Source organism: Streptopelia decaocto (assembly GCF_964273445.1).
Source record: "Streptopelia decaocto genome assembly, chromosome: 1".
Lineage (NCBI taxonomy): Eukaryota > Metazoa > Chordata > Aves > Columbiformes > Columbidae > Streptopelia > Streptopelia decaocto.
This window is the reverse complement of record NC_138663.1, coordinates 150,633,086-150,705,174: the sequence shown is the minus strand read 5'-3', so window position 1 is coordinate 150,705,174 and position 72,089 is coordinate 150,633,086. Positions and strand designations below refer to the sequence as shown.

At 40.0% G+C, this 72,089-nt stretch overlaps 1 protein-coding gene across 2 annotated transcripts; it reads right to left on the bottom strand.

Moving 5' to 3' along the window:
* Positions 1-23,361: 23,361 nt before the first annotated feature.
* Positions 23,362-62,003, bottom strand: ANKRD10 (ankyrin repeat domain 10). 2 transcript variants are annotated; one of them, XM_082043572.1, is made up of 6 exons: positions 61,638-62,003; positions 54,945-55,097; positions 46,692-46,783; positions 32,038-32,273; positions 27,983-28,078; positions 23,362-25,076 (listed from the first exon to the last, which is right to left on the bottom strand). In XM_082043572.1, the coding sequence occupies exons 1-6, from the start codon at positions 61,836-61,838 to the stop codon at positions 24,589-24,591; spliced, it is 1,266 nt and encodes a 421-aa protein (XP_081899698.1). In that variant the 5' UTR covers positions 61,839-62,003; the 3' UTR covers positions 23,362-24,588. The 2 variants fall into 2 exon arrangements, with proteins under 2 accessions (XP_081899698.1, XP_081899699.1); XM_082043573.1 differs by having other exon boundaries at positions 23,362-25,058; positions 61,638-61,999.
* Positions 62,004-72,089: the final 10,086 nt, after the last annotated feature.

The following is a 72,089-nucleotide window of genomic DNA, read 5'->3' as shown; positions in this document are numbered from 1 at the left end:
GCACAGCAGAGTGAGATGATAAGCCGTGCAACAGTGCTGCAAACAGTGAAAGCAAAAAGCAGACACTAACCAACACTAGACTCTAAATTACATTAAGACAAGGAAGTGCCATGGCAAGAATGAGAGCCTGTCCATTGATAGCTAGGCAGCAATAACAGGTATAAATTTGATCTAGCACATTCCAATCAAATCTGTCATTATCTTAAATGCATTGAGCACCACATTGAGCACCAAAAAGGGCTGTTGTGGTTTAACTTCAGCCAACAAGTAAGCACATGCAGCCACTCGCTCATTCCCACCTGCTGGGATGGGAGAGAGAATTGGAAGAGTAAAAGTAAGAAAACTCATGGGTTGAGATAAAGGCAGTTTAACAGGTAAAGCAAAAGCCACATTCACAAGCAAAGCAAAACAAGGGATTAATTCACCATTTCCCATGGGCAGGCAGGTGTTCAGCCATCTCCAGGAAAGCTGGGCTCCATTATGCATCATGGTTACTTGGGAAGACAAACACCATCATTCCAAACATCCCCCACTGTATCCTTCTTTCTCCCAAATATATATTGAGCATGACCTCATATGGTATAGAATATCCCTTTAGTCAGTTGGCATCATCTGTTCCAGCTGTGTCCCCTCCCAACCTCTTGTGCACCCTCAGCCTGCTCACTGGTGGGGTGGTGTGAGGAGCAGAAAAGGCCTTGACTCTGTGTGAGCACTGCTCAGCAGTAACTAAAATGTCCCTGTGTTATTAACACTGTTTTCAGCACAAATCCAAAACATAGGCTCATACTAGCAGCCAAAAACAGTGCAACCTGCTGCTCATCCTGTGTTTTAGCTTTTCCCTTCTTCTCTTTAGGTGTTCTCCCTGCTTGGCACTACTTTACTGCAAACAACATATTTTTAGTGAAGAATCCTGTTCTCACCTTTTTTATTCCTGTTTGCATGTGGATATTTAATGGTTGCCCTTGAAGTGACAAAGCATGTTGCTCTACAAATGCAGAGCATCTCTGTATGGTGGTGTTGCTTAGCGAATCACTGCACCACTTCTTTTTGACTATGTGAGAATATTAATGTAGTGTTTTTTAAATGTGAGCTGCTTGAGTAGAGAGTCCTTGATCTCCCAGTTTTTCCTCATCTATTTACTCCTTCTCTCAAGAGCCAAGCAATTTGCAACCATCAGCTGACTTCCTAACAGTTTGCAAATCGCACCTACAGAAGGAGCCCACTGGGACAGCACTTTTTGGTTTGTCTTCCCAGAGACAATGGGAACCTTTTTGCGAGCTGCATGAAAATTTGCCACTTAAACACTCTACCATGCCCAACTTCTGACACTTCTCTGTTTGCGTAGTTCATGTATTTACACATGACTGTGTCACCATTGATGTCTGATCTGACAGCGTGAGTGACAGAGAGGTTCTCTTGCAGAGTGTTGATGTTTAAGTTTTGTGGGAGAAGCATGCTTCAGGAGGCAGTGGAAAAACTACTAAAGTCACCATCACAATGAGCCTCATTGTTTCATTTCAACTTTTTGTCACCAGCCCAGTCTTGATCCACCTTGGCAATTTTTGGAGATTTGTCTTTCTGAAATTGTTGCGGTAATAGGCTAGCAAAAGTCTAACTGGTGAGTTATTTTACTCTGTCCCTGGCCTTTAAAATTCGATGCTAACATAGTCTGAGGATAGTAAAATAAATTTAAAAAAAAATTTTAAAAAAGGTAAAACTCTTTTATTTAAAGGGATTTTTGTCAGTCCTGCACAGCAATCGTTCCTCTAAAGTGATAAAAATTGAAGGAACTGCAGATCTCTCTCTTATATTGAGTACTGAGTTCAGTGACAAGTTCTGCAGCCCTTGGATTAAGCTGCAGAGGAAGCAGCAGGCAAAAAACAAGAAAGGAGAGGGTGAGCTGGTCTGTCTGTGTTGTGAAAGGCACAGGGCTAGCAGCAGTTTCCTTATTCTCTTGGTAGCTTCATCCAAGTGGACAGCAGCTCAAGAAATCCCTCATGCTTCACATGCTGACACTGGGCATGCAAGATCAGTGATGGGCCACAGCCGTGTTTGCTGGCCCACTGGTGCATGCCAGCCAGATCCAGGAGGAAAGAGTGTGTGATGTCTAGGGGATGAGGATGCTAGATTTTCTCTGGGCTGGAAATGTTTGGAGTCCCTGCCTAACAAAGAGCTGGTCTCCATGCCTTGTGCTGAGTGAAAAGCTGGAGGAGCAGGACCATTGGTCTCTGGCCATGTCTAGCACAAAGAAGCAAGTGGTCCTTCCTTAATTTTGGCTTCCCAGGGGATATATGAGGGAGGTGGGCTTGCAGGAAAGTCTAGTTAGTGGGTAACATGCTTCTTCATGTTTAACACCATCTGGGGCCACGCTGTCCTTAGACTGATGACACTGTGAAGCTGCGGCAGACATTTTTCAGGAGTCATCTCCCAGGTCCCTGTCTCGTTTCAGCCCTCTCACAGGCCTTTCTTATGCCACTGCTGGAGGAAGGATGGGGAACACATCTGTGCTCAGAGTGTGTGCTGTGCCGCCTTGGAGCCGACACACTGGTGGTCCCTCAGGTGTCACCTTTGGGGTTTCACAGCAGAAGGGTGTCAGGGACACCACCGGTGACAGGTATTAGGACTAAGAGCAGAGAGGTCTCATAGCTCTAACTAGTCGTCACAGCCCAAGGGAATGGCCAAACTTTTGTCTTCCCCAGCCCTCCTGCTCAGCTCTGCTCATGAAGAGGAATTACTTGGTGGGATGGTGACGTGCAGGGTGATAACCACAGGGAGTGGCTACCTGCTGTCTACTTCAGGCTTTCAGAGCTTTTCTAGGTGAGTTATCTGGATGACTTTCAATTAAAATCAGCAACTTCTTGTTAAGATATTATGTCCCCTCATACATAAACCCATTTCTCAAATGTTACAGTAAAAGGCACAGACGTGGCACCTTTCCAGCAGGTTCACCTTCATTTCAGGTAGGTTCTGAAGCAATGCTAGGTTTGTTCCAGGCAGAGGCCACCCTCTCTCTTCCCTAATGAAGCCATATGCTTCAGTCTCCTGCAGAGAGGCATGTGGTCAGACTCCCCATGGTGCTTTCCAGCACAGAATGGGGCAGCCTGGAGTCTCCACAAAGCTGTATGAAAGGTCCTTCTCCCTCTCAGTGGATGAGACTGTTTTTCCTTGCAGACCCAGTGAGAAGACACCCTTGCTTTCCCTGTGAGTCATAAAAGTATGACAGCACAGCCTGTAGCTTACTAAGGTACAGGTTCCTTAAAAGAGGTTTTGCCTGTCTTAAGCTTTTTATGTGCAAAGCCCAAATGGAAATTACTCTTACTTGGGTTGCACTGATGCGATGCCACTTCTCATCTATCCCGGTGAAAGCAACCTTGTACTAAATATTTGTTTAGAGTCTTCGTTATTTGGGAAAGGCTGGTTCCATGTAGTTTCCTAACAACTGGTGGAGGTTTATGTTGTGAGCATTTTCTGATGCAGACTGGCCATCTTCTGAAGGTCAGTGCATGCCAGTGGACAGTGCTGCTTTTAGGTTCTTCCCTTAGGTTGCACTCATTAACCATGAGAGAGATTTTAAAGCGTACTGATATTTCAATGTAGGAGGTTTTGGCTATGTTGCAGTGCAATCAAACCATCACATCAGTAAAGAAGCGCAAGGCAAGACTGCTCTGAGTAGTGTGGTCACACAAAGTGCATTTTAGAGCATGAGCTGATCGGGAGTGCTCCTGCAGGAAACCAACCACCTTGGTTGGAAGTGGGAAGCAGCACCTCTTTTTTCCAAGTGTGTAGAAACCCATATTCTCCACAGAAGCTGAAGAGAAGGTTGTGATAGACCACTTGTTACTTTACTAATGATTGCAACAGCATTTAAAAAAAATAAATAAGAAAAAGTGTTAAAGTGAACTAGGCCCCATCCCCATTCCCTGTACCACTCCCAGCTGCCAGCTTAATGGCCCAGTTTTTCCATCTGAAGGATGCACTTGAAACAGATGTTACAGTGTCCTGAGCTGTGGATTGCCAATGTGTACAGTCTGCTAGAAAATACATCAGGCAGGGAGACTCAAGCCCACTATCCCTAAAAAGCCCTGTAGGCTGCTCTTTAAAGTACTTTCAGAGTGTCTCTCCTTCGGTCTGATGAGTACTTTCTACCCCAGAAAACCATCCCATATAAATATTCAAAGTTGTAACAGCTGATGTCTAATGGCAAAGCAGCTGTTGTGGCTTTCACTTCCATTTTAGCTGTACAGGCAGCTCAGCAAAGAAAACTGTTCCTCTGAAGCCACAGTGGAAGCAGGCCAAGGGCAACTTAATTGAAAGGCCAGAGGAAAGCTGAGAGGCAGAGAAAAGTGCAGAGGTTACGGTGGTAAGGCTTCAGGGTATGAAGATATTAAAAATTCTGTATTCTGGAGAGGGAATGGGGAGAAAAAAAAGACAGAAGTTGACAAAATTCAGCATGGAGAATGTGCAACGAACAGTTACAATAATTAGAGTCTTGCTTTAGCAGAGCTTTGCAAAATAGGGACTAAAGGTCAAGGGAGGGTGTAGAGCTGGAGCAACCCAGGGAGGACATGGCAGGTACCTCAGATGCTGGGAGGGAGGAGGGGGGGATGTCATCCGTGGGCACTGTATTACTCTGTATGCTGCTGCAGAAGGTGTGTGAACCACCACTGAGGCTCAGTCAGTGGTCATTTGGGGTACAAAATATTTAGGAACCACTCATCAAGAACTTGCTTCAGCTGGGGAATGATGCTGGAAGTGCCAGGAGATATCCTAGGGTGAAGCTGGCTGGGGGTGCCCCAGCTGGTGGCAGGGAATCCTGCAGGTTACGGTGCCATATCTAAGCTGCACGAGTCGCTGTGCTGGGGTCTTTCCAGCAGCCGTCTGGCCAAGGTGGTGAAAGGGACCTGGAAAAGCTAAGGGAGATCAGAGAGGCTGAGAGGATAGAAAACAGTATCTTTCAGTGCTCCCCATGCAGTGAGGGAACCACGATGACAGAGCATGGTGCAGAGAATAAATTGTTAGACAATGTAAGCACATGAACGGCTAGCCTGAGCAAGCCACCAGAAAACTCAGAAGATGCAATTCTTGATCTAATCTTGAATGGTACACTAGGCCTGGAGCATTTTCAATTTAAACACCCTTAGAGGAATGGAAAGATAAAAAAGGAAAAAAAAGTCCATTACAATCATGTTTATGGGAATGTAAAGGAAGATTGGCAAGGAGGATTGTAAACACGCTCAAGTGACTTGCAGCTGGGGTGTAGAAAAATGTGCATATCATGCATATCATACTAATTGTTGTTTAGTCTTGTGTGCTTGACAAGTAGAACCTCTGCGTTTAGATACCTCAGGCCTCCGATAGACTCAGAGGCACCCTACTGAACGTGCTTGAGATTCCTGCTCTGCTGTGGGAAAGACCAAAGCATGGCGATATATTACACCCATGTGAATTCCTGATGTATAGGTGAAAACAACAGGTTCAAAACCCTCTCTAGCAAGGACCGAGCTCTGAGGTGCCGGCATTCCTGCCTGTGTGCCTCTGTCCTGGGCGCTGCTTCGGAGATCCCCCAGTTCGCAAGGTAACAGAAATAAACTTAATCTTTGCATTTCATCCATGGTTTTGTGGTTGTTCCCATGTCCTGCCTGTGTTGGCTCACATGATATGTAAGTTCAAGGAGACAAGTCAGGTAAAAGTGAGAAAGCTCTTCAAAAGGTACAGCCGAAAGGCCAGAGCGCTTGCTAGGGAGACTGAGATGTTTTATGGACTCTGTATCAGAGAATGAAATGAAAAATGTAATTTAAAATACTCCAAAAAACAACACTTCCATGTTTTTAAGCAGTAAAGAGGACTACTAGAAGTACATAAATAAATTCCTCCAGAAAAAGAAGACATCTCCCAGTGAGGGTGACACAAAAAAGGATAAACTTGGCAGACTGAATGGAACCCACAGCATGACAGCTCCCCCTGCCCCCCCTTCTTCCCCCAGTTGCTCAGAATTAGAGGGCAAAAAACCCTACAGCTAGCGGGGTTCACACGCACAAAAAAACCAAAACCAAAACAAGACAAAACCTGAACCAACAAACTTTCTTTGCAGATGACAAGACTGTGGACCCAGCTCAGATTAATGTGCCAGCAGATGAAAATCTAGACCAAACTGGCTGCTGGCGCTCCAGTGGGGAAAGTCGAGGACTTCAGAGGTGGAGATGCCAGATGTCTGCAGCGTGTCACCTTCTGGTGAGGTGAGGCCTGACTGCCCATGGATGGAGTTGGCTGATGTTGCACCTCTTTTTAAAATGGCCAGTCTGGAGACCATGGAGTTATAGGCTTGACTTTCTGGAAGACAGTCAGTTTGTCAGGCTAGCGAGAGACAGAAGTAGGAAACACATGGATGAACAGGACATACAGGAAAGAATCAATGTGAATTTAGTAGGGGGAATAATCCTGTTTCATCAAGTGTATTTAATCAAGACAATTCTTTCAAAGCTTCTTGATAAGGCTCTTTATCCAAGATTTTTTGAGAAACAAGGATAAAGGAGAGTTTTAAGAGCAGCTTTAAAAGTAGGGAATAAAAGTAGGGATAAATAAACAGCTGGAAGGGGAATATGGGTGAAGTCTCAGAGAAATTTGTGTTCTGACCTACATTGTTCAAAATACTTGTAAGTTGTGTAGAAAGAAGAGCATCCATCGTGAGGTGAGAGGTCGTGTTGGTCATACAAAATTTTCCAGAGTTATTTGAACTGAAACCAGCTGATGAGGGTTGAAGAAGGGTCTCACGATACCAGCTGGCTGCAAATAAAGCCAGAGATGAAAGTCGGTGTTGCTACATTCAGGGTAATTCACATAGAGAAAACAATCTTAACTACATACCTATACATAATGATGGACTGTCCATTTCTTCTAATGACATAAGAAAGGTCTGGTAGTGCTCTGAACAGTTCTTTGAGAACATCAGTTCAGTGTTAAGTAGCAAAGCTATTCTTGGTAATTACTAGGGAAAGAAGGGAGCACAAACCGGAGTGCATCATTACACTATAAATTTATGATGCATCTTCTTTTCATATACTGTCATCTCATCTCAGAAGATTATAGTAGAAATGAAAAAGAGGTCCAGAGAATAACTAGAATTTGCTGTATAGATCCACTTCATAAAAAGTACTGAATGGAATATGATTCCTCTGCTTGGAAAACAGATGATTGAGGAGAAATATGATATAGCTCTATAAAATTGTGTGCTGCACAAGAAAATTTATTCACTGTTTCTCAGAGAACCAAGGGTCGTCAGATGAAGCAGTCAGAGAATGATGAAGAAAAAAGAGTACTTTTTCACACACTATATATTGAATCTGTGATGTTGCAGAAGCCAAAATTATAAACGGGTTAAAAATAATGAAACAAACTAATGGAGAGAAGGCAGTCAAGGGCTGTGGAAAACCAGCGTGCTCTGGTTGGGGAGCAGATGTGGGACAACAGGCTGGGCAGGAGCCGGCAGTGAGCCCTGGCAGCAGAGGCGACCAGCAGCGTCTGGGGCTGCATCAGCAGGAGCACAGCCAGGAGCTCGGGGCAGGGGTTGTCCCCTCTGCCCAGCACTCCTTGTCAGACCACAACTGGGTACCGTGGCCAGTTTGGTGCCCTCAATACAGGAGAGACACCGATAACCTGGAGTGAGTTCAGCCCCGTGACACCCAGGGCTGGAGGGTGTCCCCGAGCAGAGGCTGGGACAGCGGAGCTTGTCCAGCCTGGGGCAGAGACAGTTTCAGGGACACTCACAGCCAGCCCAGTGCCTGGGGAGGGGATGCAGAGGGTCAGCTGGGCCCGTCACAGCCGTGCGTGGCCGGGGAACAAGGTACGGCAGCAGGAACTGAACCAGAGGGGTTCAGGCTGGTGCTGGAACCTCTCCCCACGAGGACAGGCCGGCCGGGGGCAGGCAGGGGGACAGGCTGCCCAGGGAGGTTGGGCAGGCTCCAGCCTTGGGGGGTTTCTGGACCCAGCTCAGCAAAGCCCTGAGCAGCCTGGTCTGATCCCACGGCTGTGCCTGCTTGGAGCTGGGGTGCTTCCTGAGGTCCCAACAGAAATCACCCAGTGATCTCGTCTTATGATCCTAATTCCTTTGGCTAGAAATTATCAGAGGTCAGAAAGCTGTATCAGGGAAAATACGATATTGGATAAGACTGTCCCTGAGTTAGATTCAATGCATCTGTTAATTTTTTCTGTGTTCTTACAAAGAAACAAATGCATACAGTAAAAACAACAAAAACAGCAACAAACCAACCAAATAAAAACAACAACAAAAAAACCCCCACAAATTTAAAGAGAAACAGGATTCTGGAGCACAATTCCATGAGGAGAAGCCCTGAAGCCTGAGAGCGACCTGAGCCTTGTGACAAAATGAAACTATAACCACACTTGGCTCACAGGTAGCCTACAGGCCTATTGCAAGAAAGAGAATGCAGTTTAAGGCATCCACTTGGTCTTCTGCATCCTCAGCTGGCTCCTTTCACAAGTTCCTATTACATGGCAAATCAATCACACCTGCCCCGTGGCTGCAGAGGTGTCAATGAAAGCCTTCAGTGCCCTCCATGTGCTGAATGAACATGGTGATGTGTGAGGCATAAAAAAGCCAAGCTCAGGCATGTGCTTTTAGGCTGAGTTTGCAGTGTTTGCAGCTCAGAAGACTTAGCACAGATGTTTTCCAGAGTGACTCAAACTACTGGATCTGTAGCACAGCAAGCATAGATCTGGCAAGGCCATTTTTCACCTGTTTTCAGCCTTCCACACCTTCTGGTGCAGAGCAGTTGTTATTTGGAACTACGTGTTTGAAGATTGTGAGAGACATTCCCAACTCAGAGAAGTCCCTATGGTGCTCAGCAACACCCTTTTTTTATTTTCATACGTTATAAGAAGGACAAACCACCTCCTCCATCAGGTACTAGCCAGATGCTGGCAAGCAGCATCGTCTGCTCATGTAATAGGGCTCTCTGAGATTGTTCTGTTTTCATGAGACATTTTAGGATTATGCATATCCAGTTTTACCCCAGGTAGATTTTAGGCACAACTGGGCTTTCACTTGCAGAGAAGAAAACCATGGTGACATTGCACCTGAAATCTAGACCTAGCGCTGCCATCAGTTATATCTTAGTCAATAACTTGTTCCACTTTGTGTAAAAGCTGAGGAACAATCTTAAAGCATCTTATTTTTCTATTCCTACATGGCAATGCTTCACTCCCCAGGGCAAAGCACTGAACTTTCAAGTTAATTGGTATAGATGTTTCCAAAGTTTAGCCCTACAACTCAAGCAAGAAATTCATTTCAGAGCACAGGAGCCCCAAACTTTCTCTCCCTCTCAAGTCAATTCCAAATGCTTCGCTCTACAAGTTTCTCTTCTTTTCAATTACAGTTCTCCCATGGTAGTAAATAAATGCATTTCAAGCACACACGTTTCTCTTCTTTTCAATTACGGTACACTCTCAAGTAATTTAATTTCTTTCAAGATTTCAACTCACATCTAAGTTTCTCTCCAACAAATGTATACATCAGGTAGCAGAAATACATCCCAGGCTCTGTCTTTGTATTAGGTTTTAGAAGGTGGGTCTTGTCTCCATTACCTCTGAATTGGCTATAACCCCTTTCCAGATTCACCAAGAGCTATACAGATCAAACAGCACATGAGAACTGTACAAGAGGGCTTTTGTCTGGGCCATCTCCTTTGGCTCCTGCAGCTGTCCTAATCCAGCTGATGGGAACACTGAGTGTCAGAGTTCCAGCTCTATTTTGAGAGAAATGTATTATTTTAAACTTGCAGCAATAGCTGAAGTGATATTGAAACCCCACGAAGGCTCCACCATTGCTTGTTGCAGGCTGATATTTATCTCCGTCCTATCTTCACAGAGCATTAGAAGATGTGGAGAAGGACAGGGCTTCACATGCACATGAGGGATGGATGTTGGGGCCGAAGGAACTGGAGGTGAAGGTCTGCCTTGGGATTGAGGCTGGGACAATCTGTACAGCCTCTGGTTGCTCTAGGACCCACTAGAGCACAAGTGTCAAACACATAGCCTGTGGGCCAAATCCAGCCCTCCACCTTGTTCTTTCCTTCCCGGCACTTTGTTGCTACCTGGCATCAGTGCCAAGGTCCTTGTCTCCAGGCTCCTGCCAGCGCTGGTCACTGCCGCTGCAGGAGCTGCGGCTGTAGCTACAGGAGAGCGGTGAGCGGTGAGTAATAGGTGAGACTAATGTGGGGCACTAGTGACTGCCTTGGGGCATTGAAAGACAAGACAGACAAGAATTGTGCGGTGGGGGGTGGTGGTGGTGGTGGTGGGGTGCTTAAAGGGGTTCTCTCAACTGGGCAAGCGTTTCATTTAATTTTTTAATAAATTAGCCAGATACATGAACTTTAGCAATTACATGTTATTTTTAAAAAGTACCTGTAAAAAGATATTTTTGTAACCAGCAGCCAGGGTCCCACTCATGAATTCAAAAATGTCCAGTAAGAGAAAGTCTGGCGCAGAAGGAAGGCAATTTAATGATAGATGGGAAAGTGAATACATGTTTGTGTTTCAAGGAGAAAAACCAGTATGTCTTTTGTGTTATGAGACAGTGTTGGTAACAAAAAGGAGTACAATGCACATAACCAAGTGGCAAACACAAGGCCCACGGGCCAAATCCTAAAATTACATTTGGCCCTTTAAAGGCAACTGCAAGGCTGATGTGGCCCCCAGTGAAAATGAGTTTGACATCCCTGGACTAAAAGTGTATCATGGAAGACTGAAAAGCAGTCTGCCAGTACATGCAGTCTATCCCTCCTGCAACTAAAGGCAGGACTGAAGTGACCATTTGGATACCTTCCACATGTGCAGTAATAAATATCCAAAAAGTGAAACGTGGGGGAAAATGCACATGAATTCATTACAATAGGGGCTGACCTAAACTGCCCACATAACAATGAAGGTGTTCAGGCAGCGAGGCGACGCATGGTCCTCACTTAGCACAGCAAAGAGCTGCATGGTTGGACTCTGGCAGATGAGTAAATTCAGCCAGTTGTGTTAGTAGCTTGCTGAACAGGCAAAAATATTTCTCTGATGCTTTACTACAGCCACCTGTCAGAGGATGGGTAGAGCAGTCAGTAATCCACGGAGATCCCCAAGGAGCTTTCTTCTGCCTTTGTTTAATCACAGCAGTGAGAAAAGATGATTCAGCCTTTCACAAGAGACGCAGAAGAGGTATGAAAGTGAAAGAGACTTCCTCAGCCAGCTGTCCTGAGCTGGTATGATCTGACCACTGCAGCTTGCACCTGGGGACCGAGGTGCTGTGGCATTTTTGCCATTCTTGCCCGTCCCCAAGCCCCCGGCAGATTGCCGAGGGTGCAGGCTCCCGTCTGGCAGGTCGACTTCAGTGCCCGTGATGGAGAACCCTTACCCGTTCCTGATGGTCCTGGAAAATAGATGTTCACAATCAGCCTCATTTTGGACATTAAAATAGAAAGCACATTTCTGTCTTCAGTCTCCTCAGCTAACCGTGATTCATTTCTCTCTGGATTTGGCTTTTATGTGCACCCTAACTAACACCCATTATTTTTGATTCTGTATTTGATGAGATTCTGCCTTTTCCTTTTTTTTTTTTTTCTTTTCCTCCCCATTTTACTGTAGTTGCAGCTCACTCAGTATCTCCCTAATTCAATAGCTCTGTTCCGGGATCTGGCACAGTACTCGATCAGTCTCTTTGCCGATACAATACTATTTCTTTCCTCACAAAGACTTTGTTTTTTTAACATCCAAATTGTGCAGAGAGACCCATATGTTCCCATAGTCCATGTGCTCTAAAGCATAGCAAATTACTATTTAGAAAAAGCACTCTGTAGTCCCCTGTGCAAGCTGAAGCATGCTGCTTGGCATGATGCCATTCCCATTTTACAGTACAATGTAGTCTCAGGGAGAAGGTTCTCAAGAGGGCACCAGAGCTGATGTGCACAGTGGAAATGTAGGTGCAACTAGACACCAACTCAACCACTGCGCTCAACATGTAGTATTCTGCAAGACAAAAACATCCCACGTTTTAAATGCTACACAAGGCACGTGCTGAGCTCCCCTACCCGTGATCTGCAATGATTAAAATCCTTCAGCAATCCCTAAGTACACCAAAACCTACCTCTAGCAATTTGGAACCAGCAAGGGGTTGTGTGGGAGTGCACAGGGCTTTCTGCTCAAGCAAAGTGTTTGCTGGGGACTTATTAAATGCCTTACCCCCTTGTCTTTTGTCCTTTCATGTTTTTCTTCTGTGTCAAATATCTGTTCTCACAACCCTCTCCCAATTTACTCCAGTCACCATGTAAGCAGGCACTTTGATTTCAGTGTACCAGCACAGCTCCCTGAAAGCCTTGGGAGCGGAAATCGTGGGAGTGACTGGAGCTCACTTCTGACCTGCTACAAAAAACCCACATACTCTCCAGAGGTAGCCCTTGTCTTCTGCTGAGCAGGGGAACTGTTCCTTGTCAGCAGCCCAAGGAAGGGCTCTTGCTTGCCCCAGGCACCTGTGAGGAAGCAGCTGTGCTGCATCTTCTCAGAAGAGCCAGGTGGCTCAGCTCACCTTTGGGCTCAGGCACTGCAAAGGGACAAAGGGACAAAGTAGCTGCTGAAAGGGTTATTGCAAAGTCTCGGCTGGTTATCCTCTGTTTCAGTCCTGTTTGATCCAGTTAACCCTTTTCAGCTGGGGAATTGGAGGTGGAGTGTGCTTCTCGCTCCAGAGTCTTCCTGCAGAGTTCAGGCTCCCACAAAAAAGTGAACAGCCAGTGCTTGCTGGGACTGGGACCTTCTTCCCATCAGCTGGCCTCCTGGGGCCCTGCACCTCCTTTGCTGCATGATTTGGGATTCATTTCTTAATCATATAATCATTTCAGTTGGAAGAGACCCTCAGGATCATTAAGTCCAACCATAACCTAACCCAACTCTAGCACTAAACCATGTCCCTAAGAACCTCGTCTAAACACCTTCTAAACACCTCCAGGGATGGTGACTCCACCACTTCCCTGGGCAGCCTGTTTCAGTGCCTGACAACCCTTTCTAGGAAGAATTTTTTCCTAATATTCAATCTAAACCTCCCCTGGTGCAACTTGAGGCCATTTCCTCTTGTCCTATCACTTGCTACTTGGGAGAAGAGACCAAGCCCCTCCATGCTACAACCTCCTTTCAGGTGGTTGCAGAGAGCGATAAGGTCTCCCCTCAGCCTCCTTTTCTCCAGGCTAAACAGCCCCAGTTCCCTCAGATGCTCCTTATCAGACTTGTGCTCCAGACCCCTCACCAGCCTCATTGCCCTTCTCTGAACTCACTCCAGCACCTCAGTGTCTTTCTTATGATGAGGGGCCCAAAACTGAACACAGTATTCAAGGTGGGGCCTCACCAGCACTGAGTAGAGTGGCACAATCACTTCCATAGCCCCGCTGGCCACACTATTCTTGAAACAAGCCAGGATGCTGTTGGCCTTTTTGGCCACCTGGGCACACTGATGGCTCACATTCAGCTGGCTGTCAATCAGCATCCCCAGATCCTTTTCCACCAGGCAGCTTTCCAGCCACTTTTCCCTGAGCCTGTAGTGCTGCCTGGGGTTGTTGTGACCCAAGTGCAGGACCCGGCACTTGGCCTTGTTAAACCTCATACAACTGACCTCAGCCCAATGATCCAGCTGGTCCAGATCCCTCTGTAGAGCCTTCTTACCCTCCAGCAGATCAACACTCCCACCCAACTTGATGTCATATGCCAGCTTACTGAGGGTGCACTCAATCCCCTCATCCAGATCATTGATAAAGATATTAAACAGAACTGGTCCCAATACTGAGCCCTGGAGAACACCACTCATGACCGGCCACCAACGGAATTTGGCTCCGTTCACCACAACTCTTTGGGCCCGGCCCTCCAGCCAGTTCTTTATCCATCACAGAGTGCACCCATCCAGGCCATGAGCTGCTGCTTCCCCAGGAGAATGTTGTGGGATATAGTGTCAAAGGCCTTACTGAAGTCTAAGTACACAACAGCCACAGCTTTTCCCTCATCTCCTAGGTGGATCACCTTGTCATAGAAGGAGGTCAGGTTGATTAAACAGGACCTGCCTGGTCCTGTTTGGTCTTCCTTGCTGTATTTTGTTTTTGTTTGTTTGTTTGTTTGGGGGGAGTGGGGAGGGTTGGTTTGTTTGGTTTGGTTTTTCCCCAGTAGATTTGGAATAATCTGTTTTGGTTTCTTTCCCTCTCTTTGCCAGTGCCTCCTCCCCTTCAGTTTTAGGGTATCACACATACTCTGCACACTCTTGTGGAGCAGCAGAACAGAGAGTCCGGAGGAGGATGAGAGCAGAACTGTACTCCTAGCCCTGCAGGTCCCTGAGGGCAACCGGGAGGCATATGGCACATGTTAATTTTTGTTTCACAAATTTCACTGGTCTGACCCATGGACCCACCCATGAGGAGAAGCCAGGCAGCTCTCACCTGTATGGGAGCATGGCCTTGGTGTTGTACAGCTCGTGAGGGCCAAAGAAGATACTGCAGTGCTGGAAGGCAATGCCTGGAGAAAATTTGGATAGCAGCAAGTATCCAGCTGTGTAGGACACTGAGTATCTTCCTCTCACTGCTAACAGGGGTACGTACACAAACGAAGAGGTGGAGATGCAGGAGGGCACCTAAGAGAAGCCCAAGCCCTGCCTCGACACCCCCAAGCCTGCACAGGGCACCCCAGCATGAGGGCCAGGCCAGGCAGTGAGGGACTCAACTTCCCATTGCCTTTTCCAGGTGAGGACATTCCTGCTCTGACCTCCTCACAAGATTTGGACTCCCTGCATATACAGTAATTTGTGTATGTTTCAGGCTTTTTACTGGTGCATCAAACATAGTGGTGGATCACTTGGAGGTTTGGAGACCTTTTGATACCTGTCACTCCCACATGGACCTCTGGTCCTAGACAGCAGGAACCCTCATTTATGATGAATTCCTCAAGCCCATATTGTGCTTAGATTAGGCAAATTTCTTTGCTGCTTCGGTAAGAGGGAAACCCAACATCTATATCAGGTAAAATGGGCCCTGTGAGTCATTTGCACCAGGGGCAGACTTCTGCCTTTTGAAAATAAATCGCTGTGAAATATGTAATTGGTTTTGTCTAAGATGGAGTTAATAGAGTTAATTTTCTTCCTAGCAGCTGATACAGGGATGTGGTTTGGATTTGGTATGAGAAGAATGTTGATAATACACTGATGTTTTCGGTGTCACCAAGCAATGTCTATACCAAGTCAAGGAGAAGAAGAAGGAAGGGGAGATGTTTGGAGTGATGGTGTTTGTCTTCCCAAGTAACTGTGACACGTGATGGAGCCCGGCTTTCCTGGAGATGGCTGAACAGCTGCCTGCCCTTGGGAAGTGGTGAACGAATTCTTTGTTTCGCTTTGTTTGTGGCACAGCTTTTACTTTACTTAATAAACTGTCTTTATTTCAACCCACAAGTTTCCTTACTTCTACCCTTCCAATTTTCTCCCCCATCACACCAGGGAAAAGCAAGTGGCTGCGTGGTGCTGAGTTGCCAGCTGGGGTTAAACCACGACAGCAATTCTAATTCTGGAAAGGTTTTATCTTGCTGGCCATAGAAGACTTTGGTCCTTGCATTTGCCTTTTTTTTTTTTTTCCCCCATTGTTACTCCTTTTTCTGCTCTCAGAAGTAACAGGCCTGAAGCTACAGGTCTGAGACCATGTGCATAAATTGTTGTCAAGTATTATCCTGGAATGCTGTTAAATTCAATATAATTTCTGGGAATATTTGCGTTCATTCAGAAACAGTTTTGCTTTATGCAGATTTCAGTGGTTTTCCTGTCAGAACCAGGGTAATGATATGTTTGAATTTATCCAATGCCTGGATAAATTGCTCACATTCAATACAAACAGATTTTGAGTCCTGCATCTGCATTTACACAGCTTAGGAGCACATCTATACCGAAATAATTCAGTGTTTTGCATAGTAAGGTCTCTACGGCAGACATAGGACAGCAGCTCACTTTATTCATAGTAATTTAAAAACTGACTAGTATAAAACAAAATTATTGGTGCCATTTGTGGCAGAGAGGTTACCACTTTTTTCTCAGGCTGAGTATTTTCATCACCTCATTTTGCTGCTTGGCCTCTGTTCCTCTTCTGGGCCCTGAAATCTCTGGATTTCTCATCACCGGATCTCATCTTGTCTTCCACTGGATTTTTTCATGCAACTTTCTACACTCGAAAACCTGTGGTAAATCCTTGAGAATCTCCATGTCAAAGAGCTGCCTGTACTGAGGATACAACCTTCCTGCTCCTTCTGCCTTGCTGCAGGGCTAGTTTGTTGGTCATTTTCTAAAGTTCTTTGGGGATGAGGCAGTCATGTTCCTGTTTGGTCTCCTCAGCCTCACACTACCCAGCTGCCCAACGCAAGAGGTCACCTCTGCATATCTCAGTTTGTTCACTGCGCAAATTGAGTCTGAGGGATGATCTTATTCTCCTGTCTTCAGGTTCAGTAGGATTATTCCCTCAGCTGTTCTGCCTTTTACTACTGGGGCCACGGCAGGCTTAACCTCAGGCAGAGTACCAAAGACCTAATAAACAGGGCTTATTATTTTGAGCTTGGTGCCACACTAACCTAGTTACAGAGCTTAGAGCTGGCACACGTCTGGCTGGGGGCTCTGCAGTGCTGATCTGAGCAGCGTCTCAACACCTCGAGAAACATGGGGCTGTTACAGTCAATGTGCCCACCGAGACTGGATCATCCCCAGCACGACAGGCACAGCTACAGGGACTGGGAGGAGCTGCTGGTCCCAGAGCATGGAGGGGTCTGATGGGGGCAATGGTTGTTTGCCACTGCCCCTTCCATTGCATCTGACATTGATAGGATGTGACCTCTAGTTTGAAACTAGTCTTTCAAAGCAAAACTCATCCTGCACAGTGGCTCCCAGGAGTGTTTCTTAGCTCTTTGGTTTCAACATGTACCTGGAGAGAGTTGAGAAGGGCAATGAAACTGGTGAGGGTCTGTAGCACAAGTCTGATGAGGAGCAGCTGAGGGAACTGGGGCTGTTCAGCCTGGAGAAAAGGAGGCTGAGGGGAGACCTTATCCCTCTCTGCAACCACCTGAAAGGAGGTTGTAGCATGGAGGGGGTTGGGCTCTTCTCCCAGGGAACAAGCGATAGGACAAGAGGAAATGGCCTCAAGTTGCATCAGGGGAGGTTTAGATTGAATATTAGGAAAAAATTCTTCCCAGAAAGTGTTGTCAGGCATTGGAACAGGCTGCTCAGGGAAGTGGCTGAGTCACCATCCCTGGAGGTGTTTAGAAGATGCACAGATGAGGTTCTTAGGGATGTGGTTTAGTGCCAGTGTGAGGTTAATGTTTGGACTCAATGATCTTGATGGTCTCTTCCAACCACAAGGATTCTGTGATTCCCTGGTGGTGTTCCAACTGCTGGTCCATCAGTTCCCCTTGGCGCTCCCTGTCCTTGGGAAGGCAGCGCTGCACAACACGGTCCAGCAAGTCCCCAGCTGAGAGACCAGGAATCCAGGAGTGCAGGTTGAAGCAGGGAGCACGTGTTGAGCATGATGTGAAAAGACCAACTCCTACTGAATGCTGTAGTAGTAATTTTGTAGATGCAGCTATCCAAAATTATGTACAGTAATCAAAGGAATGTAAGCAGCTCCAGTAGGGCATGCTGCACACCTAAATGTATATGGAGGTTGCCCGTCCTGCTCTGCAGCTGTGGCAATTGCAAGTAGATCTGTTCGACATATCTTTTTGACAGATCACCATTATTGATTTCCCTTAGCTCCCATCCCAAAGGCTGCTTTCCAGTAAGGGTAACAAGATTCCTTTTGTTCCTAAAAGTCTAAGTTCTGAAAAGATTTAGTAGATAAAGCCCAAATTACACTGAATTATGAAACTGACACAAGCTCCTCTACCTGGTTCCTCCTGCAGATTGCACCGCAGGTTTAGCACATCCTGCTGATGGGCAGACATCACCCATGTTAGGAAGAGCTGGCTTTGCAGACACCTTGAAAACATGAAGGTTGGTGCTGCCACTGTAGACGAGATCCTTATCACAGAATCACAGAATCACAGAATCACAGAATGTTGGGGATTGGAAGGGACCTTGAAAGATCATCTAGTCCAATCCCCCTGCCAAAGCAGGAACACCTAGATGAGGTTACACAGGAAGGCGTCCAGGTGGGTTTTGAATGTCTGCAGAGAAGGAGACTCCACAACCTCCCTGGGCAGCCTCTTGCAGTGCTCTGGCACCGTCAGTGAGAAGTTTCTTCTCATATTTAAATGGAACCTCCTGTGTTCCAGTTTATACCCATTGCCCCATGTCTTATCAATTGTTGTCACCGAGAAGAGCCTGGCTCCATCCTCGTGACACTCACCCTTTACTATAAACATTAATGAGGTCACCCCTCAGCCTCCTCTTCTCCAAGCTAAAGAGACCCAGCTCCCTCAGCCTTTCCTCATAAGGGAGATGCTCCACTCCCTTAGTCATCTTAGTTTCTCTGCGCTGGACTCTCTCCAGCAGTTCCCTGTCCTGGAACTGAGGGGCCAGAACTGGACACAATATTCCATATTCCAGGTGTGGTCTCACCAGGGCAGAGTAGAGGGGAAGGAGGACATCTCTCGACCTACTAACCACCCCGCTTCTAATACACCCCAGGATGCCATTGGCCTTCCTGGCCACAAGGGCACAGTGCTGGCTCACGGTCATCCTGCTGTCTACCAGGACCCCCAGGTCCCTTTCCCCTACACTGCTCTCTAACAGGTCATTCCCCAGCTTATACTGGAACCTGGGGTTGTTCCTGCCCAGATGCAGGACTCTACACTTTCCCTTGTTATATTTCATTAAATTTTTCCCCGCCCAACTCTCCAGTCTGTCCAGGTCCCGCTGGATGGCAGCACAGCCTTCTAGCGTGTCAGCCACTCCTCCCAGCTTGGTGTCGTCAGCAAACTTGATGATAGTGCACTCTAGTCCCTCATCCAAGTCGTTGATGAATATATTGAATAGTACTTGTGTTTCTAGCCTGGCAAGAAGAAATATAATGAATACTGTGCAGGTTGATTGGTCGTTCAGGTCTAGATATTCAGCTGTCTTCTTGGTGGAACACTGCTCCATCAGTGATTGAGCCTTGGACTTGGTTTCAATGTAAAACACGTCTTCCCTGCTTGAACTTCAGCTGTCTGAGGCTGATTCCTGCTGATCTGGGAATGGTTATCAAGTCCTGTGTGTGCAGCTGAGTCACACAGAAGCAAAAAGAATTTACTCATTAGAACTTGTGCTTTTTGGAGGGAAAGAGTGTGCCTAACTTTTATTCTTGTACCACAAGTAACATTCATTATGCTTTTTGGGGCGCGCCATAGAAAAAGTACCATTCTGAATGTGGCAAAGCTTTTAATTTGGATACTCCAAGTGTATGGTACCATTAGGAACTATTGTGGTGTATTTAAACAAAAAAGAATCTTGCAGCCAGATATGCATTTAAAATAAACCATCTGCTTTAAACCAGAGTTCCTTTGATCTTTGCCTGTAAACAGTCACCACTTCGAGACAGGAAACTCCAGGAGCAGGAAGAGAGGTGTGAAATATCTGGGAGTCATTAAGCTGTGTGGCAGAAATGTAGTTACCAAGTGCCAGGAATAGCAAACATGCTTACACAAGACTCTTTTTTTTTAAAAAAAAAAAAATTTTTTCTTGGTTCAAGTGAAGTCCCAAAGATTTCTTGCCCTGTGGACCTGTGTGAGGTGGGGATGCTGCCAGGTGCCATCTTCCACCAGCACCTCTTCTGGTTGTTCAGCTTGGAGAAGTGAAGGCTCTGGGGAGACCTTTCAATACTTAAAAGGGGCCTGTAAGAAAGATGGGGACAGGCTTTCCAGCAGGGCCTGTTACAACAGGACAAGGGGTAATGGTTTTAAACTAAAAGAGGGGAGATTCAGGCTGGACATGAGGGAGAAATTTTTCACAATAAAGGTGCTGAAACACTGGCCCAAGTTGCCCAGAGAGGTGGCAGATGCCCCATCCCTGGAGACATTCCAGGCCAGGCTGGACGGGGCTCTGAGCAACCTGATCTAGTTGCAGATGTCCCTGCTCATTGCAGGGGGTTGGACTAGATGACCTTTGAAGGTCCCTTCCATGTAGCATTACGAGCAAGCAAGGAAGGGTCCAGATGCCTCATCCCCACCTGCCCAGGAGGTTCAAGGTTGCACTGCATCAGCTCTGCTGCCATGGGATGGCAGGGTGAGCAGTACCATGATGCTGAAAGAGTGCTAGAAAAGGGTCAGAGGTGTTTTTTTGGTGGGGTTGTGGTTGTATTTCCCACTCTCCCCCCCCCTTGCCTTTTTTCCCCCTAAGTATGTAGTTTTCCACTGACTGGAAGAAATTGGTTGGCCACAGAGTAAGTGGAGAAGTGTGCAAGGCCATAGGTCAGAAAGTGTGCACTGCTGATAAAAGCTTCTGCCGTAGGTTGGCTCTGCTAGACAGGACAGCAAGGATTCCTTTTCAATTCTGGGTTTGTTTTGCACTCAGAATTTACTTTGATGTTTTATGAGGCAGCTCTTCTTGGATGTATTACATTTGTAATCAGAATGGCAGAAGCTCGTTAGTGATTTATAACTTGCCTATAAATGTTAAGCTGGAGTTCAACTTCAGACTGCAGAAGGACAATGATAGCTTGTCAAAGAAGTTTAGTAAAACAGACTTACAGAGAGCCTTTTGCCAGCTGATGGAACGCGAGTCTGAACAAGGATCAGGATTTGATCACATTCAGAAAAGTTTGCAGGGTCAGAAAGCATTTGCAACACGCCTTGAAGCTGAGCAGCATCTCATCTTCATCTAATGCGTATCTCAAATGCTAGCTTTCTTTTGCAACTGTTAGAAGTTTAGACTAATATTTTATCTGGAATTAGGGGATCGATTAAAAAAAAAATTAAAGATACTAACCATGAATGAAGTTGTGTAGCTCTTCCCTTTTCCCTCTTCCGGCATTGCTGAACTTCAGCTGCTTGGTCAGAAATATTCGATATCAAAATACTGCCTGAATTTGTACTTACTCATATTTCTGCCAAAATTTGCAGATGGTTTTGAAAAACAAAACAGGAAATTAGATTTGGGGGGAAATAGGGCAAAACTATCTACATAAGCCAGAAAATCAACTGAAATTTCACACAAAAACGTGTGAAAATTGAGTCTCGACCAAAGACACAACCAGGAGGATGATGAGAGCAACTGTTTAGTGTATTCCCTATGAAATTCATGGTGGTGCTGTTGAGTAAGTCCAGGCAGATGTAAGCTGCAGTTTTGGAGAACCATTCCCAGAACCAAGATGACAGGAAGACAGAACATCACCTAAAGTAACGTTTGGTTGATAAAAGCCATGAAAATTCTAGATTTGGACAAAAGGCCTGAGAACTAACAGTCCTACAATACTATTGCCCTTGCTAAACATAACACTTGTGAGAATTTAACTCAAAAAAAGCAGCAATCTTTTCAGGAATTGCAGAGCACAGCGTAATTAAAATGGCTCAGCACTGCTGGTGATCAGCAGGAGCTGAAACTTCATTAATGCCGGACTGAAGAGGATTTATGAGCCTTATGAAGCTTCTTAAACTACGTCAGCTGGTGTAACACAGTGAAACCAGGCAAGTCCTCAGTTATTTTCATCGTAAGGTATTTTAAAACAATGTCTCTGTGTCATCAGTGGTTACACATGTAAAGACAACTGGTAGAACTCATTCCACGTTTCACAATGTAAGTTCTTCACCTAACTCAGCACTTTCCCCACCAGAAGTGCAGTTGGATGTTTGGTTCATTACTTTTTATCATTTTATTGCTTGCATGTATCTGAAATTAGAAGACAAACTGAAAAACAGGAAAATCCAATGAAACTTAAGAAAGCTTTTTCCCGTGAGGGTGGTATGGGTACCATACGTGTGGGTGTGCATCCACCAACCTCAACCATGCTGTGATTCTTTGGCTCCCTATTTCACGTTCTATCTAAGATTTATGGGGTAAGTATACATGTTGTCTCAAAAAACACCTATAAAAAGGCAGTCTCAGAATTCTTATAAAATTGGTATATAATGCTTTAAAAATTACGCTCTAGGCTGAGGTACCCTCCATCACACGCTTCTATCTTGTGCAACATTAGTTGTAAAGGAAACAACCCCGCAAACCCACGCAGTGTGTCTACATCATATGGCCTTCACTGGTCTTCTACATTTAATTAGAATTTAATATCTAGCTTCCATGGGACGTGACAACTGACACAGACCTTGGCATCTGTCCCTCTGTTAGCATGCGGCTGAACACACGCACATAGAAGTGCTTTTTAAAATAAAGCTGTAAGTTCTCTCTTTGAACTTGAAACACGGTGTCTTTCAAGATATTTTTAGCTGAAAAGATGTAAAACTCGTGTGAATAAAAACCAAATGCACACTTAAAAAAAACCAACCCTGGCCTTATGAATACAGTATGAATATTGCTGTGCTAAAATGATGTACCTAGAATTTTACCATCAGCACAGACACATGCAAACTCAGTTGTTACCCAAGGAAAATCCTTTAGGAATCAGTTTATAGCCATATACATAAGATGGCAGTGCTTATTGAAAGTTAAGAGTTGCTTTGATTTATTTGAAGCAGCACAAGAATGCACACACAGAAAGCTTGGAAAATACTAGAAGAACCCCAAACCAAACGCTGCAACAAATTTAAGTTAATATCTCATGTTAAAATAGCACACGTGCCTCTGGGCGCTACATCAGCAAATTAAATTGCCCAAGGACAGGGCCCGGGTGCAGCTGTTTGAGCACAAGCAACTGGTCAGATGTGGGCCAGGAACAGCTTGTTTTGGGTGAGATTTGGGTTTCCTTGACGGTCTTGTTCATCTCCAGAAGGCACTGGGGAGTTTTGCTGGTCTGGTCAACCATTTGCAAAAGGTTGGTCAATTTTCCTACCAGTGCTACTCAATTCGGATACACCGCGAGTATCCTGTGTGTGGATAGTGAGCAACGCAGAGCATAACATCTGTTTAAAACACTGACTTCTCTGTCATCTGTAGAATTCTGCCTAAAAATGTTCAAAGGAGACTATAATTTCCATGAAAATCAGATGGCCGGTATTTTAACCCGTTTTAGGAGTTCAAGGCCAATATAACCTTCATACACAGAATATCCAGGATGTGTTTCTGTAACTCAATCGAGAGCAACTTATCAAGCTGTTTGGATTTGCTTCCATATACTGACAAAAGCAAGGAACTCCACAGCTGCACTGAGAAAGACTATTGAGAAATGTGATTTAAAAACTATTGAAGACTCGCTCAAATTGCCAATAAAATAATAACGTCTGAACAAAATATTTAGATACAATGTAATACGTTTCTTTATTATTTTTTTAAATCCAATTTGGAAAGGTCCCTTTTTAAACAAAACAAGAACAAAAAAATCAACACAATTCAGAGGGCTTATCTCATTTACCATATTCTTCCCCACTCTTCACTTATTGTAACACAAAGCAGCAACTTATATTATTAGTGCTCATATAGTGCACTTATATGAATTTTTGACTTGTGTATTAAGCTTTAAATACAATGTATTTCCCGTGAGCATAGCCCAAAGGCTACACAACGTTACATTTTCGAAGCATATGTTGAAAAAAAAATAACAGGACAATAAATGTATATCCAAGACAGTCAAACTCAAATATTTTGACTTGGCAAATTCTCTTAACAAGTAACAGCAATTTTTAACTGCGTACAAAGCAGAACGGTGCCAACATGCCTCCGGTCCGTGAGCTATGGTAAAATATCAAGCGTACATAGAAAGGAGAGAAGCCAAAGAAAACCGTCACAAACTCAGAGCCAACCTGAGGCAACACCCCACCGCGACCGAACAAAGGCAGCCCAGTTTCCCACCCTACAATGCAAAGAGCCCAACGACAAGGAAAAAGCACTTCCACGCCACAGAAAGTGAAAACGGTAACTCCGTCCAGTTTTGTCTCTGCGTTTTTTTAAAACAGCTTGTTCAAAAACTGTAAAGATGAACATCTAATTGTAGCAAACAAACGGTACAAACTATAGAGTCAGAGAAGCTCCAGAAGATTGCCACTTTCAACCTTGCATAGTGATAGCTGGCATTGATATTGCTACCATAGCTTCAGCAGAAGATATGGAAAGGAAACATCTTCACTTCTAAGTGATGCACATACGTAACATTTTCTTCACAAAATTCAGTTAAACATTGTATTAATAAAAGGGAAAACAGCTCTAAAAAGGGATAGTGTTCACAAGCTTAGAAATAAAAAAATACAAAACCAGAACATTCCATAATAAAAAACAGGAAAAAAAATCAACATTCCATCATAACAGCACCTACTTTATCACTAAATAAGCCCCATACATGCAACAAACTACAACTATTGCATAAGGCTGTCAAATTAAAGGTTTACTTTTTCATATAAACAAAGTGTAAAAATAGCCGTAAGTTGCAATCTTCAAATTTAATGCTATTGCGGGGATTCCATCCCCTCCACCCCCGTTTCATTTGGTAGCAATTTCGGTACGCGCTTGACACAAAGGTCATTCACCTAGGAACCGTGATACAAATACATTGTGCCTAGGACAGTGTTGTCGTACCTCTGTTCCACCTTGACAGAGTTGGAATGCTCAACAACGCTACTAAGCTCGGGGATGCTCTCGGCGGTGTCCCCAAACCCGTGGTAGTGTCCATAGTGCAAAGTATCTCCAGGGTCTTCCACCCACGAGGGCCGGTTAGAAACGCAGCTGCTCGGGCTGCCGTTCAGGTGGAGAGACCCACACATGTCGGTGGAATTATTCATGGCTTTTTCTGGTTCTTCGGTGCCATTACTGGCGTGAATTCGGTGCCTGCTGGGAGAAGTTATGCCGGGGATTATCCCGTTAGGCGTTAACGTTAAACACTCCTCGCGCCGGGCGTCCATCCTGCTGCTGAGCTGCTGCGCGGCGGTGAAATCCAAATGCCCATTGATGGCACATCCATTAGTCAGGGCATTCAATATGGGGCTACTGCTATTCATATCTGCATTAAGAAATACACCTGTCACCAACAATTAAGAATAAATCGAAATACAGCAAAATGTCTCCACTATACTCCACTTATTAAAAAAAAAATGTTTCTGTACACAGCTTTGAAAATAAATCTGTCCTTCCTTTATAACAATATAGCTAGTTCAAAGTAATAAGAGCTGACCAGTAAGCTTGTAGCATGGATTCTTATCTTGAAATTGCAACTATCTATCTACATTCAATGTGTAAATATGCCTGTATTAATCTTTGCAAAGACAGTGTGAATTTCTCAATTTTTTTTTTTCATTCAACAGTACGAAGTAAGTGTAGTAGACAACATTCTGGGCAGTATTCTGTAAGGAAGGTGGAATAAAAGGCATCTTTCCACCTTTACTGCAATTCCCTCTTGGGATAAAAGATTATGTACATACAAGAATTGAATATCTGAGTACCTGTGAGAGGTCGAAGGTGTTTTGTTTTTTCAGCTGTAATTTATCTGTGGCTTTTTTTTATTTTTAGTGGTAACTCTCACAGTACAGTATCCATCGGAATAGGTCAAATAAAGAAATGTTACGTTGGGGTGCTACTATAAAATGTTTCCAAGTTCCTTTATTCAGAAAGTACTTCAATTTATCCAGCAGCTTTCTAGATAATGTACCGGACAGGTTTGTATTTAATGGAAAGTTTGTGGTAACATCTGTACAATCCACATGCAAAATGCCTTACAATAGCAAGAGCAGAGTGCGCAGAAGACTAAAAAAGACCAGTAGCAGGAAACAAAATTCTAAAAATGTGCATGCAAAAACCACCGACAACTGTTTAAAGCATTTCCTCCTCTGAATTCAGTAATTAGTACAACAGTTTTTATTTCCATAAACAGATTTCTTCAATATGTCTGAAATGTATGCTTTTGCAGTGGTACTTAAAGTACTAGCACAAAAATGGGTGATATTTTCTGCCTTAAAAACACCTACTGGTAAAGGACTTCTAAAATTTACATCTATATTGGTAAAGATGAGCAAGGCAAATGTAGAAACTACAGACCTATCCGGTGACATTTAAAGCTTTTGCATTCTGTTATTATCGTTAGGTACATGCACATATGTTTATGTATACATGAATGCATAAACCCATGTGCAGAAGAGGATTACATTTACTGTGTATTTCCAATTCCAGCCAGTAAGTCTATCGGTAGCTTCCCACATTCATAAAACGCTGAGTTCCTGTTTAAGTGACACGTAATGAGTACCACTGTTTGACAAGGAAGGATCTGCAGTTTTGGGTCTCTATTAGTCCTTCGCATGGGTATTATATGAAATATGGATGACGATGCTGATTCTTCACACACAGCAATACCTAATGCCAAGAAACGTGTTTGATTTGTATCTCATTGGATGTACTAACAGGAGTTTCCCGTTCAGTCCCTATATGAGTTAAAATAACCACATCAGCTGAGCTCACTAACCATGAATTCTTACTGAAAGCTGAAAAAAACCCCAAACAAACCCATCAAGACGTCAGAGCTAATATTTCAGTGATGAAAACGCACAGAAAGAATTTCATACAGTGTTTATTAACTGAAAAGTGCAAAATTTTAACTGTTTAAAAAGAAATCCTTATTGGCTTTGCCAAATAAAATTTAATAAAAATGGCACTACTGTTAGGTAATATGCAGAAGTAGATAACGAATAGTTCTAGTGATAATTATAGAATCTTATTATTTGCTAAAAATTAGCACCTATAGTAATAGAGTATATTTATGAAAGACAATCATTTTTCCATAAATAAGAACACTTAGTAATTATCACTGGAATATATCATAGTCTACTCTTAAAGTACTGACTATATATATGTATATATATATATTTATTCCTAGTATATTAAAATATCTATTGATTATCATTCCCTTTGGTGAATCTGATCTGTGGCACAAAGCATAAACACATTTATCACACAACAAATTAAAGTCAGAAATCAAGTACTGAATATCATAATGCACTATCATAGTAACTCCATCCCTTTAGCTACAAAGTGCATGGAAAAAGCTGACCCAAGACAGTTTTAGTCGAAACTCTATACACATCCTGGGCTTACTAAAAGCACCTTGATTAAGCAGCCCTTAAAAAACTTAAGAGCATTAATATTCACTAATCCTAGTAACACTTTGACTGTTTCATGAATACCAGTACAAAACACAAAAACTGTTTTCCAAGGTACGATAGTTCCAAATGCTAGTTTAAGACCTGTGATGTTCAGTCTTTTATTTACATTAAAAAAACCTGTAGCAGGATCCTGCACTTATATCAGTGTCAGAACAACTTCTGAGCACATGGTATATGTCTAGACTATCCTTTATAGTATTCAACTGTTTTAAATATAGTTCAGTTGTAACGTTATTTTCAAAGCTATATAAGCAGTACGTTATGTTTCCCCATCAAGTCTTTTTATTAGCAATTAAATAGATTTAATGGAAATGAAGTGAATAACTTAAATTATTCCTGGATTTCCTTAGTCTGAAATTATAGCAACTAAAAGCAAGGCACAAGGTAACACAAGCCTCACGTTAAAAGTGAAACAGCCATTGTGGATTTTTGTTTATCTGAAATAATAATAAACTACTAATAAACCTTCTCTTTCTCCATTACAATATATCGCATGGAACAGCTAATTTTAGATAGTTACTAAACTCCCAATATAATGGGTGTTACAGCAATACAATAGTTTTCAGAACTCTAGACAACAGTGTGCAAAAATAAAGGACTAAGTTCTATACTTAAAAATAAAATGCATATTGATTCTTGCAACGACAAGGAGTTTGCATTGCAGAAACAGTGTATATTTCAATTTCTTTTGGTCCAACAGAAGTATTCTCCTGTTGTTTGGTGTCTTCAACCGTTTGAATGTTGTTGTAGTTAACAGGAAACTGTCCACTCCCACCTGATACAACAGCAAACTCTCTATCAACGTGCATATTGTCAGCATCGTCCTCAACTCCTCCGTTCATCATTGGTATTAAGCCATCAAAGCTGTAGGCTGATAAAAAAAGTCACATTTAGTCACTGGTGCACACCTGAAATCTCACCCAGCAAACAGATGAAACAAAAGCTTTTTGCAAAGAAATGTAAATTTTTCTCGTCTGAAAGCTTCTGACATGTTTGAGATTCCAAATGCAGAATAAGTACATGCCAAGTACTTGCCCATCCATATTAATCCCTCAAAATGGAGTTACCAGTGTACGTATCAGACCTTGTACATACAAATCAAACAATTATTAGTCTTGATCTACAAATAGACTTAATAAAGAGCAATTGAAGTTACTCATACAGCTAGTGTGACTGGTAGAGAAAAAGCATCTTGAGTGCCTACTGTCAGTCTAGACTGCTCCCTCTTTCACTACCAAGTCCCAGTTCCCTGTAACCCACCTCCCATTTACACCAGACTGCTCTAGGGACCCCTTCAAAGGCTGAACAAACAGATCTCCTGCCAAGAAAAGCCGACAAGTGGCCAGAATACTGTGGGAAATGCTTTAATAAGCAAGATGGGCTTGACCTCATCGCCTCTTACACCTCCCACACAAGGCACTGCTCCTGTACCATCTCAGGAGACTCTGTGCTGCTCTCACTCTGACATCAACACACCTTCCTATATACACTGTAAACACTCTTAACCTTATGTTGTAAAGGGCTACTTCAGTACACTGCAAGTCAGCTCTCATTACCTTGTGCACAACACAAATTTTCATGAACTCCTCATTTTTAAAGAACCTTAAGTAACAGCTTAGAGGAGACCAGGGTCTGTGGATCAGCGGGCTTCAAATTAACCTAAACCAGGAAAGGTATTTTTCCTAGATATCTAAAGGACCACGGAAGTGCTCTTTCATGTTAGCCAGTTCCAGGGTACACCCGGTAATGCCTTCCATCCCTAACTCTCAAAGAACACCTAAAAGCAGCATGATGCTGATACAGTCAGTCACCAGTTGTGTGCAGCAATAGAGTGTAGCATGTACAGCACAGTGCAAAATCCAATGTGCCAAGGGCCATGAACCATAGAATAGTTTGGGTTGGAAGGGACCTTCAAAAGTCATCTAGTCCAACCCCCTGCAATGAGCAGGGACATCTGCAACTAGATCAGGTTGCTCAGAGCCCCGTCCAGCCTGGCCTGGAATGTCTCCAGGGATGGGGCATCTAGCACCTCTCTGGGCACCCTGGGCCAGTGTTTCACCACCCTCACTGTAAAAAATTTCTTCCTCATGTCTAACCTGAATCTCCCCTCTTTTAGTTTAAAACCATTACCCCTTGTCCTGTTGCAACAGGCCCTGCTAAAAAAATCTGTCCCCATCCTTCTCACAGGCCCCTTTAAAGCTCTGAAAGGCCGCAATAAGGTTTTCCCAGAGCCTTCTCTCCTCCAGGCCAGAGGGGCAAGGACCAGGACTGCGACTAACACACCCCTGTGATTGGTTGGCCTGGTGTGCAACACCAACCACCCCATGAAACAGGGTGAAATTTCTGGAATTGACTTCAGAAGAATGGACATAAAATTCAGCTAATGTTTCTAAGCAAAAATATAAAAAATATTTGGTATACATTCTGAAAGCGGCAAGGTATTTAAGTTCAGCTGCAGCCTTTGGAACTCATTCTTGTATGACATTTAAAGAGAGTAATTAACTTGTATCACAGTATATCGTGTATCAGTGCTGCAGATACGTGTGTGCATACAAACCAAATTACCCGCAAGTAACCCCCACCCACTACCCAATCTAGCTATTCCAGGACAAAGGGTGAAGTGCAGCTTAAGTCTTTATCTTCTTCCAACTCTGCTGCTTACAAGTTCTTGTCGGGGCATCTACTGTGCCTGCTCACCACAAGCAGGCTTTTTCAAGCAGCGATTGTTCTAACCTGTGGTATAGCCATCAAAATCGGACTCTTCCCTGCAAATACAGGTTGCCTGCACTCTCCCTGAACATCTGGAATCTCCTCTGCAAGCAGACTTTAAAACACAACAGGCCAGTGTGTTTTTGGTAAGGGTAAAATGACCACAAAATTGTGCCTGTTTTGTAAAAAGGCTCGTTAAGCACAAATACGTACCAATGACTTCTCACTACTCAGCTCTGTTATTTACAAAGCACCTCAAAACCAGTGATTCATTCCCACTCCAACAAACCTTTTACATTGAGACGACAGGTATTATTGATGCCTGTGTCTTTGAGGGCAGATACCTCAGATTAGAAACTTCAGTTTCCACAGCTGGGATGCATCTCTTAATTAGTATCAAAACCTTCAGGCAAACACAGCAAAGCTTTTGCCTTTGTTCGCAATGGTCATAAAAAGTCATACTGGTTAAAACTTCAAAAATTAACTACTCTGATTGCTTCTCTAACATCTCTGCAATTGCTTAGGAGATCTCATTTGCTTAAATGCATTGTTGTTTTGTTTGTTCAATCTAACATGCACTGGACCAACTGTTTATGCTGAAAGGTAATGTAAATACTATTTCATCATGACATATAGAATAAAATTAGGTTGGCCAGTGCCACCCCCAGAGACTGTGGGAACTGCTACCTATTGACTAGATTGGAGTCATATCTGAAACTAAAAGAGATTACTGGTTATGAACATCCAGAAGGAATAGCTCATCAAAACAAAAAATAGCTATCTTTGACTTCAAACAGCACCTCCCAGCAACAGAACACGAATGCGCTGATGACATCTTTCTGTAGCTCTTAAGGGCATCTGTGTACTGCCTAACATTTCTCTTTTCGTGTAGCTACTTAAGCACTTTATTTCCAAGAAGCAGTCTTGTATTTAATTGTGTAGGCACTCTTCTCAGTCATGAAATTATAGTTTAGTCCAATTATGTGAAGTAACACATTCTGTTTATGATCAGCTATGAAGTCCTCTGTTAAGGTCTCTGATCCTGGTATAGTTGAAATGGTGGCTGGATAGCAAGTACTAAAGCAAATACTATGGAGTGTCAATATTGATCTAATTGATGTTGTCCATGCCGTATTTGGAAATGCTGCTTTACTCTCAGTTCCCTTCTTGTTATCTGGAATTAAGCACTCTATGAGCTCATCTTCTTTGTCTCACTGCAAGTCACGTATGTTAGAACAACATAAAGTTTAACTGAAGAAAGTGTCTTCAAGGAAGACCTACGAAGTCCTTTTCCTGATGCTAAACACAGGCAAAAGGAACACTGTTTGAGTGCAGAATGCTGCATTCTTTTTAGTAAGAATTTAATGGGCTGACGAAGAGAAAAGAAGCAGAGGATATTCTCTCTCATGTTATTAAGGGTGTTTATAAGATGTAAAAAAGATTTTGTCAGATAGCCATCAAAAATATCTTTTGAGGTTGTACTATTGCATCACTGCTGGTAGAGGAAGCAGCAGTATCCTCAATGCACAAGGTTGAATAGGAATCCTTAAGGTGCACTGTAGTCTTACATCCTCCTGAATTTATCAGTTGCCCTTGGAACATGATCCTGGAAACTTACGGTATGTTAACTTAAAATGCGACAGACATAATCCATCTTGATTTGAGAAATCTTTTTGCATTTATTTTTTTCTCATCCATCTCAACTAGTACACAGGTTTTGAATTCTGAATGACTCCTGAAGTGGAATTACGACCATCACCAGAACATCCAGGCATCTTTGTGAATTAATGCAACATTTGGCTCTCCTGAAGGAGAAAAAATTGAGGAAGAAGTAGAAGCTAATTTCAGCTCCTAGTCTTCCACATACTGTTCTTGGCATCATGTAACTTCAGCACTCTCTGTAAATAGAATTTCTGAACACACCAAGATGACAACAGGGAGAATTGAGATCTTGTGGCATGGAATAATTGTATTTATCTGCTTCTTGCATTAAATATGTAATTTAGATATGTCCATGAGTTTTTCAATAATACTCAACATCCACTCTGAAAGGCTTTAAAATGTTTATTTTCCTTTCTCAACAACAGCATCGTCCCATCCCTTTTACCTCTGGGGTCTCACCTTCCGTTCTAGCCTTCTTTACTCCAGCAGACTCCATGTCTTCAAAGGATCTCTTTCGACTTGTCCCACCACTGAACGGATTGGGACCTGCATTTTGATTAACCCCATTTAAGGTGCCATTGCTATAGAAACGATTCAGGTGACAGTTCTGGAGGTTCAAGAGAAACTGGGCACATTCTTGGAAGCCCTGGGTATGTGCAAGGTCTGCTGCTGTCAGGCCACTGGCATTTCTCAAGCTGTACAATACAAAGAAACTGAATTACACTCATTCATCAAGCCAGCTTGCTGCAGCTGCTGCCCTTACTGACTATCTATCTGTTGGTGATGAGAGAAAACATACACTTAGCAAATTTCTATTAAGAAATTAGTTATCAATCTTAGTTTTATAACTAACTTAACTTCTCGCACATATAGCTGGCTTCTAAGCAAAATTTGGGAGACAATACACTTTTAAATAAAATCAATATACTATGTGCCTTAAAAAAAAAATCCTATTTAAACTTCTCAAAATGCTTTATTCTAAAACAGTCCGAAGTACCTGATCTTTACATAAACTTCAGACTAATTTAAGCCTTGAATTTTAATATCTTCTGCAGTTTATTCTGCAATCTATTGCTTTAACTTGAGCAAAAGATCAAATACTCAAAACAAACTTAACATGACTTGGCAATTGTTCATGGCATTCTGGTTTCTAAGGTAACAACAACAACATCACCGTTCTTCCTAATAATAAAATATATACATATATAGAAAAATATAGATAAAGATGATATACTTAGTTATGCTTTGCTTATACTTCTTTCCTGGTTTGTTTCTCATTTCAAAGTGTGTGACATCATAAGTGCTGCGACTTGCTTTGTTATTTGAACCAAGACCTTTCCATGCAGGAGAGAAGAGCACTGGATTTTGAGTATTCTAATGAATCAAGGAGATTATAAACAAAATCTGGTAGAACATGTAGAGATACAGAGGTTTAATTGAAAGAGTGCTGTATTGCATGCATTTACACAAACATACAGTATGTCTGTGCTTAGAAATACGGTAACTTTTTAAGTAAGTACAAAAAAGTGGAGACAAGAGGGCTAGAAATGACAAAACTAGATTGTGAAGCGGAAGATGACAACAAATCTTTGCTAAGTTTTTTCCGCCCTTCCAGACAGATGTAACAAGTCAGAAAATTGAATTTTTGTTTCTTTGTTTCAGTAATTTAGACAAGCCCATTACTTAAAAATCCAGAAACAGAGCAGCCAACAAAATAAGAATTTGGAAGATCAATAGATTTGATTCTGTTGAAACTCATACCAAGTGGAAAACAACTCACTCCAGCTCATGCAAAGAAAACAAAGAAAAAAGCACAGCTTTGCTTTCTAGATCATTGCAACTTGTTTGCTATAGAAATTAGACTAAAATATCTTTAGAAACTATTATAGAAAGACTAATTCAATAAATGGATACAGCTGGATTACATACAATTTAGAAAAATTTGGTCAAAATACTACAGAATCAGAAAAATCATTAGGCTAGATCAGGGTAATTTCATTCCATATTACAGTCAACATTTACTTGGACTACTAGTGAAAATCCAGAGAAGAGCAGCCAAGAGTGGTCTAGAAAACAAGACTTTAGAAGGCTGAAAAATAGTCAAAAGAAATGAAATCTCAAGGTGGAGCTATTAGTTCTGATTACCTGGAAGATAGCTGCAAAGAGAATAATCTGTGTTTCCAGTGCAGGCAGCATATGAATGGAATTAACATGAACAAAGGATGTTTGAATCATATAATTGTTTTGGTTGGAGAAGACCTTCAACATCATCAACTTCAACCATTAACCAGACACTGTCAAGCCCACCGCTAAACCATGACTCTAAGAACCTAAATCTTTTCAAGACCTTCAGGGACGGCGACTCAACTACTTCCCTGGGCAGCCTGTTCCAATGCCTGACAACCCTTTCTGTGAGGCTTGTTGCTTGAGAGACAGACAGGTCTTAGAGTTAGACATTAAGGGAAAGTTTTGGAGTAAAAAGGTTTCTGATCTCTAGAGGGTTCTCTACCTCCTCTTAAGAGCAGATTATGATTTCAGAAATTCTGCAAAATCCAGTCAATCGCTTCCCATGCTGACCTAGACAGCCTGTTGAGGTCCCTGCTAACCAACATTCAATACTCTTTTGGTAGTTCTCATTTACTTGTGTAGTAGCATGTGGATGTAACACAAGGCAACTACAATTTAAGAAACAGAAATTTCAACACATCCGCTCTGGGCAAAAACTGCTCAGTTCTCTGAAATCTATTTTAAACTTGAAAGGACCAAAAGGACACTAAAAGAAATCTCAACAAGACCAAATTAAAATTACAGAAAGATAAAAATGACCAAAACAATATGGTGTTGACTGATTACCTAATTTAATAAAACTTCAAAGAGTAAGTAATTCTATCACCAAATACTATTGAACAATACCTTTTATTTGAAAAATGGACTACAAGACAGACTATAGTTAAGTCAGCATTTATCAAAGGAACGGCAATATAATTTGCCAGAGGCATTTTGAGATGTACAAACTAAGGGGCAAGTGTGTAAGGCTACATGACCAAACTATGGGAAAGAAAAGTTTCCCAGAAACAAAAATAAATGAACTTTAAATTAGTGTTTGCCAGATTTAAAAATGTAATGACCTTTGGTATTTTTAGATCTGTCCTCTTAGCAACTCTTCCTGAACAGCTTACTATTAACAAGCAGACAAAGATGTACTTGTTCTACAGGAGTATTTTGGAAGTACTGAAGAGTTTTTAAAGGGACTCAAGCACACTGGGTGTAACATGCTTGCTTCTCAGAGTTTAGAAACAGCTCTCTTTAAAACCTAGTCTGAACTTAGCATACCAATTTCAACTGAACTTCCTGTGTTCAGAAGTTAGTAATGACAAAAGACAGGGGGGAAAAAAGTTAAAGGACATTACAGGATCCAGATGACTCTAGAAACTGGCTGGCCAATTGCTACAGAAGAGAACACAACTGTTTAAGTTCTCCCTGCTCCCTCCTGTTGGGAACACCAGAACACCAGTTTTCTTTAGCTGATTTTTCTAGCCTTCTCTACAGGGAAAATTTGGCAGTGGGAACACAAAAGGCAGCAAGAGCCAGATGTGCTATACTAGCTTATTGTAATAAAATGCAACTAATCCAAGAAAAAACAGATAACTCAATTAGCAACATGCACAAAGTAGGAAAGAAAATGCTTTTAATAGGTATGACAGAGTTTTACCAGACTGGAATAGTTTTATGAATTTCCAAACATGTAGAAATACTGTCATCATTGTGACAATTCTGAGTGCCTGACAGAAAAACACTGTCTTATACAGTCCTTCTAGAAACCCTGAAGTGGTGTACTTGAATGAACTAAAAAGCCAGGGCATCTACTAGACCATTCTTTAAAAGCATCAATCTGGACTTGGAGTGGTACTACCCTGTCACAGCAGCAGTGACAAGGAACAGTGAACACATCTGTAACTGCATCTACAGTGCATGGTCCACCTCAAATGCTGCCAATGTCTGAACATGAAGCAGCAGCCTCAGCTTAGCCCATGAGTCAAGAATATAAAAACCATTACTGTAAACAGACTCCCTTATAGGAATGAAAGCAGAAATGGTTTACTGGCCCAACTACACATAAGAGGAGTTCCTTCTCTTAAGAGTAATCCCTATGACAGTCCTTGGTTATAAGCTGCAATTATATGTAAAATTATTATCAAGGGAAAAGGAGCAGTAACTGAAGATTCATTTGGCTATTAAGTAGACTACATATGGCATGGACTGCAAAATCAACAGGCAAGGAACTCAAAGAGGTAATCACTATTTTAAAGTAATTTTTCAATTACTTCCACTGTCAGAGATGTACCCTGAGAGGTATTTATCTTCATTTCTCATAGCTGCCTACATAAAGGAAATTTCCTGCTGGTTTTGTGTTTTTTCCTTCTCTCCTTTTTTTCTTTCCCTCAATAAAGATGCAGAACTTAAGGACAACCTTATGTTCTTTTTCAGAGTTTTTCTCTAAGCTAGGCTACCTAACTGAAACAGGACTAAGCAAAGAACAAGACTGGTATTTTTCAAATACGACCTTATGAAGGAAGAAGCTACCAGCAAGGAAGGTGTGGAAGGATGTAGGAAAGCTGTATTAAAGAAAATCAAAACTTAAGCTCCAAAAATATAATTCCCTTTTTGGCACCTACTCCAGCCAGGAACACACATGAAGGGTAGAACTGACAAACAACAGAAAAATTCCTTACTCAACCTTGCCCAGGATTAAACGTAGTTTTGGTAAGTGGTCAGAAAGTCAATTCACTGGATGCTTAGAAAACACATACCTTGCAACATTTAAAGCAATTCAAATATTTGAAATACGAATGACTCCTGTTAAGATCCTTTTACTTAGCACATTTTTTTTTTTTACTTTATATTTTATTCATTATTTCAATGTAATTCATATTACTAGAAACGAATTGAAATCATGAAGCATGATATTATTTAGCCTCAGCCCTCTTGTAGGCTAAAATCCAGGAATGATAAAGACATTGTTTTTCTTGAAGTACAGAAGTATGAGATGCTAACTCCAAAGCAAAAGAAGAAAGACAAATGTAATCGAAAAGATATATTTTTGTATTTTAAAGTTATTCTAAATAGAAAAAAAATCCATGAGAAAAGTTGAGGAAAGTCCAGATATCAATAAGCAATCTTGAAGCTCCTTGACTGATGATATTTAACAGTTGAATTGTTCTGTAGTGACAGGTGTTTTTAAAATAATATAATCACGCATGTTTTGAGTTTAAGAATTAAATCTCTTACTTTTTATGTACGTTTATTCACACAACTTCTACAGTGCTTAAAGCAGCATTCTTATAACACGCTTTTCTTCTTCCATCAAGTGATGTCCACCGTCAGTCTTCAAAACTAACTAATCGCGTAATGAAGAGGACTTTTTAAAAATCTGTTTTTCTCCCTTTGGTTGACATAATCAGAACTCTATTTTAAAAGCTCAGTTCATCTGAAAGTCCTGGTACCAAATGAAAGCAGCTATAAAGAGCACACTGATGAAGCAGATGTTTACATTTCCTTCTGAAAGGCTTTAAAAATGCTGTCTCTGAGTTTAATTAAATTCTTGTTCAAAAACAAAAGAGATAAATATAAGACCAAACAGGATTGGTGTACAGAATCATGAAGTTAACTTTCAGTTTAATAAAAACAACCTCCTAAACGAAAGCTACTTCAAGCTAACCACAATTTGTTGTTTCAAGAAGTTCACTAAAGGAAGGAAAATCTGAGGCAAGCTCCCCCAAAATATGCAAGACATTACCACCATGATTAAGTTACAGAAAGAAAAAAATAACAAAAACCCACAAATAAAACAAAACATAGAATTGTTTAAATATAGCTACCTTTGTGAAAGAAAGATTTACTTCAAGATAACTTACAAAATTTACTCTTAGAAGGATCTGTAGAAAAAAAAAAGATGACTTGTGCTTCTTACAGTGGTTTCAATTGTTCATATTTTTATACTTATTGGAGGAAAAAGCAAGTACATTTCTATGTGTCTTTAACACAGAAATACATTTCAAATATGCTATTTTTCACTTATAATGTCACATACCTTGAAAAACAAAACAAATGTTTGCCACAAAAAGTCACAGTAAATCTTTTTGAAAAAACATTCATATATGCAAAAAAATCCCTAAATGTTTAATTTTAAATAGTGATTACATCGCCTACAGCTTACTGTGTTTTTGTTAATGCCATGCGACAATCTAAGAAAATAAACCACAGTTTTTGTATATCAATGTAATATCTGTTAAAAAATACTGATCTCAACTTATCTATTGTTAGTTTACAAATAAAAATGTAGATACATGTAAATTAGGGTAAGCAAAGCATGCAAATCTATAGATTCTATATCTGAATTCCTAGATTAGCATTAAAACCAATCACCGCAACAAATACCTCAACAGTATGCCTTGTGTGCAGAAAGGAAGCGATACTGAACATTCAATGCCACAACTGTAAGGTTTTCGGAGAAGCACCTGTGGCAGTTTCAGCAGTTTCTATATGGAATGCTCCCCCTTTCTAGGATTACTTGAAAAAATCAAGTCAATTCGAATTACGTAGCTGTAAAACATTGAAATGTGTAGTTTTTACAGTTTCAGAATCTTCTGTTTGATTTAAACGGGCAATGGTGCATAAACAGGAAACTTATATCATAAGGGATCACATATTTGCAGGCAACATTAAGATTAAAAGTTACATTAACATACATAAAGTGCTGTAGCACATTATTCAATATGTAAGCCATTATCATGTGACCACCTTAACAACAAGAAACTAAGCCTTTTATGCTTTTAAAGCATTATTACTTTCATCCTGAAACGAATCTGTCAGTTCTTCATTGAAATTTATATAGAATGGATTAAAATTACCGGTCAACTCATGGCTTCAATTACTTTAAATTTGGTAGGCTGTACCTCGAAAGAATTAGTAACTATTCCTATACAAAAATTAGCAGATACAAGGATTAAAACAAAACAAAAGAAGAAAGAGAAAAAAAAAGATCAGAACACTAAAATGCCCACAGTAAGAAAAAAACGTTGCCTATATAAACATCAGTATACTAGTCTAAAATTTCTAAAGCAAAATGATTTTCAAATACTAGACTTTAAGTGTTTTAACCCTTTGGTGTCCAAATACAAAAGCTGTAAAATAGTTTCAAACTTTTTTTTCAGATACCAAGAGAAAAATGTTCTTAACTAAATAGACGTGTGTCACTGCTGGAGACGGCTATAAAAATTCATACCAGAATTTCATACTGGGCATCTACAAAAGCACAAGTTGGTGCCACGTTTTTATTTCACAACAAAACATACGGCAGCTGAAATAATTTTAGACTTTTAAAAACAATGGTAAAGTTTCTCAGAGCATTCTCCAAAATCGTAACAAGGTGAATATCCTGGAAAGAAGGAAGCTCTTCTCTGTGAAGCCACTTTTTTCCACATCAAAATCAAGGTTCACTACAAATTATGCAGCTCTATCAGCTCCTACATACTTCAACTCAGGACTGAGCAAATGCTAGCAGAAGAATTCATTAAACATGGTAGGCAACATTACAATTATTAAAAGCATCACTATTAGGTAGTGATTTATTGCTGTATCTGCATTCCAGTTTATGTGCTTTAAGAAGACCTCAAACAGTGGAATGATTTTTAATATCTCTTGTAAAAACAATTCACATTTTCAAGTAAACTTTTGCTTGAACAATATAGGCCTATCTGACTTTGCCTGGTATCAGCAATCAACAATATTTTAAAACTCATATCCCATTATGTAAGAAGTGATTCCTAAACACAGCTCATAAAAGGAAGGTATGAAAGACTATAGTAACTCTTAAAGCAACAGTCTGATTACAATAACACAAAAGACCTCCCTATTAAAATGAAAATAAATATTTCCCAGATCGCTAGCAAAAATGAACTCCTAATAAGCATCTTTTTAGTATTACAGCCACTTTAAATCCAAAGACAATATAAGAGTTACTTAGCCAGCCAACTTCATGAAAATGAGAAATATCATTGCTGCTGCTGCTATCAAGTTTCTAGAAACAGACCAGGAATTGTAGATAATGTTGCTTACCATGAGGAAAGCTTTATGGAAGGCTTAATAGGAAAGTTTCAGTGCAAACTCTCTCTTGGAAAGATAAACAGCCCTACAACGCAGATTCTGCCAAGATGCCTCTAGTAACAAACAAAATTACATTATTTCTCCTCAACAAGCCAACTGAAAACCAATTATAGACTAGAATAGAAAAAAATTAAGACAGGAAGCTTCTCTCAAATGTGCCAAACATGGAAGAAACTTCAAGAGATTTAGAACAGAAGGCATGGACATAGAGCTTAGGAATAAAACTAAAGAGGTAAATGCATTTTAAAGTATTTTTTTTGTGAAAAGGAGAAAAAAAATATTAAGGACTAAAGGTATTAGATGAAATAATTATTTTCCTGTAATGGCACAGAGCGGGAGCCTGTCAAACTACAGAAAATTATTTTTTGTGACAAAAATAACTTGATGCTCTTACTCAAGCAGACAGAGGATCTTTTGGATTAAGAAACTGCTGAAGTGCACAAAAGCAATTTAAATGAGCTTCGCAAGAGAGTTTTTTCAACTTAGATTTTCCTCCATTTAAAAGAAAAAAAATATCTACCATGTGTGAGCAATATCAAGCAAAATACCAAGAAAAAAAGCTGAAACAGAAGAGTAACATTTTCCCTAAGATACACCTGGAAAGATCCTCCAGGGTTTGTTAAGTATCTGTGCAAAGAGATACATCTTGTCACCTGAAGCACCTGACAGATATTAGAAAACTTCTCTGACCAACCTGAGCATGTTCTAGGCCATTCCACAACTGCCTGGCAGCTTTTGTCCAGGTTCAAAGGTACTAGCTGAACTAGGATCAACTATACTGAAAAGACACAAACTAGAAGAGCAAAATAATCCAAATCAGCACAGCAGAAGTTAAAGCAAATACATTGCAATTAGTGATTCTTTCATCACATATCCAGTCAAAAAGTATCAGCAGATCAAGCACAGCACCCATACAGATCATCATCACCACCGTCGATGTCTGGACTAACTATCAGAACTAATCAGACTATTGTATTTGGGAATATACTGCACCCTTTTTTCTTCCACTGTATCTAACTTGTGCTCTGGCCAAGTTTCACTTTGTAACACTTGGGTTCTCCACCTGACTTAACCATATCTACGTTTTCCTTGTCAGTAATAGCTTCTTACAGAAAAAAATAACCTGACAGGAAGCTGCACAGCGAACATTAGCACAGTATCATAGCCTGTTTCCCCCAAAGTAGGACAGGGTCTTATATTAATTTTTGCTCCAAAACTTAGTACTTTTTTACATGTATAGCTGCCTGGGCACTATTTAAATTGACTTTTTAAATGAATTGTAACCAGGCCTTATTTTCGGAGTAGGGTTTATATTTCAAGTATCCTGAAAAATCCTGAAAAATCATACTAGGGTTTATTTTAAGGGTAAGAGGTTATGTGAAGGAAGATCACTCCCAACCAAAAAAAAAAAAAAAAAATTAAAAAAAAAAAAAAATCCCAACATTCCTGTCAGAAATCTGAGCTATCTTCATTTAAAAGTCTTGGTAATATTTCCATGTTCTTTATCCAGCTCTTTTGGACTTACAAAAAGCTGAGAAACCAGTGCTATAAATCACAAGGGCTTGTCACTAATGACTAAGGTCCCCTATGAAGCTGACCCATATCCTGTGAACTTCCTTTATGTCCCAGAAAGGTCACAAAATATCATTGCTTTATTAAAAGATTTAACTTTATTCATAAAAAAAGTAGAACCTCTCACATTGTTCTTTATTTCTGAACTGATGTCAGTAACTACCGTTGTTATTCCATCCCCACTAAGAATAATCTACCCTCAAACTGAACTGAAGCTCAGTGGTAGGAGTCTGCCTCAGCTTCCTCCAACTATTCAGAATGGCTGGAACAGAAAACTATCCTTTTCCATCCTGGTTTACTATAAGACTGAGCCTTTCTCTTCCACCTTTTGATTTATCAATTATCCATGCATTTGTGTTCTGCTTCAGTATTTTCAAATCTTTCCTTGAGACTAAATCCAAATTACTGCCTCACTTCATGGTCACAGCCTCCCACATACCATGTTAAGTTACTCTACAAGCATGGGAATCAACTGTGAAACCAAACATGGAAGAAATTTTGTAGGAGAATCATTTTGCAGGAGAATTACAGTTTTGCCACTGAAATGTACAAAACACTTTAACTTTGCCTTTCCATAAGAATTTATATAAGGCAGGAAAGGAAGAATCAACTCCAGCACCCATGGCCTCCAGACTGCAGAACAGCACTATGAGACTACAGTGACAGCCCTTAAAATGCTTGTTACATACAATGAAAGAAGAACAGCCACATCTTTTCCTCAACTATACTGCAATTAATTATGCAACAACAGTAATTAATCCAGCACTTTAACTGCTATTTGGAGAGCAGACAACCACGTTTGCAAAAAGAATCATGTATGAAGTGGTCTGAGTTTGGAAAAGTACTAAACAGATTACTAATATACTAATTAACAGATAAGAAGTGCACTATTGAACAAGAACCTAAATCCTATTCCTAAATAAATAATCAGTAAGAACCTAAAGCATTTTTCTCAAGATGAGGTTAATGACCATAAGGAAGTAAGATGTTGGTTATTTTCTGCTGGATCAGTGGAGCACTACAGCCTCTAAAGCGAAAAGATGACATAGTAATGGCACTTCACAAGTACATTAACACCAGAAATGGACTGCACTCAATATTAAAAGTTTGGTAGTTAAAGTTAGCTAGTTAAGAAAAACAAGCAGATGTTAAAAATTGACAAGAATCTGTTAAGAGTTTAAGAAGGCAGGAGGAAATCCAGAAACTAATGGAGATCTCTGAACCCTGAGACCATCAAAAGAACAGGACATATCAGTTTCCTCTCCAGACCAAAATGGAATAGAAGGCTTAGGACACAAAGCAATGGCTGATTTCTGTGTTATCATCATTAAAACTACACATCGCTCTTCTGCCTCTTCACTAAAGGTGACTGAATTTCACAAAGTCAAGAAGTCTGAAAAGTACAAATGAGAAGAAACAAAAGCTGAAATATCACAGGAGTGGTCAGAATTAAAACATGAAACAGAATTCAAACAGAAACATATTACCATGCATTTCACAAAGGGCTAATCCAGCAGTATTAAAAACCTTCACATTGAACAGATTTATGTTATGGAAGATGGAGAACAGTTGTAAAGAAGAAATTAATGATGCAAAGAAGAATTAAAATTAAGCCACTGCCAAAGAATGAGAATAAAGTTTTTACTGAAAAACTATATACCAGAGATAGGACATTTCTGGCATTATAGGAAGAATGAATTTACACATACAAATGTAGGCCAAGACAGCTTTAATGAGAAAGTAGCTGAAGCGTCTGCCTAAACTAGATCAACATCACGATATGAATGTGTCACCTGGCAGAAACAGATGCACTGGTATATTTATCCCAGCATGTCAGTTATTCTCCCCAAACCTGCATGATCAGAGCACAAGAAACCAGAAAGGAAAGTATCGCTTTTGGGTCTTGCACGTCCCACCACAGCAGACAAACCAGTTTTTCAAAAAGCCTTAAGATTTCTGGCAGGGAAATAAAAAGCTTTCCTGGGCTACTATTCAAGCATGTTGATAATGAAACTCTGATGCAAACAAGTACTTGTGTTCAACAGGATGGATGTGTTACCAAGCCACATCCATCCCACATGTTCCACTTCTCTTTATCCCAGGATAATAGTGTTTGAAAATTCTCTCCTAGCTTTAAATTAAATCACTAAGGAACATACAACTGTCCAAGTGACAGTTGCAGGAATAATTTTTTTATTCAGAAGTAAGCGGACATAATATTCAGGTGAACTGCAAAAAAACAGGTATGAAGCTGGAAGAAGTTCAAATCAGTATAATTAACAGCTGCATCTGCTCATTATTTTTCTTTTAATTCAAGTGTTTTGTGTTTGTAGCTGAATTTTATATTTTTATATATGCTGTGATGCAATCTATGTAACTACATTAATACCCAGCATTTCACAAAATAGTGTAAAAGAGCAAAACAAAACATGGCACCAAGAAGGCTTTTCCTCCATAAAGAGCTGTGGACACTCATTTGTCAACATGATAAATAATACACAACCATACAGAAATCGCATAATTATGCTTTTTTAGTGAAAATCCAGCAGTTATTATGGATACTTTAAAAAGGTACTATCCACATTAAAAAGTCAGTTACACAGCAAACCTTTTCACCCATATGAGGACATTGTGACCACCTGCTTCCCCCTCTTCAAGGGTCCATGAATACCATAGTTAGTGGAGCAACCATTTTTATGGCTGTAGGACATACAGTGCACAGAATATGCTTCAGCTAAAATGAGAAGGTAAATACCACAAAAAAAATCAAAATATTTTCACTAGGGTACAATAATTATTTTTTAATATTATTAAAAATTTACACAGGAATAGAGACCCAAATTCTCTCTCATCAATTAGGAAAACAATGCAACAACTTCATGAAATTTAGAGACTGCAACATGCTGTATTTCTCTGTAAAAAACAATACACTAACAAGCCTGAAATAAAGTAAGCTACAACAATTCAAGTGAGGCAATTTTATTCCAACTAAAATTCTTACTTTTATCCTACTGGACTACTGTCAATGTGCTTTGGCTTCCAATATAACCAAGGAGTGACTCAAGTAGAAATACTGTAAACGCTGATATCAAAGATTACACTAGTTGAAGTTACTTCATTTTAACAACAATATTTCCATAATCACTCATTAATAAAAAATGCACTTATTGCAATATTACACTACTGATTACTAGTGTTTGTGTAATAATGAAATCTTAACATCCCTGTTCTACTTTCTGTTAAAAGAGGGATGGTGCAATACTTGATGCATATTATACATATTGGGTATAAGCAGTATATTTCACTATTTGCAGTCACAAGGGATATTCTCTGCATCTTTGCGTAACTAGATTTTGATACCATAACTGTATGAAGAAGAAAAAATTGGATTAGAAGATCTCCATAAAAAGAGCCATACTCATCATCAGTACAGATCAGCACTTCAGTTCTAGTTAGTGCTTAGTTCTGTATTTAATAAAATTATTGCCTTGGTCACATGTAGTCAATTATAATTTCAGTTAACATATACAAATTAGAATTCAAATATATGGATAAAATCTCTCTCCTCTTCTTCTAACTGAAGCCATAAAATAAAGGAGTCAAAATTTCTGGAGCATCTAGGTTTTCAAGATGTTAGAAAAATCAGGAAAACAACATTAGAGATATGGGGCCAGCTTTCAAAGCCAGATATCTCAAAATTAATCAATGTCAAAAGCACATACACTGATTTGGCCTAATTTAACATAATGAGCCAGGAGACTAGATTCTACAGAAAAAACCCCTTCACCTCCATCTGTTAACACCTCGCTCTCTCAGGTGATAGGGCCAAGTCCTGATATGATTAAAGATGGGTTGCTCCACCAGCCTATTGCATTTGCATTCCTGATTTTACCACTTCCTGGATAGCATCCGATATTTAACTACCTATAAAACTTGTGACAAGTCTATCCTACTGAAACACAGGTGGAATTCTAAGTTAGAAAACCGACAATTCAAATTATTTCCCGTTGACTGAAATTGCTACAAACCTACGCTACTTCTGCTGCAAATAGCTTTGGTCAAAGGCAGATACCACTCTCCCTGTTTTATAGAAATGTTTTGCCTATGTCTTGCAAAGACAATGTTTAAAAAGCATAGTTTTAGTTCTACAAGTAAAGTTGCAACCACATCTTGAACCTCAGCTACTCTACCATTTATATTTAAAGTCCTATGGATGTAAACACATCCTGTTCTTTACATCTGACTCTTATTTCACATGGTTTATGCAGATCTACAACTTCTATTTTGATTGGATACTTTGTAAAAATCACAAGATTACATACTAATTGATGATGATAATTAAGGTTTGCTCAATTCCACAGTAAATTTAAATCCAAGTTTATCTTAAGATATCTGAAAGAGAGTGCAAAATGGGAATTTATAAATTTAAGACTGATTTAATGAACTTGTCAGTAACTGACTGAGACAGCTGCGAAAATTATTTCAGTGTCATTTTTCTATGAAGTAACCTCTTCATATAAAGCAATCTGTTCTACTACTATTAACTTAAAAGGTACTATATTTCCTGAATATGATAGGATGGAAAAGAGTTAAATTTTATGGTAGATTTATCAGGGCAGCATTACAAAAACAGTAAGATGGAAACCAAAGGGTAAAACAAGAAATTAACTACATGACTCTTATTTCATTTACAACTTCAAAGTTTCATATTGCAGGTTAAAATACAGTAACTAGTTACCATTTAAGATAATAAGGCTAGTTCTAATTAAAACAAATTGCTAAAGTATTTACATTATTATAAGCCATAGAGCTTATACTCAACATTTCTAGGTGAAAACTGCATCCATTTTGTCCATGCTGTAAGTTGCAAAAGTTTGTGAGATTTTCTCAATGTTTTTTGCAGTACATAAACCTTTAAAGAAAAAAGTTAACACGGCAAATACACGATATACTAACAAACAGTAATAAGCTAACTGTGAAGAGTGTGCGAGATGCTCTTTTGCACATAATGTTGCTTTTGCATTGTTGTCTATATTTATTCACCAGTGCAAGGTGTAAATTTGTTGTAAAAAAATAACTACATGCTAAATAAAGTGTACAATTTGGGGTCATCTGACAGAAGTGTGATAAATATTTTAATACATCAGATACAAATGCAATACTAATGTAGCACACTGGTATTACTTAAGTAAAATAAACTTTATTACTAGACATGCCACACCTCTTGGGCTTATTACAGCTGAACATGTCTAGCTGTCTTTTAATCAGATGTCTACTGTTTTGACTTTTTTTTCTGACATTAGTATCTATGTTTACTGGTCTAAGTTAGTTAGTCAAACACACAACAATCAACAACAAAAAAATACCTCACTTACTCTATTTGCGCACCATGAGCCACAAGGGCACTTATGGAATCCATACTACCAGATCGTGCTGCTTTATGAATAGGAGTTTCACCAACATAATCCTGTAAAGACAAACTACATTTTGTCAAGCATAATCTTTATAAAAATCAAAATCTTATATTAGTCACTTTAATTAAGAAAGCAGAAATATAAAAGCAGCATTTATTAGCTAGCAAATGCATCAGGTACTTTATTACTGCTTCAACATCTGCAGTAGGCTGTCACGTACATTAGATATTTAGCAAGAAATAATGCTAAGGGCATCTACCTCAGGAGGTAAGCCTTATGCAATACCTAGGCAATCAACAGTCATATTCAGCAAAACTTGTTAAGAAAACCCCACAAGTCATACCACTGGAATGAGTTACTCTAACACCTTTATTTCCCAGCACTTTTGTTTCCCAATATGTTGGCCTGAGCAAGCCATGGATTCAGAAGCATTTGGCCAAGTCTATGGGACTACACTGTTTTCAGATCTTGCTGACACATGTTGCTATACCGCACCAGAAATACTCACCAGGTGAGGAGTATGTGCGTGTAACTCTACTGTACTGTAACAGCAGTACACCCAGAGTTCACAGGACAAGCCAGATCTCTCCTGAGACATACACATTGACTCAGGTCCTATACACTTTTCTGACTAACTTTATCCATTTACATTCCATTATTGTTAACCAGCACATCCAATCATTTAATCTTTCTGTATTATGTGCAAACATACTGGGAGTAGCGTATTATTCAGGCAACTCCTCTCTACAAGCTATCTTCTCAGATAACATGGAGAATCTAGAGCAATTTTACAGATGCAACTGGCAAGCAGCAGGTAAATGCCATGCATCATCACCTACAGGCTGCAGATGAAATTCAGTACTTGCAATTAACCATCAGTACTAAGAACCACAGAGGAGAATCTGTAATGAAATACGGCTTTGAAAGAGCAAGTAAATGTTCAGTTACTTGTTTATTATGATTTAATTGTCACAGTCCTCAACATTTTCAATGCATGGCAAGTTTGGTGTTGTTTTTTTTTTTTCCCTTTCTTCCCCATCCTCTTTCTCTCCCAATTTTTGACAGACTCCACTTGCACGCTCCACTGATATTAAACATGCTTTACCTGTATGTGCCTATTTTTGCTTCCTCATGACTTTTAATAAAATATCAACACTGGCTCTTGAAGTAACCACAGCACCATTACTGAGTCACCAGTCTTCATACGTAATGGGGGTTGTCACCTAACTCTACAGTACTGGTTACACTAACTCTATTTGAAATGTGAATATATTCAAAATACGACCATACTACCACCTTCATAGATAGGAGGTAACAAGTGTTTTAAATTGCCTGCCAAGTTTCTGAGAAATTAAATCACATCTTTTAGACCGTGTAAATATAACTTTAAGATGAATTTTGGATTATGTGTTATATACTCTCAATTTTCTACTTGCCAATTTTATTTCATGGTAAAATATTTTTATAACAAGCTACAAATTCACTGAGAGTAAGCCAGTTTACCAGTGTTTAAGACATATACTCAGCCAGTGAACCACCTAATACAATAGTGGTATCTGACAAATTTTACCTTCTTATAAACTAAGGAAAGTTGCTGAGGCTGACACAAAGTTTGGAGACAGAAAAGACCAGAAAACTCCTTGGAGTCCTTAGTGATTAGAAAATGGCTATACAGGCCTACTTCCAAAATGGCTGTCTGTAGCTGATGAATAGAAGACTGTTTTCCAACAAAGTTTATATAATTTCTCATATTTATAACTATTATTGAAGTTACAAGAAGACAGAGGTTTTTAACAGAGCACATAATTTTATTAACCATCAAAACAGAAATTCATTTGGCACTAATTTATCCAGAAGATTCTCTGCATAGTGTAATACATATTCCCATCATGGAAGCTGTCTTCAATCCATCATTTTGTTACCGTTTCCTTTCCCCAAGCCTTTTGTTAATGAGGTAGAAGTGTAGAAATATGCCTCTTTCGCTCAGCATTAGTATTTACAGACCCAACCTAATTTAAAAGATAATCATTCAATATAAAGTACAGTTCACGGAAAGTTAGCTTAACTAGCCATATGTTTGATAAAGATGACAAAAATCTTTACTAGCCCCATAAACCTAGCATGGTGCCCACAATAAATGTAGATAATTTAATTATGAAGTACTGCTGGGGGGGGAAACGCTAGAAGGATGAAAAAAGACCTTTGCAAAAGAACTCCTCACTACTGCATTACAAGAACAAGCCAAGCTTACAACAGCTAACAATCCTGCCACAAAAGAACCAGGAAAACATTAGTATCTCAGAAGAGAATATATGTCTTGAGAAGGGTTTATTTAAATCACTGGCCCAAAGAAAGTGTCTCTTCTCTAAAGCTAAGGAATTGAGAAAGTACTTACAAGAATGACAGAATATACAATTTAGATTTTTATAGCATTTGTTTTAATTACAGGACCTAAGCTCCAGTCATCACTAATGTTATCTTCTGTTGAAGTCCTCCTATGAGACCAAATCTATTGGCACTGAAATAGTTTCTGAAATAGTCTCCTAGCTCTAGAAAGAATAAATTATCTCTGGGTTATAAACTAGATTGAAAAGAAAAAAAATCTCCCAATGAAAAATGGATTTAAAATGCATTTTTCAACCCATCCAGAATCATGCATATAGAGAAAAATGAAATACTCTGTGAGCTTCCGAACAATTCTATTTTGATTCAACAATTTGATCGGATGGCACCAAAGAGAAAAAGCAGTAACACAAGAGGTTTTTCCAAGAAGTTTCTGAAAACTGTCTGAAGTCCTATACTAGCACATTTTCACGTGTAAGACACCTCTTCCCTATCTCTTTTTGGTCACGTGGAACACACTAAGTTATTTTGAGGGGGCTCTACAAATTCCTAAGTATCTTTGGTAGTATCTCACAGCCCTTCTAACTGTCCACGGTTCCCATATGTGCTTCAGTTTGACATAATCCCTTCTGCAGTAATATTCCAGGAAGGGAAACATCAGTAACTTGTACTGGCCTTTCACATCTAGGGCAGAACTTTTCAGGGTCCCATTTACCCTTCTGATGTAACACTGCACAAAGAACTCAAACTTCTCTCACAATCCAGAAACCACATTGCAAATAAACAAGCAGCAAGAACAATGAAGTTTTATAAAATCAGCATTCAAAGTAACAGAAGTTTGTTGCTTCTGCGGAGACCAAGGATTTAGTAGTGTACAGTGCTCCTGAAGACATGACAAAAAGAGCCACAGGGCATCATAGGCACATTTAATTTATGCAATTCACTGTCACTGTCAAAAACCTCCCTTCCTTGGAGGAGCCCAACTAACCTTTTGCAAAGACAAGGGCAGTCTTCTCTAGCTTGCGGCCATGACTAGATCACCTTTGACTTCTATTTCATTTTAATGAGAAGTATCTAGCTTCCTTCCTTCCCCTATTTTTATTTATCTAGCTGAAGAGACTTTTGCTTTTTTGGCTTAAATTTTCTCAGTAAATCTATCTCAGCTAGGTTGACCAGTTTGCATTTACTCACTATACTGCTTAACCTCAAAAGACATTTCCTCTACTGATTGTTTATTTTCTCAAACTTCCTGCTAATTCCCAGGCCTCTTTTAGATCTGTTATTTTTTCAGTTATCTAAACAAATGAAATTTTTTACTCTATTTTTCCCTTTTTCTTTTGGAGATCCAAATTTCTGTTGGCTTTAGGATCTTCCAGTTAAACTTAGAACAAATTTCCCATTTTGTTCTCCAAGTCCCTGGAAAGTATTCAGATAATTTCACTCACTGTTACTTTTACAACCCTGTCATTAAAAAAAAAAAAAAAAAAAAAAAAAAAAGTACTTACCTGTAAATGTTTCTTTTTAAAATAAAAAGCCTCCATGCACATTTACACTGAAGGCTTTCAACTACATGTACTGGCTTTGGCTGAGACAGAATTTATTTTTTTCATAGTAGCTGGTGTAGTGCTATGTTTTGGATTTGTGATCAAAACAGTATTGATAATACATCAGTATTCCATACCGTATGACATCATGCTCAGCAAGAAAAGCTAGAGAGAGGAGGGGGTGGAGTTTGCCAGGGCTGTCATTGCCTGGGGACTGGCTGGGCATCAGTCAGCTAGTAGTGAACAACTGAAGGATTTTTTTGTTGTTGTTGTGGTATGGTTTGGGTTTTTTTAATCAACAGTTGATTTTCTTGGTTTTGTTTTCCTTTGTTTCCTTTACCTATTAAGCTGTCTTTATCTCAACCCACAAGTTTTCCGACTTTCCCGTTTCTCTCCCTCAGTCCACTCCCGGGGAATGAGCAAGCAGCTGTGTAGTGCTTAGATGCCTACTGGGGTTAAACCACAACACTAGGCACTCGGAAAATATTTCTAGTATAGATATCTGATTAAGACACAAAAGCACTATTTTACCTGAGAAGAAATATAAACTAACTCCATTCCTTAACTCAGGTGACTGAATTTCAAGTTCTATCAGCTGATCCCGTTTCCAAAAGCTGTTCAGATTTCTTAGAGCCAGTACCCTACCCTCTCTCAAGGCAAGAAGTAGAAGCTAGAGAATGCTGAGTATTTTGCCTCATTCTTTGCTAAAGATGCTTTGAATTCATGATGGTTTCGCCTTCTGAATTTTGAGTACAGATGAGAACAAATGGAATATTCTTCTACCTGGATTTAGTCCAAATTGTTGTTTAAAATACAAAACTGTAACATACCAAAGGAATTAGTGTTTTCTTCTTCCCCACCAAAGGTATCAGTGTGTTCAGTTCTTGCTAGCACCAGTTGTCTAACCCTCCTAAATCTATCTGCCATCACTGCCACATGATGGTAACTGGCTGGATGAAAAGTTAGAATCACCTGTAAGGATGCAGTGTTTCTTAACTCTTCTTTAAAGACAGGCCACATAAAACTTTTTTTGGCCAATCAATGCAGGCAACATAGAACAGAATGTTTAATAGGCTGAGGCTAGAGGGAAAACATATTTAAATGAATAATAGACTTTTTGATCGAAAAGTACTTTGCACTGTTACAGTGAACTACAGCAGGCACTAGATGAGTGCAGGTCTTGAATCATATTGTTAAGAACTATTAGTAGGCACTGCCCACTTAACAAAACAAAACACAACACAACGCACAGGACTTTCGAGTCGAGTCCACTGCTGGGCAGAAATAGGCAGGTCATTACTTGACTCTTCAGCTTCCTCCTGTGAATTTTTATGGTGATCCTGATGGACAAGAACTGCCCACTGATCAGAGAGACAGTTGTTTTTAGCCAGTACATACAGTTAAATAAGGGGGCTGTCCATCACAATATATACTCACAGAACTTATTTGGAGACAGCAAGGTACAGCTGGGACAAGCAGTTTTCAGCATTTGTCCTTCACTGCTTCTGCTGCCTGAGAAATGTCCCAGGCAACTGTCACCAGCACCGAGATTTTCATTTTCAAGTTTTCCTAACCTTAAGGGCTACAGCATGGGCTACAATACAATACCTTAGGGCAGATATGACAAAGCATGCATGCAAATTCTACTGAGTACCGGAGGTTTACGTTAAGACTGAGAGACTCGAGTGGATTCCTTTTCAGAAGCTATCCTTTTCTTTTTCCAGAGGTGATGGGTTAGTCTGTAGCCAATGACCAGGAGTCAGTTTGGAAGGAAAGTTTTACTAGTTTAAATATCAAGTATTCCCAGATCTTTCTCAGCATGTGTTTTGTATCCAGTGTCCATGGAACACTTGTCCTCACACAAGCATTAGCCAGTGACTATGTCTGTTTGAAGCACAGCATCAGTCAGCGAGCTGGAAGGAATAAACAAAATACACATCAGGAAATAGTGCTCCAAAAGCTCAAAAGTGTGGGTGGAAGCCCTAGATGATCACCTGAAAGTGCCTGGAAGTTAAATCAGGAAACATGACCATTTATTAAGCAGTTCAAATCAAACAAGAATACTAGAATTTGACTGCAATTCAATAAACAGCCGGAAGGAATTGGGGAGAGCGAAGCATGCACTATGCTTTACACAGCCATGTATGAAACATCCCAAGTATCTGTGGGATGAGTTTGCTGCTGCAGGTATCACCAAGGTACACTGTCTAGCTTTCAGTGCTCATGCATGTGAAACCAGTGTGACTGACCAGTTGCATCTTAACAACGAACTGACATTTTTTGTTTCTACTACCATTTTAATTAACCACAGCTATCTTCTTACTTTATAACCAAAACAAATCTAAAATACCTCTTCTTGTATGTTCAACCAATATTTTGTGGGGTCAAAAAAAAGTTATTACATCCAAGTGTAACTTGAGCCTGCTGTTAACAACAGGCTTCCACAGTGTCAGCTCTTAGTACTATCTGTATTAGTGTCCTTTGCCTGTCAATACCTTAATCCGCCCTTCGAAATCTACAGGATACTACCACCACTATCTCATTTGAAAGCTTGAAAACCACAGTACTCTTCCTCCAGTGAAGGACCACAGAGCTATTATTTGGATTTGCACTAGTGAAAAAACACCAATTTTTAAAGACTCCTGAGTCACTGGCTAGTCTTGGTGACTTCTTTAAGCTGGAACAAGTTTGCTGCCTACTTTTAACTGCATATTATACTGCCTTCTCCTTTCATTTAGAGCCATCTGCATGTTGCCCTCAGCCCACAGAGAAATCTCTCTGCATTCTTATCTTCTTTCGGAGGCTAGCTGCTATTGTCGTCTTTGCTATAACCTCACTCACTAGTTGCAATTTTTCTTTCCCCCCATCACATTCCAGGACAGCAAGCTTGTTCTTCAACTCCATTTCAATCTCACTGGTCACTTCTTCTCTTTATCCTCATAGTTGGAAACTTTCATTCTTCTCATTCATTCATTTTCATTCATTCTTCTCTTCTCATTTAGCAGATACAGCAGACTGTAAGTCTTTATTCTGTGCATGCCATGTTTCCTCTCTAATCACTGTTTCTTTATATTCTTACCTGGTCTCCAGATGCATTTATAGTTCTTGTATTTTCTCGAGTGAAGATTCTACTACTATGCAGCAATAACTTATTGCATAAGTTAGTTTTCTCAGGTATCAAGGAGAAGATGCGATCTATAGCCTCTGCATCCAGTCACCTTCATTGTCTCTACAATTCTCCTGGTGTCTCACAGCTGTTCTCAATGCACCAGCCTTCTTTTCTGAAAACTCAACACAAACTTCCCCATTTCTTATTTTTGCATGGATTAAAAAAAAAAAAAGAACCAAACTCTAAAAATGCAAATGTTCAAGTTCTTCAGCAGACTTAGCTTAACTCTACCACATATAAAATAGTCTGACTGTTAAAATATTTTAAGAAAAATATGATGCAAAATTTAACAGACCAGACATTTTATGGATGCTGTGCTATACTACAGCTTTTAGTAAATGTATATTCTGTAGTACTAATTACTCTCATAGATTATTATAAACAATAGAGTACTGTCATAAAGGCACACATAACAAGTCTATTCAGAAATGCAAACACTCCTCCAAATGCATAATAGTTTTAAGCGCTCGATTCTGTTACTGTACCAGAGTACAACAGTCCTTTACAGGAATGCATTCTCTGCTAACAAATAATTGTTATACATACTTACAGTAAAAGTAATGGAAAATTATTAAAAAAAACCCAAACATGCCTTCAGTCTTTGTTAGTAAAATACATGTTTCTAATCTTTTTGCATGAAGTTACTGAAAAAGCTTTAGAATTAATCTAAAGAGTATGAAAACAGATGCACCTTAAAATAAACCACGGCAGACCTTACAAGTTAAATGTACAACTAAATCATGAAGTACCACAAAGGTCTCATGGTTCTATAGGTAATGGTGAATCGTTCCATTCTTAGCATATGTAATAAGCAAGGTGTTCCTCACTAGTCTTTTTTCTTTCCCCTGAAGAGGCATTACAATATCACAGTATTTTCTAATACTGCAAACACCAGAGCAGCATACCATTTTCTTCAAGAAGCAGGAAGATGTCAATTTCTAAAACAAATGTTCTCCAAACCTTTAGCAGCTTAAAGAACATTAATTAGGCCTATCTCTTCTATAATAAAAATGGTCTATAACTGATAATTAAATCATTTTACTTCAGTTGATGTTAATTTATCTGTTTGTGAAGGTAAAGATCATATATGTAGTAAAAAGGGACCAAGACACTCCTTCCAAAACTATATGCAGAGATGAAATATGTGTGAATCCATACCTGTTTGTTTATGTTGGCCCCCACGTGAATCAACCAATTCAGGCACTCTGGATGTCCTCCAAAAGCAGCAATGTGGGCTGGTGTTTGAGCAAAACGTGTTGTACTGGCATTTACAGAAGCTCCAGCTCTTACTAACTGCATTAGGCACTCCAGCTTTAAAGACATGAGGGAATAAAACCAAAGATGTTACACAGATGTGTCATGACAATTACCACGTGCTAAATAAATAAATACAAAAAATCTAAAAAACTAAACTTACCAGTGAAACTACATGGATGGAAAGCAAGAGAGAATATTAGGATTTCCCCCCTTCTCCCTATATTTCCTGCTCCTTTGGCCATAGGCCGCACCTAAAAAATACTTAATTCTCACCCCCAAAACCAAATTCCAACATTTATTTTCAGGATGGCAGAAAAGAGGGCATAAATACCTCAGAGCTGACTATGAAAGCTATTTGGTTCACTTTCCTTAGGGAGAAAGAAAAAAAAAAAAAAAAAAGTGTTCTGATCCAGCAAAGCTGCAAACGTGATACTAAACAGACATTACTAGATGTTTGCCAAAACAAGAGTGTTGTTAGGAGATACATGGATGTATTCTCAAGAGAGTTTAGAGCAGGGATGTCAAACTCATTTTCGCCGGGGGCCACATCAGCCTCCTAAAATTACATTCAGCCCTTTGAAGGCAACCACGAGGCTGATGTGGCCCCCAGCAAAAATGAGTTTGACACTTCTGGTTCAGAGGAAGGTAAATCAGGAAAACACAAGAAATATATTAAATTTCCTTAACGTTTTCTTAGAGTGACAGAAGCAGATTACTAATGAAAACGAACGCTGTGAATACTATGCTAGATCTATAAAAGGAATAAATTATTTTCACCATTTTCTTTTTGTTACAGCTGAAGAGCTGTTAAAAGCAAAATAGATTACATGTTTGTGGCAACAGCAAAGAAAACCTCTTTGTTTTAATAAATTGCATTATTTTGCCACACTATATTCTGACTTTTATTTTCCCATCATACTAAACAGAAGTGTCAGATATCCAGGTACTATTTTTAGATGTTCAAAACATGACATTTGTAGAAGCTAGGCAAACCACAGTTATGATGACGTCAACTTTCAAAAACAGTCCAAAAAATGCTCCTTTCCTGTCACACAGTAACATTGTCTTTTTGTTGATAGGAAAAGGAATACACTATGCTAAAATAAACAGTTTAGTCTAGGCTTCCATTTATTGTGGTTGGAAAACAAACACCACGGCACACACATGCAACAGCAAAACAAAAAGCCACCACATTGACTCAAGGCATTGGTTCATATAAAACAAATTTCTAGAGGTCAGCCTCTTCCAGTTAAAGATGATGTTTGTTAGCCATAACCACAGCTATGGAATAATCTTTTCATAAAGGAGTAATTAATTTAAAAAAAAAAGCATCAGAAAGCCAGCTGTCAGCTTGATTACAGATAGATGTATAAACATCACAATTCTAACATTCTTCTCTACTGCGGTCAGTCTCTTTTTTTTTAACCTGTAAATTCCTCATTTTGATGAAGTACATACATGACATAGAAGTACCAAGCACTGTAGTGAAGTATTTTGTATTAGTTTTGCAAATAAATTGTGAACTTAAATTGTTTCCTCACCCATATAATTTAAACAAACACTTATGAACTAAATCCTTTAGGATATACAAAAGTAGTTTTTTAGACTGCAATGGACCTGATACTAGACACAGATGTACCCTTAACTCACTGATTGCATGATGTAAACATGAAGGGTGAGGGTAAGTTACAGTATTAATGAATCTAGTTCCATAAACCTCAACATTATCAAAGACAGTACATTTTCAAAAGCAAACAAGTACTTTTACTGCAACAAAAAAAATACATTTAAAATGGTGTAAGAAAAATCTATAATTCTAGCACTAGACTATCTAAACACATTTTGTATTTGCTGATCTTAGACTTTCCTTGTTCACATGCTAGCACACCTAATATGGCTATTAAGCCTCAACAGTTAATAACTGTAACACTAAAATTATTAATAAGTGACATGATGGAAAAAGCTCCAGCTACAACAAGAGGTTCCTATACTATAACTGCAAACAAAGTTCAGCCAGTTTTTAAGACAACACACTTGTAATAGAATTAATTAGAAAACACTTTCAGACAAGCATTACAACTCTAGAGTAGAATAGTATTTCCTGCACAGAAACCAGAGTGAAAGTATTTCCACAAACAGAAAGGCATTATAGTCCATCAATTGAAAGGAGAAAAATACTCGACTGGTTCACCAGCATCATCTTGCACTGTTTAAATCCATTTTATAACATGGCTACATGTCATAATTATCCATACTTCTTTAAATGTGGTGGGTTTTTTCCTTTTCTTTTGTGTACCATTTTTTTTTCATTGTCTCTTACAGGGTTTTAAACAATGAAAATAACATTTTATCCCATCAAAGATGAAGTGTGGGTCTTCTGCATCATGGCTGTCAGAGAAACCTGTTTCTTCCAAAATTATAGTAGAACGAAGTAAATTACTTCCATGGATAGGAAAAGTCAACATAATGAAAAACTTCACTTGATTACTTATGCTTGAGATCAGGATATACAAGTCCACTTCTGTAAATAACCTTTTAGAAGATATTTTCCACTGTATTGTCATACCTAAAGTAGAGGTTAAACTGATTTAATGAAGAAGAAAGACAGGTCTCTGCACAGACCACAACACTGGCAAAATACGAAGGAAGAGACAGACTTTTTATCTGCACTACTGTTCCAAAAGAAACAGAATGTACTTAAAGAGTCTTTTACTTCCTACAATGTAAACAGTCAAATGGCAAAAATAAAAGTAGGAGAAGAGTGCAAGCAAATAGAAGGGGTCAGAGAAAATGAAAATACACATGCACGTGGTTAAAAAACAAAAACGAAATCAAGGGTAATATAAGACAAAGTGAATTAACAGTGACTATGTTTTTATGCAAGCCCTTTATTTTCTACCTCTCTGCTAGCTTTTTAGATCATTAACAATTTTACATTGTGACCCATCTTCTCATAAATCTACAGGATGCTGGTATAATTTAGGGCACTATATAATTAACTCTAATTTGAATACAGCAACCATAATGGGAATTAATTTACATCTCAGGATACGAGCACTTCTCTGCAGCCAGGGAATATCCCAAAAATGCAAACTCAACACAGCAAGTAAATTTGGACTTGCTACTAACTCTAAAAGGAGGTCCACACTGTCTTTAAAACTCCATACTACAACTCCAGATGTTACAATCAGAAACACTGGTTGTAGTATCAACCATTTTCAATTGACTTTGCTTATATTTTATTACTTCCAAGCTGTACAAGTATGTTTTGAAGAAAGCTATTAAAAAATGCTGTGTTTTCACTTTTAGTCTTAAGATAGTCCATTTTTATCGGTACTAGTATTAGATCAGTATTGCCCCCAAAAAGCTATCTTTTCTCTTTCATATATTCATTTCTAACAGAACTTGATTGTTGATGTTACTGCCTTACTGCAGTACAAGTGCGTGTAAGAATATAGCTGTCCTACAATACGAGGGCTTTCTTCTGTGTTCAAATTGTGCAAAAGGTTAAATGAAAAATACACCTCTATACTGCTCAAGTTCATCAACCCTAGACCAATGCTGTGTGTCCACGCACAGACAGATGTTTCAGATCTCACTGCTTATGACAAGTTATTCCACAAGGACTTATTCTGGAAAGGAACTACATCAGTTTTGTAATTTCAGCCTCCTACAGAGCTGCACTTAGGACCAAAACATGTCTAGCAGACCATACTGCTAAACACCCCTACATCAACACAGCTGTGAAGTTCTGTCACCATTTAATTTCCTTCAGGAAAAGAAAACCAAATGAGTGAAAATTCCACGAAATCTAAAAGCAACCAACCAAAAACCAAACAAAAACACAAAACCAAGCAAACAAAAAAACCCCACAACCAACCAAAAAAAAACCCCATAAACCCACAAGTGAAGAAAAAAAATGTCTTATTCAGTAACTACTAATAAACATTAAAAAAATTACTGGTTTAAAACTCTGATACTTCGAGAAATAGAAGAACTCTCCGTTTGAAATACGGATGAATCTGAACTTGGAAAAAAACATAAATAAGAACATAAGACATGCATACGAATGCCCCCTAAAAGCAGTTACTGTTTCACTGCTGGCAACCATCTATTAAGTGGTAAAAGGTGCAAGTATAACTATGCCACACAAACATTAAGTCAGTCAAGTTTGGGATCCAATTCCATTACTGTAATCTTTTCAAGTGTGTTGTAGTGTCTCTGGCTTTGAGAAAGGAACGTTACCTAACAAGACTATAAAATATGGAGATAATTTCCATAAATTGAAGTTGCCTGTACTTAAGAGTCTTTTGCTTCCTACAATGTAAACAGTCAAATGGCAAAAATAAAAGTAGGAGAAGAGTGCAAGCAAATAGATGGGGTCAGAGAAAATGAAAATACACATGCACGTGGTTAAAAAACAAAAATTAAATCAAGGGTAGTATAAGACAAAGTGAATTAACAGTGACTATGTTTTTATGCAAGCCCTTTATTTAGGTTTTAGGAAAGCACATATATGCAGAGGTATATGAACCCCATTTATAGCCTATGTCATCTTTGCAAGTCTCATTTCATTTGCCAGATTTTTTCCCCCCTTATATGCAACAACACCACGTATCAAAGTTTGCTGATAGCCAAGAAAGAACGCGGCAAATACAAACATAGTATTTTGCAGACCGACTTGTTCCATTTGTTAGCAGTTTCTGCAAGAGTCTTTTCAACAGAAACTAAAAACATACACAAAAACTCACATCACCTAGCATGGTTAGTAGAAAGCTGAAGCTGCTTAAAGGAAAAAACAAAACAACATACAAACACACTTGAAAGACAAACCAAGACTGCCACAAGCACATACTGAAGACAAATTTTTATGAGAAGAAAAACAAAAATAGAAGACTGTAATGGCAAATTAATATATTCGCATTTTCTATGAGTATACTTTATGATAAAATTCAAGGCACTCCACTTTTTTTTTGGAGTGTAGACGATTCCTAGCTTCTTTCTGAACAGACAGAAGACAGACAGAAGGCTGACTCAGTTTTTGGTGTTGGTCTTTTTATTTTTTTTAAGACTAAAGGGCTACTTTGGTATGTTTCTAAAATGTTTCTCAAACAAGCACTGCAGATGAGATTACTTAACACATAGAAACCATCTCTTAATGTACTTTCATAAACCATGACAACTGCCTAAGTACATTCATCTTGCGTCTCTGGCACGCAATCAATTAACAAATAAAAAGATATTGGAAACGGAAGGGAAAACAGGAACAAAAGCTGCTCAAAATCTAAAACCAGACAAATCAATGAGGGGAAAAAAAACGTAACAAAACCAAAACCCAACCCTCTAGGCTGGCATATTGCATAGGCTGGAACACCCACCCCATCACAAACAAGAAAGGCCCACAAAAAAAAAAAAAAAAAAAAAAAAAAAAAAATCAAGAAATTAAGATACTACTCATGTTAAGAATTGAAGTTAGAGACAAGCCAGAGAAGAAAGGTGCTTTAGAAATATTTGGGTAATTTTTTTCCATTTGCCTATCTCCTAAATAGCTGTTAATTCCCATTTTTGAGTTTGTCAATCCAACAATGGAGATTACAAACACATTTATGTTGAAAATGGTACTAGGATGCTCCTATAACATGGCTTCAAACACTGCCTGTCAGCTTCGAAAGATCATTGTCTTTTTTAATCATCAAGGTTCAGAAGAAATCGAATTCAGAGGTTTTGGGAACACAGGCAAATTCTACTTTTCACCTAAATACAAAGCTCTACCCATAGAATCGAGAAACACGTATAGTGTTGCTATTTCGTATGTTTTGATCTCTTCTGCATTGCAACGACGTCAACGCTAACGCAGTTAATTCCGTATCCGTGCATGCATAAGACGGAGGAGCGCATCGCAAGCACAAGCATCTTCTTCCCGAACTCCTAAGAAGTCGGTAGTCATAACACAGCCACCACAACAAACAGTCTCCAGGTGTGGGGCTCGCGGATGATAAGGGCCATGACCAGACTCCGCAGACAAAGCACGAAGGGAGGGAGGGTCAGGCGGGAAGCGGTGGCCGCCCCGGCGGTCCCTCCTGCCCCCGGCCGGGCCGCCTGGGAGGTCCGGAGTGGGTCAGCGTGGGAGGAGCCCCCTGCCCCTCCTTCTCCCCATTGGCTCCCGCCGCCCGGTGCTGATGGCCCGGGCGCCTATTGAAAGCCCGGCTGCCAGACGCAGGGCCGCCTCTTGTCACACACCTCACCGGGAAAGCAACAAAAAAAAGGGCCGCGGCTAGCGGGGAGCGGATGGTTCGGGGACGGCAGGTGCCACCAACCCCATGATCTGCCCCACCCCCGCCTCACTGACCGCGGCGGGAGGAACGAAGCCAAGCGCCGCGGCTCTCCCCTCCCTCCCGCCCGATCCCCTGAAGAGAAATGAGCGGCAAAAAGCGGGAAGCTGGGGGGGGAAGAGAAGCGGCGCGGCGGGCGCCTCCCGGCAGAGCGCACGCAAAGGGCAAAGATGGCGCCGCGCTGCGCGCCAGCGGGACTCGCGCCCTCCTTCCCCTTCACTCCCCGCGCCGCCCTCGCTTCGCCGGCCGCGCCGGGCCCCACCTTGCCGAAGTGCGCGGCCCAATGGATGGGTGTCCAGCCGTAGAAGGAGTCCTCGGCAGCCAGGTCGGAGAGGGGAGAGCTCTGGAGCAGCGCGCACAAGGCGGGCAAGTCCCCATCGCGGCAGGCGCGGTGCAGGGGGAAGCGGAGCGTCAGCAGCTCTTCGCTAGAGAAACCCGCCTCAGGGCCGGCTCCCAGCGACATGGCGAGCGGGAGGGCAAGGGGAGGAGGGGGGGGGAAGCGGCGAGAGGGGTGGCGGCGGCAGGGACGAGGGGAGGGGGAATAGGAAGGAGAGGGGTGGGGAAGAGAGAAAAAGAAGCAGCGGGCGGGCACGGGCGCGCTGTCCAGGCAGGGAGCGGCGGCGACTGCGGCTGCCGTTAGCTGCCCCAGCACAAAGGAAGCGGGGCGGGGCCGCGCGCGCGCCGCTCCGCCCCTCACGGGCGGGGCCGGGGGCGCCGGGGCGGGGCGCGGCGGGAAGCGCGCGGCCGCCCCCTCATTGCTGCCCGGGGACCGTTTTTCTTTGCCGTTGCCCGAGGCGGGAAAGCGGCGCCGCCGTTTGAGGAAGCGGGTTTGGCAGCGGCCTCCGGGGCAGGGCGGGAGCGGCCTACTCGGGCCTGGCGGAGAGGGACGGCGCCTCTGGGCTCGCCGGGGAAAGGCTGCCGGCGCCATGGGACGAGGGGAATGGCCCCGTGTTTACGCTTGTCTCCCCGCCGCAGGTAGAATCTGCCGGCGGGAGGGCTCCGCCGCGGAGCACGGAGCATCGCCGGTGTTCCTGAGCCTCTGCTGTGGGGAGCGGGATCGTCCTTCCTTGAGGATGCGCTGCTGGCTTTCAACATACATTGAAAGGCTGAGGGAGCTGGGTCTCTTTAGTTTGGAGGAGACTGAGGGGTGACCTCATTAATGTTTATAAATATGTAAAGGGTGACTGTCACGAGGATGGAGCCAGGCTCTTCTGGGTGACAACCAATGGTAGGACAAGGGGCAATGAGTGCAAACTGGAACACAGGAGGTTCCACTTAAATACGAGAAGAAACTCCTTCACAGTGGGGGTGACAGAGCACTGGAACAGGCTGCCCGGGGGGGTTGTGACATCTCCTTCTCTGCAGACCTGCCTGGACACATTCCTGTGTAGCCTCATCCAGGTGTTCCTGGCTCCACCAGGGGGATTGGACCAAATGATCTTTTGAGGTCCCTTCCAATCCCTAGCATTCTGTGATTCTGTGATACCAATTCAATCTTAACGCTATCCCATCGGGTTATTAACTTTCCAGAGCGGCTGTGCGATTAGCAGCAGTAGTGATAGAGGAAGAACATTTGTGTGAAAACACGCAGGGAAGCAGATTTGAGGGAAACAAAGCATCAAGCCTTCTTCCAGACATCAAGTAATCTTGTTCACCTGAGCAGGCCCTCCTCAGTTCAGAATGGGCTGTTCATGGGTGGCATATGTTTCCATGCTTGGGGCCCTGACCTAATACTTGAATACTCAGTTGTGGTGTTCCCATGCACAATTTAAGTGCTTTCAAACTAAAATCAGTGTCCCTTGTCACTGTGGGTTTGTGCTGTGTAATGGATAGCAAACCCAAGGATAACATTAGTGTCTGATTATAATGACAGTGCCACATTTTTAATCAAAACTAGAAACCAGTCCTTGAGTAATTACTCCAGAGAAACTTTAGGAAGCTTCTGTTGGTTGCACCTGATTGTTTTCTGTCCAAAGTATTTGTCAACTACTTTTCCGACAGTGGTAAAATTAAATTGATGGTAATTTGTTTGTATAAATCTAAGTACATTCATGTGCTTCCAAAATCAAAGGATTTTTTTTTTTTCAGTATACACTATTAAGCAATGCAAGCCAGGAATTGTGTTCTGAGGTAAAGAAGGTAGAAAGTCATTTCTGTTGAAAGTACCAAGAGACCTAGGCATTTCAAAAGCTTTAAGGTCAGGTTAAATGGCCCATTAAGGTATTGTGAATTATCTTACTTAATACAGGAGTTATGATTTCTGAGAAAGTTTGTGTTTTTCCTCTCTTCTGGAAGCAAAAAATACTAATTAAGAAAAATAATAAAAATATGTGTAGTTGGCTTTGGATTAGTTTCTGTGCATAAGTAATGTCTGTTTTGTACTGTGGTGGGTAGAACCTAGTATCTGAAATTATTTGGTTTAAACTGATTATTTAATTACTTTTCTGATTGAACTAGTAATTAAATGTGTAGGGATGATATGGTGTTTGTGTGTGTGGTTTGGTTTTGGTTTTTTTTGTGTGTTTTGTTTTTTGGTTGGTCGGTTGGTTTGTTTTTTGTTTTTGTTTGTTTGTTTGTTTTTAAATAGCATTTTTATTCCATATACTCTTTGAGGAGGAACTCTGGACTGTTGGGCTGACGTATCAATGTTAGTTTTCAGCTTTTGCTGAAACTGTCCCTGATCATGATTTTATATACTACTCACAACAAATATGTATTGTGGTTCCATAGGTGTTCCTCACATTTATTTGCCCTCTGTGGATTTTGGCATAGCTAAAACTCTATATGTACGATACCCAGTCCTCATAGATAAAATACCAACAGAAAGAAAAACACCTACTTGAAAGCAGAAAGAACTGCACCCTGGAATACAGGCCATTATAAACCACCCTCTTGACATATGCTTCCCATAGCAAATAGAATTGTTGTACATATGTAAAGCCTTAGAAAAGGAAAATAAATACTGCAGATAAGGTAATTTTTCAGTCTTTAAGGAGGTTATTAAGGAATTTGTACAGTGTGGAAAGGTGCCAATACGGAGTGGGTGCATTGTTAGATTGTACTGCTCTCATGTAAAGAAGGTGCTTTCCAAAGTGCTCTTGCAAACAGCAAAAAGGAGATTTGGCTAAAGATTTTGCTTAAAACATCACAGTGATGGCTTCAGGTAGAAACAGTGGATTTAGACTAAAAAAATCTAGGAAAACAAAACACCTTGCTTTTGTTCTTTAAGTTTTGTTTTGATCTGAACAGTCAAGTAATAACATATGGCTCTCTGTACTTAGGACAAGCAGCACAAGTCTGGTATCAAGAACTACCATATTTAACTATAAATTCATAAAAATAATTAACCTTATATGTGGTTATATTTTTATAGCAGTATCAAGACAGAAAAGATAAATACAGATTGCTTTCAAAAATTTTTGCTTTGACCTTAGCTGTGTTCTTCATTGTGGCCTTATTTAAACTGTAGAGGCTTATTTCATTAGTTTTTTTAACTGCAAAATGCGAATAATAAAAGCATGTCCTGAGTGGTGGTAAGAAACTAGATTAATCAAAGTGCTTTGAGGTTAAAATATAACACTATGATACGAACACACAGATGAGGTTTTTCAACACTAGGAGTGACAGCAACTAATCGTTGTGTCCTCTAAATATTTCTCTGCCTTCACCAAAACAAAATAATACTTAAGTTTCTACAGGGCTGCCAAGTTATAGATCTATGAATAATGTCTAAAGGAGGATGAATTACAAAGGAGCCGTTTTATAGATGGTGGCACTGAAGCACGGGAAAGCTAAATGCTTTGGCCAGGGGAGGGAGTGCTTCCAGCTACAGCAGCTTTCAGTGCAGTACCTGATCCTTTGCCTTACAAAAACGTTCATCTTACGTTGGATCTGGCCTTTGTTTTCACAAGCTCTTAGAGTTTATCATCCTGTATGCACTTCTGTTTCCAGGTTATGTGGATTTTTTTCCCCACATACAGCTAGACAGATGCTGACACTTCATGTCAGTATGCCTGGTTTTGGGATTAAGGAATGAAGGTCCCATATGATAGAACAGTCTAAAGAAAACAAAACAAAACAAAACCAACAAAAACAACAAACAACTCCACGCAAACCTAACAGAAACAAAAAACCACAAACCCACAAATTATGTTATAAAAATGATCATTACCAGAATGCCTGCTGTTAAAGACTACAGTTTCTTAGGTTGAAACAGGCAAACTGTTTCTTATGGTGTTATGTATAAGCATTGACACAGTCACTCACAGGTTGTTTATAACTACCATAAAAAGCAGTAAATATTAAAAACATGTGGGTTATAGTGAAGATGAAGAAGAATTACATATTCCTGAACTTGATTCATATTCAAGATTTGCATGTGGTTTTTCTCTCTTACTGGGATATAGAAACTGCCATCCCAAGTAAAGGCAGTGTCCTATCTCATTTCCTTATTGACACTGTCTTTATTTGCCTTCTGGTGCTCCGTGTGAGGTGAACGAGTGCTGTTACTCCTTTTGGAAAGGGGGAAGCAGAATGCAGAGAAGGGAAGAGGCTTTAACAATGCCGTGCAGGAATTCCACATGCAGAGAAGGGAAGAGGCTTTAACAATGCCGTGCAGGAATTCCACATGCAGAACTGGATCCTGGGATCTTAAGTTCCGTGACTAGATTCCTCGTTATGAGGTCAACTTTTTTTTATTTCCTTGCTAGTGATCTACATCAAAAGTTCCAAAATAGGCAAGCACAAGTGCTCTCTATTTGACACTGATTCCGTAATCAGTCTGTAGTTGGCATATGACTTGTGGAGTCACATCTATCTCTCTCTATTTTTTAAATTGTGAATCATTACCCAGATAAATACGAAAATATGTGGGGTTTTTATATTCTCCTTTTCAATTGACTTCCTTAATATATTTTAGCAATGGCCTTTATAGGTTAATGGTTTTTAATAGAAATTACATTTTAATTAAAAATGTATTTCTTTAACTGCTGTCATATGTTGTGAAACTGGGGACATGGGAATTGTGTTTAACTTTTTTACATCTCGTTACATTCATTAACATTTCATTACATTATCATTCATTCTTTTGTACTTCTCTGTCATTATCGTAGCTAGCTTCTACACAGAAATTAAAGATAATTTTGATAATGTTTCTGTCCAGAAGATCAGATATGCATAATATAAACCTGTTAAGAGGTTCAAACTTCCGACCAGGTGATAGGTTTGGTTTCTCTGACAAACATAGCTGCTACTGTGATCTGTTTGCACATGCCATAAGTGAGGAAATTGAGAGTCATGGGTTAAACTGTAATTTACAACCTTTGGTGATAAAATGGAAGCAGTAATACATAACATCTCAGGTTGTTCACACTTTCTGGTTTGTATGAAGACAGATTTTAGCAGTTAATATGTTTAATAAACTGAAATTCTTTAATGGAGTGGAATTAATAGTGTACTTATGGTATTATTTATACAAAAAATATATTCTTGATTTTTTTATGACTCAGAAGACTTCACCCACTAAATCTAGTAGCCCACATTTTTGTATATTTGAAAAGAATAGTTGTAGCTTATTTGCATTAATTTTGTCCTCAGTTCTATTTCTGGTCTTTTAAGTGAAGTGAGAGGCTTTATTTCTCTTTCTGTCAGATCAAGGAGGTAGACTTCAGGTTTTTTGGGGGCATTTAGCAGAACTAAATTCCCCAAAGAAAGAAACAGAAAAACACATAGAAGAATTTATAGGTAGAGTGGTGTGGGAGATTTGTTTTATTTTAGCTAAGTTTGCTTTTATGTTGTCGTTTGGCTAAAGGCTGAGAAAGCAAATGGTCTGTAAATGAGAACTTCTTGAATATTCAAGAGTCTAACAAGTATAAATTTAGAAAGTAAATACGTTATTTTAAACGATGTTTTGTGAAAAAGAATTGGCTGGCTTACATAACTGTAACATACTCTACTACTTCTCTGTTCCATTCTGATACAAATAAATTACATTTGCCCACTTTTCAGACAGGTTGAATGTGGAGCATTTTATAACTTGTACTGAACAAAGCTGGGTTTTTTTTAATACTCCGGAATTTCATCAAATACATAATTCATTCAAATCCTTCCATTCTTGCTGTGGCAAGCTTGCGTTGGTTAACACTTGAGGCTTTATTTGGTTGCCCGTACACACGTCTCATGCCATTTGAGATGCCCAGTTGGCAGCTGCTGCTGCAGAAAGGTGTCAGTTGGCGCAGGTCCTCTGCCATGCCTGCACAGAGCTGGCAGGTATCGCGAGAGTCCGAAGGCTTCTGAGGCTGCATCGGGTATCTGTGTTCTGAATGAATCCTCCGCAAATGTCATTTGCATGGATGTGCCCAGTCACATCAGGAGTTCCTCACATTTTGTCTGGTCTTGAATCCTATAAAACATCTTGTCTTTGGCGGGAGTTGTCACAGAGCTGCTGCCTGCCTTCTACATTATGCTCAAATCCAGTTCTGGGTCTGGGGGGACATTATGCTAGCTATTCGTGTTCAGTTTTGTTTTCCTGTCTCAACTATTCAAGGGTCATTTTGCAAAAGGACAAACGTATTCATTTTTTTTTTCTGAAACTCTCAGTGAACTGTGATAAAAATATAACATTTCTTTAGATGCCAAGAATTTATTTTAGCAATGGTGGGAATTTTCCATAATTTTCCTAGTGTAAATAGTCTGACTCATAATTTTCATGGACTAGTTCAAAGGTCAGGTTTCCTTCCTATTTTTGGTTAAATTAAACCAGAACTGAGTGGTGTACCACTTGAAGTATGTTGCTCTTATCTGGATTTTTTGCTTTCTTTAGTTTTCTTCCACGAAGACCAAGTGTTATGCTGTGATCGCTCCTAAAACAGAATAGGAAATAAACATTATTCTTTCAAATGGAAGTTATTGGCAGAAACAGCCAAAACATTTTGTAAAAAATAATTTAATAAACTTTAGAGTATTAGCACTCAAGTGCTAAAACTAAGTTTGCATAGTATGTGAGGCCTCTGAAGGCACGAAGATCAGAAAATTAATAGCAGCAGTAGCTGCTGACATGGGAAAAAAAAATTAGTGGAAAACTAGTAAACTGAAAGTCCTTTATCCTCCTTTCCAGTCCTGAGTTCTCTGAGTTTTGTCTGGCAAGGAAAGCAGGGAATCTGTCTGACTTTTAAATAATTACTGACGTATTACTCTATTGCAGGCTAGTAGCAAAGAGCAGCTGTGCCTTGTAGCCAGAGCCAACTTCTTTCTTTCCCATCCCCCATTTCTGACTGCCTTCCCTGGAGAAAGCTATCTCACTATTAAATAAACTAGGGCTGAGTTGCAAGACAAACCAAGATTTCATTAGAAAAATATTTACTCATGCATAAAGAAGCCCTTTTCAAAAACTTCACTACTTAGGAAACTACGAGATTTTGAGGGTAATAAATAAAAGCAGATTTGTTACACTTAGAGTTGTAAAGCTGCCATCTTTCATGAGCTTGGGAAGAGTGACCTTATTCATCATAAGGCTTTGCCAATTCTGGTTCCACGCAACTATTCTCTTCCTGATATATATGAGTCATCTGGGCCATGCTTAACTGAGAGGTTTAGTGCCCAAAAAGTAAGGGAGTTAATTATAGTTGTTGGCTTTTTGACAAACTACCCTTCTTTTTCCCACATTCATTACCAGTTTTAACTGAAAATTAACATTTCTTGGGAGGCGAAATACCAGCACTGTGGTAAAAAGTTCTGTAAGAAATCAATACCAAACCATTTCCATTTTCCATTTATATTGAGCCAGAACCACAGCAATAAAAAGGTCCTTCAATGTCCTCATCTTCAAACTGTGTTCTGATTGTAAAAAAAGAAAAAGAAGAAAAAAAGTAGGAGTTCTTGGCAAAGTCATGGAACTGCCAAAATTCATGATATCTCCGCTTAGCTTTACATTTAAGATGAATGTAAATCTGGCTTCCTGACTCCTTGCATTTTCAGTAAATAACTGTTATCTGAAAAAGTGCACGAATATGTGGAGGAGTCTTGTTCAAATTCCTGTTTTAATAATACACACGGTGACTCCTTGAATTCCTCTTGGCATTTCATTAGGGATACCATCTTCCTCCACTGCCCTGCAGGGGTAAGCAGGTGCCCTGTTGTAGCCCACCATTCAGTGATGAGGGAAGCGACATGTTTCACATCATTTGTGTTGTGCTCTGATGTATTTTGAGATCTAAGGAATGCAAAAAATACCATGAAAACATCAGCGCTCTTGCACCCTGAGGAAGGCTACTGTGGGGCGCCGTGCATTAGGACTCTGGGAACTCGTGGCTGCTGGTATGGAATCTATGTCATTGAGCATAACAAACCTTTCACACCAGACCTAAAAACTGTATTACTTATAATTACTCTGCATACTATATTGTTTTGCACTGGGGTGGAAGCTTGAAAGTGGTACATTTATGTAATATTTATTCAAATGTTAAATGAAACTGCAGCCAAATCTGTAGCTTGATTGCATCTACATGGATGTGGAGTTAATGAATCATGTAATAATTTTACAGTTCAAAAATCTGGAAATCTTTCCATGGAAAAATATTTAATAAAGGGAAAAATGCCATGTCTTCTTACAAAGAGAACAAACAAAAATCTTGAGAAAGGTGAAGAGTGGGAAATGTCTGTCTCAGCCTGGCAAGTGCTCTTGAAACCTGCACACTGTCAGTGAGATGAGATGCTTGTATTTGAGGAGGTTAGTCCTTACTCATTTGAGAAAGAGCATCCTCGTCCCCAAGCCATGATTAAATAAAGCAATTGTAGCACCATATTTTTTGCCAAGACGATAGCCACTGGTGTTCCAGCTGTTTGTGAAAGGGAGTGAAAAGCAGCCTATGTTATTCGAATAGGTTTCAATTTTAGCTAGCCTCATATGAAAGGAGCCATCTTGTGGTTGTCTCTTTTGCAAATAAAATGTTGCTGTAATATGGCTTTGAAAAGCTAAGGTTAAAGATATGTCTATACTTCTGTGATAATTTTTCTCCTACTTGTTTAGAAATGTTACCAAAACTTGACCTTATACGTGTTTTCACTCAGAGAAATTTTTTATCCTATCAGATTACTGATTCTACCAAATCTTCAGAGTTAAAATACCACATCTCTCTATTCATACAGGATTAAACTGGGTATGTACAGTCTGTGCCCCCTACTACTCAATCCACCCTAATATTTGCTAGTCCTCTGAGCTCTTGCTCAGAACTCTAATCTGCACTCTAGATTTTGCTTTAAACTGTGACAGCATGTCTTCTGAAATGTGACTCTTAGTGGAACTGCTTTCTAAATTAATGCTAAATATTTTTTTTTTTTTTAGTATAATCTTCATTAAAATATGATCCTTTGGAACTCTGTGCATTCCAGACACAAAACTGAAGCATCCTCATCCTTTGTTCCTGGACTTCAAACCTGAACTGGAGAGATAACTTTTAGATGATACATCAGTCTGATTTCTTCACTTCTTTGCTGATACACAAGAACACTTAGCAGTTTTAGGGTTTGATTAACCCACACAATCCTGAGTAGATGTCAGCAAATTTGGCTTACATAGATTAGCTCACTGATGCTTGTATCAATTTAATTAAGTATATTGAAAAACAAAGAAACCAACCTTAGTTAACCCAAAAGTTATGTATAAGCACAAGCCTCAGTCCTAATTTTTAGTGCTATCTCCTTAATAATAATGAATAAGATTATGTATGATTCAACCTGGATAGCCATCTAACTACTAGAGCTATTATAATAGTACCTAAATGTAACATCAAGGCCAAGGATCACCATAATTTGCTGAAAGTGTAGAAAAATGTTGCACATTTGATTTGATTGCTGTCTAGATTATTGATTGAAGGCAAAAGTGTATGAAATCTATAGTTTCTGGTAAATTCAGTCACATATTACGACTAACAGATAAGCAAAATCCTACTTCAGAATGTATCATTTGAGGTTTACTGTATTCCTTGGAGCTGAAGAAAAGACTCTTCTAGGAAAATGCAAATCTGGAATTGCTGTTTGAGGTAAAAGTAATATGTATTTGTACTGGAATGGGGGTTAGGCTTTGAGAAAAGGAGAGACCAGATTAGTAATAGTTTTTACTACAACTGGTTTGGGAACACAATGTAAAAAATTATTTTGGGGAAGTATTTGAGCCACTGGACTAGAATTGGACCTGCTGTAATTTTCAATCAGAAAATACCAATTAATTTGGGAAAATTCCAACTTTTTGACTGCTTGGAAGAGAGTACATTTTTAAAGTATTACATTATCCCTAATGTCTAAACTCTAATAAAACTGTTGAAAAGTATCAGTGTATCATCACTTAACGGAACTGAACTGAGTTTATTAGAATTACCAGGATTCAACTTCCAGAAATTTCTTGTTCTTAGGTAAATTTGTAGTCATAGATCCATTTTGTTTTTTACCTATCTCAGCACTTCCATATTAATAAACAAGAAGTAGGGTAACATTGTCCCTAGGTATAAATCACTACTGTCTACTGTTTATGGAAGCTGATAGCAGAACAGCCTTAAAGGTGCCTTTGTATTTTTAATAGATTTTTTTGTTCTTATTAACTAGGATTACACTGACTTTGCAATCAGAAATTGTGTTATTCAAATAGTAAGGAAAGAATTTTTAAACTGAATTGTGAAATAGTTAAACGGCGGGATCTCGAAGAGAATTTTGTAATGCTATC

Coding starts and splice junctions, on each gene's coding strand:
- ANKRD10 (XM_082043572.1), bottom strand. CDS start 61,838: ATGTCGCTGGGAGCCGGCCCTGAGGCGGGTTTCTCTAGCGAAGAGCTG. Junction 46,784..54,944: donor GGGCCAACATAAACAAACAG/GTATGGATTCAC, acceptor TTGTCTTTACAG/GATTATGTTGGTGAAACTCC. Junction 28,079..32,037: donor AAAGAAGGCTAGAACGGAAG/GTGAGACCCCAG, acceptor TTTTTTTATCAG/CCTACAGCTTTGATGGCTTA.